A 70,975-nucleotide genomic window follows, 5' to 3' on the forward strand; every position below is an offset into this window, starting at 1 on the left:
AGGGCCGAAGCTGTGTGTGGGAAGGCAGGTGGTTAGTGCTGCCTGAGTCCCGAGTGACACTCATCAGGCCTGACAAATCGGCACCAGTGTAATCCCACCATAATTAGCTGACCTCTATTGATCCTGAGTCATCCTTCCATGTCCTTGATAGGTCTTTTAGTCATTTCGTTAGCAATCTCTGGGGGCAGCTCGCACACAACCGCCCCGTGAAGCTCTTCGGAGTGCCAAGTGCTCTGTGAACACTGTGTATTTGAAAGGAAGCAAGGTGTGTGCTTACAGTCCTCCTCCTGTTTGATTACTCAATAAAATCATCAATGTCAATCAGTGAGCACAGCGACTGTGCCACCCAGTTGTTTTAGCCTGGAGCTGGCAAGATCAGACCTCCTTCTCGCCGTCCTGACAGCACCATTGTTTGTCCTCATTTGACTGGAACTCACCATGTAGACCAGTCTGGCCTGAAAGCCAGGGCACTGCTGCACTCCAGCCCCTTCCCAGCAGTAAGCTCTTCTTTTAATCACCCCTATGCTGCTGTGATTAGGATGCAGTCTGACTGTGACCTTGACACCAAGTAGAGTCACCGGTGAAAGGGAACCTCCGTCTGTCAGACCGGCCTGACAGCCTGGCTGTGGGGCACGCTGCTGAAGATTGGTGCAGGAGGGACAGGCCCACTGCGGGCAGCGCCGAGCCTGGGCAGGGGAGGCTGGGCAGGAAGAGAACGCAAGCCCAGCAAGGTGAAGCAGCGAGCAGCACTGTACTTCAGAATGTCTAGTCTCTGCCGACTGGGCTCCCGCCCAGCTCCAGTGCCTGCCTTGACTTCCCTCAAATATATGAGAGGACACAAACCTCTCCTCCTTCTGCTCGTGGTCCACAGAAAGCAGACTGGAGCCGCCCTGGATGTCAACTGTGACTCCCGAAACCCACAGAAGCCCTCCAAGAAGAAACCATGTCTTCTCTTCTCCCCCTGCCCCACAAGGTGGAGGAGGCGTGGCCGAGGGTCCGCCTGAGCTCCACAGAGGCCATGGGCAGTGCCTTCCTGCTTCTACAATGTGAGCTGTGTGAGTTCTTGAGGTTTTCTGTGATGGATTCATTTTGTGATTTTGGACTGAAACACGACGTTGATGCTACACACGGCAGCAGCTGGTAATGAGGTCTATATTGACAACAGAGCTGCTGACCTCTGACCTCCGGAAAGAGCCCCAGCCTCCTTACGGGCCACCCCTGACACCAGATCCACAAAAGCTCTGCAGAGGAGAGTGATGGCCTCCTGGTCTTGCTTTTATCTTCAGGAGGTTCAGTGCTTGGAAAGGTTAATCTCTTCCCTTCTCGTAGCCAAGAAAGTGCTGCTTCGTGTTGTGAACTGATCTAAACCAGTTTCTTAATTCCTTAATTGTTTTCTTCAGGTACTAGTACCTTCTGAAAGAAGAATTGGAGAGCTGAGCATGTCTTCCCCTGAAGCTATAAATTGTAGCCAAATCCTGACACACCCACTACACAAAATAAAAACAGTCAGACAATCTGTATTATTTTTAAGACAGGGTCTCGCTACATAGCTTGCCCTGGCTCTCAGTGGACTGTTTCAGTCTGAGAGGAAACCGCTTCACGACACATAGACACGGGAATCAAACTCAGGTCCTCAAGCTGCACAGCTACACTTCACCCTCGGAGCTGCCGCCCCAGCCCATGTGCGGAGCAGTGTGCATGGTTTACTGACCGTATCACCGCTTCCCTGGAGTGGAGTCAGTCTCGAATCCCAGGAGCAGGTGCAGGAGGCTGACAGTAAACGCCGCTGTCACATCTTCCAGTCTGCCTGGGCGGGGCATGTGGTGACCTGCCCTGGGACAAGCTGCCTGAAGGGTTGCTGGGAACGTTTTTCCAATGCCAGAGCCCAGGTATCAGTGCAGAAGACTGGGAAGCAGTCATTAGCCAGCCATCACCTCACAGGGTGGCACGTTCAAGGGAAAGCGGGCTTGCTTCCACTTTTCCTGAGACCTGCTGGGACCTGGGGTCTGTCCCCGAAACTCTGGGCTCTGCTTGGCTGATGATCATGGACTCACAAATGTGCACACTCTTGTCAAGGCTCCCATTGAGCTGCAGTGCATAGTTGCATTTACCCCTGGAAATGCTGGGCTGGAAGCTGCCAGGCTGTCTTCCTAGGTGAGATGGGCCCTTATTACTCCGTGGACTCACGCAGGCTGCTTCTGCAGAGTCAACCCTGAATTCTGACAAGGAAAGAGCTTACAAGGTCCTTTGTTGGCTTTAACATGTGCTTAGATAATTTTCCCCCTTCCTTCCTTCCTTTCTTTCTCTCTTTCTTTGCCATTTTCAATTTTTAAATATTATCTCAGTGCCACTGAGCCTTGTTAACCCTCAGCTACCAAGGGTCAGTGTACATTTCGTGAAAACTCTGAGCAAAGCCTGCAGGTCCCATTCCTGGAAGCACCTTTGTCCCAGCTCAATCACCTTCCAACCCAAGGTCGGAATTCCTCCCTGACCCAAGATAAAGAACCAAAATAAATCTTGGAAAAACTGTGATTTCACCCAATGGGAAACTTAGATTTTTATTTTTTTCACCCTGAGAAATGTAAACTCCTTCTCTGTGCTTCCGGAGCAGAGAATAACTGGTCCTTTGGAAGAGGAAGACTTACGCTAAACTCTACATCAAAATGTCTCCTAATCTCGAGCTGTTATCTAGGACAGTCTATATTTTCAGACTTTAGTTCAAGTTCATGCCCTTCGGTTGCCTCAAACTCAGCATTTGCCTAGACTGCTGACGTAGGGGGAAACGCATGTTTGCTCTCAAAAATAAAACGGGAGAGGAAAGGGGGAAGGAAAAGAAGGTTCAAATCTCAGCGTACGGGTATGTTTAAGGTGAAATGCGAAATTCTGAAATGTTTTTGCTTTGTTTAACAAAGGCAGTTTGGATTTACAGTCTCTGTCTCTAATAAATCAGTTGACTAGACTGTATTTTATTGCCTTTGCCTCTTTACAGTTTGGTCATTTATTATTACTAGAATCAGTGGAAGTGCAGCTGGAGAGACGGGTCACTCAGCAAGGTACTGACACAGTGTGGGGGCCTGAGTTCAATTCCCCCAAAAAAGCTGTGTGAGGGTCTGAGCTTGTGCACACATGTGCTCTTACACGCACACACCTACACCAGACACATAAGCACACGCACGCACACGTGCAGATGCATACAAACAGACAATAAAAAGAAGACAACGGGATTATATAAAGCAGACCTTTTTTCCGGTTGGTTAGAGCTTAATTCAAGTCAGTTGGCTTAGTACTTCCTGCCCCACCCAAACTATCCATTTGGGCTAGCCCAGGGGTGGCTGCAGAGGTGAACCAGCCCAGGGGTGGCTGCAGAGGTGAACCAACAGAGAGCAGCTGAGTGGAGGCGCTGGCATGGGAATCCCATCTCTTCAGCATTGGGTTAGGCGTTGACCGCGGTGGCTCTGTAGGCTAGGCCGTGTGGTAGAGGACGTCACACCACAGTTGTCACTCTCCCACTCAGTCCCTTGTCTGTGTTCTTCACCACTGAGTGCTAGCTTTTGGTAAAGAGGACAGTTAGAAGCTGCCTCGGCTCTGTTTAACAATCCTCCTGAAGCCTAGATACAAGTAAGTAGGCCTTCTTCAAAGGCGGCGTCCTGGGAAGTGGCGGGCTGGCTTTGTTTCTAACGAAGCCCTGGCTGCTCCACATATTAGCAAATGCCTCTCTTGAAAGCACTTTGAACGATGCTCCAAAAGCCTCACAGGGCAATGGCCTCAAGGAATTGTGCTAAATCTGTTTGTAAGTTCTTGAGCAGGGGGTCATCTGCCTCGAAAGTTCTCTCATAGCCACTTTATTATGTATGGAATCTTCCACACCGTTGCTGTCTGTGTTACCTTCAGTTATGCCCTGTCCTAGTCAGGAGAGCATAGACTCTGCAGCAAAACTGATAGATATGTACAGTGAGAGTGAGTTCAAAAGCCCCCCCCACCGCCCAGCTCATCAGGAAGCAGCTCTCTCATGGAACCCTGAGACTGTGCAGCTCTCTCACAGAACCCTGAGACTGTGCATGCCTCACAAGCAGGTGCTCTGACCGCCTCCGTCCGAGAGGTAGTTCATCTAATGAGTGGAACTAGAAGGAACCCCACCCCCACCCCCACCCCCAGAAGAGAACAGGCACACTTACTGCCTTATCTCCCTTCAGGTCAAAGGGTCTGCAAGCCGATGAGCTGGGCCAGCAAATGTGGTATCTCTTTGAGGAATCAGGCTCTGAGTTCAATACCTAGCACTGAAAATAAAAATAAAACTTGGAGCCAGCAAAATGGCTCAGCAGGCAAAGATGCCAAGCCTTTGGAGACAGGAGATTGAGCCCTGGAACCCACATGGTGGACAAGGATTGCGACCTGACCTCCCCGGAGTCGTGCTGTGACTCCACACGGTGTCGCAGCACGCGCACCGACTCTTTCTCTCTCCTGAATGAATACACAAATAAATGGGGAAACTTTTCATTTAAATTTGACTGCTTCCATTATGAACATTCCCTATTGGGAGTGGGTATCACAGAAATATTAAGAAGTCTAGAACTGTCCATTACATAATGTATATAAAACTATTATAGAGTGTGTAGGTTATGGGTTAGCTGCTAACGTAGGAAGGAATTAGGAAGAAACTCCTCTATGAAAATCAATAGGTGACTCTTAAAATAGCTGTATGTCACAGCCCTCCTCCCACCTCCGACGTTGTTTGCCTATGATGACACGCACTGGGCGCACAGGTAGGCATCCATTCTCTTTGTGTCACTCCGTGGGAACTGGGAACACAGACTCAGGTACCCTGGACACTGTTCTCACGGTAATAAAGCATCCTTTGCTTCTGACCTAGGAACTTAAATTTTCAGTCTGTGGACTTGTGGCTGACTAGCTGTAGGCAACTGGCCCTCAGGATTTTTTGGTATTCCTGGCCCCAGGGAACAGCAAGGAATATTGGTGCTGAGCCAGCGGGAGGAAAGAACGCCCTAGGGAAACTGAAATAACAGGCAAACAGGCAAACCTTTACATGGTTGTATGTATTGTTCTCCTAGTTGCTAAGACAACCATCCAAATTTGGTGGATCAAAATGGTAAACCTATTATCTGACAGTTCTGGAAGCCAGAAGCCTGAAATCGAGGCACTACCAGAGCCGCGAGGAGGCTCTGGGGAGAGTCTTCTCTCAGCTGCTCACAACTGATGATGTTGCCAGCATCCCTCCACACGGCGCCACACCACTCCAACCTCAACTTCCTCTTTGTGTGTTTCTCCTCCATATCTCTTATAAGAGAACTTGCCGTTAGATTCAGGATCCAGGATTCACCCGTATTCAAGACAGCTTCATGCCACAACCCTTTATCTTAGTTGTATGGGCGTAACCCTCTTTCCAAAAAAGGAGCATTCTGGGGATGGAGACTGTGCCTTCTGATGCACCATTCAGTTCCCTACAATGGCCCTCACTTGTATAATTTGAATAGTCAAAAAATCATTATGCTAATGATCACATAAACCATTATGCTAATAGAAATGGCCCTGGATTAGTAGATTCCCTAAATTCCTGAAGGACACTGGCACAACACTTCCCTTTTTTTCAGGGGAGCTAAACCCCAACTTCTTCATCCTAGGCTTTGAAAAAGTCCTACAAATAGTGTCTCAAGGCAAAAGGACACAGTGGGAGGCAACAGACACAAAGAGACAGGGTACTAGGCATGAAAGGCTGTGTCGGGACAGTTGTGGACATTAGCCTGTCACATGGAGCTGCAATAAGGACCGAAATAAGTCCCCTGCTGAAGGTTCCAACGTGGACCAGCATGTAGACCACCAAGGCGTCTCAGGAGACAATCCCAGAATCCCCAGGAGTCTTATACAAACATTTCAAATGAGAGTAAGTACATGTTCATTAAGAGAGCATTCTTAGATCTCATCAGAGTTTTAAAACCAGCACCTAATCCCAAATGGGCTTTAAAATTATTCTGGGCCTAGTGAGCTGGCTTAGGAGATTAAGCTACTCACTGCCAAGCCTAAAGACCAGAGTTCAGTCCCAGGAACCATGTGATGGAAAGGAGATAATCAACTCCAAAGGTTGTTCCCTGACCTCCAAATGCACACTGTGGCCTGCCCCCCTAACCAATAAACTAATTGAATAATTCTAGGTCCAACTTGCACCAAGTAAAAACTAAAAAGATTGTGGCAAGTAAAAGATTGTTGCGCTCTCATATTGCATGAAGAGCTTTAAAATTGTGGAAATCAATGTGCAGTGAAAATCAAAATTATGAGGCCAGAATATGGCTCCGAGGTAGAATGCTTGCTTAGCATGCATGGAGCCCTGGATTCAATATCAACAGTACAAACACACACACACACACACACACACACAACTATCTTTAGTATGACTACCCACTGTTGGGAGTGGGCTTCTCACTGCAGAGACTGTTGGTTGTGGATAAGATGCAACAATAGCCCTGGTTCTGGAAGAATGTCTGTGTGAAAGTCAATAGATGAAGCTTCCTCTCCTCCCCCTTCAGAGCTAAAATGTCACAGCTCCCACCTTTGTATTTGACTATTCTCTCACCTTCTTTCATGTTGGATATTTCACCTGGCAAGCCTCCCCTAGCCCTGCCTTTCATCCTTTTACCTTATGTCCTTTTCAAGTCAAGTGCGAAGATGCTCACTTTGAGGTTTCTTCTGGATTCTAGTGCCTCTCCGCTCCCTCCCCCTCCTTCCTTCTCTACCCCCCCCCCCCACTTTGTGACTTTCAGAGTTATGTTCATTCTTTGACAAATACTTTGTCTGAATGACTCACATTTAGCATTTGTTTTCATTCCTCACTCCCTTGGTTACAGGAGAAGGTCCACTTAAACTAGCTTAAGCAAAGAAAGGATGAGAGGGAAGGAGGGAGGGTTGTGGAGGGGCAGGAAGGTCAGGGAGACAGAGTGTAGAGAGTCCTGAGCCAGGCCAGGAAGAAAAAATGTGAGGGCAGAGTTGACTGTGAGCTTCTGAGGAGGAGAGGGTCTAGGTGCTCTTAGAGCTCCTCCTCCCCCAGCTCTCATTCACGTGTTTCCTTCCTGGAGGGAGGACGCGTCTGCTGACCGGCTGCCTCACATCCAGCAGCTCCAAGGTCACACAGGAACTCCATTGCTGCGTTCCAGTTCCACTGCTGCAAACCTGCAGAAAGAACTCGTGGAAGAGTCTGCCAGCTGCTGCCCTCAGCCAGTCATTGCTGCTGGGGAGGCAGCTCATCAGCTCGGCAGCCTGGGCCCAGGCGTGCCGCCCCGGGCCAGCCAGGCTTCTGCAGCCAGGAAAAGTATTTTCTAAAAGGAAAAGCTGATCCTCGGGCAACTCATTCCACTGTAGTGTCAAATCCCACACTGATTAACACTGATCATCTTATCTCTCTCACTATAGTTGTGCCTTACTTCACAACTGCCAGCTGAGAATGACCTCTGCCCTCCACTTCAACTGATGACTGAAGTGGGTATCAGATTCAAGAGTTATAAATCTGTTTGGATCATGATCTGCAAATGGATACAAATAGGCCCACTAGCTCATCAGTGTTTTCTGCTCTTCTTTCTCCTCCTTTTCTTCCTCCTCATCTTCTTCATCACATCATGATATGAAATTGCAAGGACAATGATGGTCAGGCCCAGAGCCGAGTGGCACTTAAGCAGAGGAGCTGGAGGAGCAAGTGAAGGCGAGACTGACAGAGCAGACTGAGTTCACTGGCCTTCACATTCGCTAGAACTCAAGGTGAGGGTCTGTGAACTCTGCGTGAAAAACAAAAAGAGTATTTCCTTAGTCTGGGGCCTGGGGGCGAAGCTGTGGGCAAGATGAATATTTCCCTTGCAATGAAACTGGAGCATGCAGTCAAAGGTGTGCATTTGTAGCAAGTGCTGTAAAGGTGAAATCTGTTTATTAACATGTCTGTCCCATCTCTACTCTCTAAGCCCATAGACGGCTATTCTTGAATCTCCACAAAGATGGTATGGAATAAGCCTCTGCTCATACAGTCAAGAGTCAGACCCAAACACAGTTCCCCAATGTGCTTTCTCTTAGCAGCACAGTGAGCTCTGAACTGCCTTCTGGAAGATTTGAAGCAGTGTGAGTTGAATATGGCTAGAAGGCTTCTGGATCACCTAGTCACTCTCAGCAGCCTAGGAATTGGTATTTTGCTAACATGGAAGAGGAATGACATCCCAAAGCACCAACCTCAGTCTCAGGGCAAGGTGTGAACTGTGGGGCCCTTTCCATCCCACTCTTACTAAGTGATGACTATTGTGTGGTCCTTGGTCTTCCCTGAGGATACACCAGCCAGAAGAGGATTTTTGCTGGGACGTGCCCCAACCTGAACTAGAACCAAAGAGGTGCTCCAAAGCAGGAGATGACTCTGTGGCAGCAGACTGGGAGGGGCACCTTGTGAGAAAAGTGTCCTCTGGTGTTATGGTACTTCTGTACGCTTTGGTCCTCTTCCCATTATATCGAAAACATCATTGTTTTTTCTTTGGGGAGTTGCCATTTTCTTGTTAGGCAGCAATCAGTTCACACCCCCTTTTGGCTTCTGCCATGGTCTGTGAAGACTTGGGAAGGACCTGCTGGAGGCAGTGGGGTGCAGCCAAAGGCAGCTTCCGCTCTGCCTGCAGAGGTCTGGGGGATCCTTTCAAGAGGTCCTGCTCAGTGAAGACGGGATTTCTGACTTCACCCCAGAAACAAATTTCAGTGTACATCAGCATGGAGATCAGCTGGGCTTCCACGAGGAAGGGACTTTAGCAGAAACATAAGCGTGAGTCTGAGAAAACGGAAAAGGAAAGATGCCTCCAATTGTAGGCTCCTCAAAGGAGAGCTGTGCGAGTGTTTTACAGCAGCCAGATTTTGGCAGCTCTCAAATTGGATCTCAAAGAGTTGTTAGTAAAGAACCCTTTGTGGTAATGTACCTGTGGGCTCAGTGCTGAGGAGCAGAGGTAGGAACACTTCCAGGCCAGTCAGGGTTACATACAGAGATCCTGTCTCCAAATACACACACACACAGAGCCTCCTGTCTCAGTGAAGTGGCCCCCGAGGTTCCTGGGATAGTATTAAAATCGAATAACACAAAACTGTGGTCCAAGGGGTTAAGATATATTCTTACCATGAATGGAGTTTGTTGGGTCTACAGCTGGGAAGGGAGAGGCCATGGTTTGCTGCTGTTCTGATAGTTACGTGACAGCTCTCTTTGAGGAAGGGAAGCCGTGTCAGTGATCCTTATTTTGGTGCTAATCGTGCTAGAATTCTCAACTCACTGGTGTGGAGAGACTTCGGCCAGACTAGGGGTGAAGGCCCTTTTCCCTCTCTCAACTTACATATCTTCCCTGTCGCTCTTGAGCTTCTGGGTCCTGTCCCTGGCTTCAGGACTCAGTCATCAGCCCGGGAAAGCCTGTAAGCTCTGCTGGTGGAGTGTTCTGTCAGTGCTGAGAGGAGGCAGACTTCCCGATGAGAGGGAGAGAGACAGACTGTCGGGCCTAGGTGTGGCTGCAGGCCTGTGGAGCTGTTTGTTGACTTAAGGGATTGAGGTGCACGGGGGGGGGGGAGGGGGGAGGGGCAGTCTACTTAGGAGCTATTTTGGAAGAACAAACCAAACCAAACCAAACCAAACCAAACAAAAACCTAATAATAGTAATTATAATTCCTTTCCCTCGCTAAGTTACATCTCTGTATAAAGACAACTTAAAAACAAGAATCTCCCCTTTGTGTGAATGGAAATGAGCTGCCCAAGCAGGTGCACTATGGGTCAAGGCTTATAGCATTTCCCTGTTTGCTGCTTTTATTGCTCTCAAAAGCACTTACATTTTTCTTTGCTTATGTCACAATTTCTTTATCAGTAGTTCCCTTAAAAAAAAAAAAAAGAGGCTATTAAATTTTTGCTATCTTTTTTTAAAGAGCTTAGAAAACTTCAAAAGCTCTGTTACCGTGTGGAAAACTGTCCGCTCTCGCGATAGACCTCAAGCTGGCGCTGGGCTCCTGCCTTTCTTCTCCGGGGTGCAGCCATTTTCATGTGGACAGATGAGAAGGGTGAGGCCCACAGGAAGTCATGCAAACATGTTGGCTTGCAAAATCTCCCAGTGACCCGTGGGGAGTGAAAAGTCCCTTCTTTATCCCAGAGGGCATGAAAGAAGCCAGTCCTGGGCTGGGGAGCGCCACGAGCCAGCCCCTGCATGGCGCCCTGCCTGGGGCCAGCAGAGGTACCCTTCTATGAGAACAGATGGGATTGCCAGGGGAACTGCTTGTCTAGCCTCCTGGGTCCCTCATCTGCTGCTGGCCTAAGCTGAAAGTCCAAGTCTGGCCGCCAGGCCACAGGGTGTACAGCAACATCCCCGTACTCGGAGAAACAGCATAGAACAGCCACTGTGTAAAATCAGCCTGGGTAGAGCAGAGAGTACATCACTGGGTTTACCTGCCTGCCCCTGCACCCCTGACCCATCTGGCTGTTTCTGCACTGGGCTTGAAGCAAATAGTGATGCCGTAGCTTTTGCTGTTGGCCAGTAGCATGAACCCTGTTCTCTCTGACCCTGTCCCCCACCTGCCATCTTTAACCTCCCTTCTGCACTGGATTCATTTGTGACCATGTTTCTTCTCAGAGAATGGTCAGGAGAGCTATCGGCCACCAGGGTAGGGAATGTCTAAAGAATCCAAGGCTCACATTTGCCAACACTCCATCTAACCTAGACGTCAGCTCAGCTAAGGGAGTTGGCTTTTCTGCCAAGCTCAATTCTCAAAATCACCCTTCAGCCTCATAACACAGAAGAAAGCCACTGTCTGGTTGTCCCCTGAGGCCTTTCATTCAAGACCAGAATCTCCAACATTCTGAATCATACCTTCCCCAAAAAAGGCTTCAATTCTCCCTTTGTGCCTGTGGAGACCCTGGGGCTTGCCAGTAGTCAATTGTTCTAACCCAGAAGGACCAAGAGGTGCCAAGACCGCTATTCTGTGTCCCTGTCATCAATTACTTTCTCTTTTCCAGGCCGGACACTTCTTACGGAGCAAGGCAGGAGGCTGAGTCATGCTCGGTGAATACTCTGGCAAGGAAAACACTGGAGTGCTGAGTGAAGGAAAGAAAAGGCATTTTCTCACCACCAACAACTTCAGCAGTGGGCTGCAGCGAGGACTGATTTGAAGGCTGTTATTTCCGGTCGGCTTGGGTGAGGTTTTCAGGACTCGAGGAAACATGGAGTTCCATCATTGTGACCATTTCGCTGGCCTGTGGAGAGGCAAAAGAGAACGAGTCACTGGATGCACCAAGGCACCGGACAAATGAAACTGAAATGCTCACAGTCAAGGCTAGGTCAGACTGACTCCTTTTTATATACTCAAGAAGCATGGCTCAAAATTAGAAATGAGGACGGGCCTGCCAGCAGTCGGCCTAAAGTGAGTCTTCACCGTGTGAAGAAACACGGAATGACATCACCTAAGAAATTACCTTGGGGCTGTAAACTTAGGGAAGTACCGGCAGGAAACCGCTGACTGTTGTGTTAGGGTAATGGGCCACCTGGGTTCTTCTTGGTTTTCACTGTTTCCCCAAACTTCCTTTCTCAACCTAGGATGGCTTATGCAGGTGGTCAGCTTGGCAGGATGCAGACTCACGTAGGAAGAGGCTCTGGGCAGGTCTGTGGGGTGTTTCTACACTAGGTTAGTGGAGTTGGGAAGCCTTGTCCGCACTGCAGCCCTGTAGTCCCCACTGCAGGAGGCAGCCCCATCCACCCTGCCACCTTGCCACCCTGCCACCCTGCGGTAGCCCCATCCACCCTGCCACCCTGCGGGGCGGCACCGTCCCTGAGGCTGGGGTCCTGAGCTCAGTGCCAGCATTCATCCCGCTGCTTCCTGCAGACGAAATGAGACCAGCTGCCTCAGGTGCCTACCACCACGACCTTCCTTCAGTGTGAGCCAAAGCAAACCCTTCCTTCCTTGAGGGGCTTTTGCCAGGTATTGTATCAGAACACGAAGTTACCATTACAACTCTGTAGCAATTTCAGTTTTTGTTAAAAAGTTCCTCCACATAAAAAAAAACAAAAGTATATCAAACACTCACGCACACAGCTCAAAACCCAGCTTTCCTCTTTACTCTCTTCCCTTAGTCCCAGGCAATTTCTCGGCACAGAATGGTGGCTTGGCCCTTTCCTGGCTGTGGAAGCCCTCCTCCTCGAAGCTTCCTGTTCCCAGGCCACTTCTTCCTCTCTGCACTGCCAGAGAAAACTTTCTAAAACTGAGACCCGCTCAGGCCACACTCCCACCTGACCTCTTCAGCAGGTGCCCATGGAGACGATGTAAATCCCTTCCATTCCACACAGATGCTAACCCACTGATGTCCTCAGCTCCATCTCTTCCACCTTCACTTTCTCCCCTCTCTGGCAGTAACTGGCTCCTATAGAATCACCACGGTGGCTGCCTGCAGCCACTGGCCTTCAGCCACACACATCGAGTTGCCTAAAACACTTACTTCCAGGGTGGCCTTGGAAACGTGAAGATATGCAAGGCCTGCATCTCCACCCAAGGAGAAGCAGGTGGCCACAGCACTGTCATCACAAACACGGGCACACGGTTTTCAAGGTGAACATCCACACATTTCTTGCTCTTCCTAGAGTATGGGCTCTGGCAGGGCAGGAGCCCAGTTTTCTTCATTTCTGCCTTCTCAGTAGTAAACCAGGAACTTTTCTTTTGAGACAGTGTCTTACTATGTGACCTAGGCTGGCTTGGAACTCATAATCTGCCCACTTCAGCCTCTTGAAGCTTACAGGTGTGTGACACTGTACTAAAAGCTGACTCAGTAAGAAGGTTAGTGCACATTACTGATTCAGTGAAAGGAGGGGATCAAATCAAGGAATTAAAATGAGATTTCCCCCTCTATTTTGAGTTCACTATCATCTAGGCTGGGGATATAGACATCTTGGTAGGCAAGGCAGTGGCACAATCATGAAGACCACAGTTCAGACCCCCGGGCCCACATTAGGGCCATGTGGGCATGATAGGCAGGTTGGAATCTTGGGATGTGGGAGGGTGTGACAGGCAGGATGTGACATGGAGCTCCAGGCCTAATGAGAGACTCTACCTCAATGTATATGATGGAGAGCCTTTGAGGAAGACAAGGCCTCTAAATGCAAACACACATGCACACCATACAATGCGTATCACACACACACACAGACACCCCACACACGGAGCTAAAATGGCATTATCTAACTACATAAGAAAAAGCAAATGATCAGTGATTCCTGGATCCGACATTCTGAACATTTTCCCTTAGAAATTCTAGATCTGATATTCTAAGCCTTCTAGTGCTCTCATTGTTGACCATCATACCCAAACCCCAAGCAACTATCTCCGAGGAAGAACCTGGCAGGGTTGTAGGACATCAGCAGAAATGATTGTGGGCAACAGAACGGATGTGAGGGTGTATTATAGTGTGACCAGCTTTCGACAGGAGTGTCTCGGGGGGGCCAGAGAGGTGGCTCTGTGGGTCAGGGTTCCTGTGGCCAGGCTGGATGACCAGAGTTCCACTGCTGGAGTCACCATGGTAGAAGCAGAAACCTGACTCCTGAAAGTCACATCTGTCTTCCGACTTCCACGTGTGCACTGGTGTTCGGGAGAATATGTACATGCATGTGCTCATGCTAGACGCGCACACACAGATACCCAAAATGGATGTTTAAAAACAAATGTTCTCACAGGACTGCCCCTTGCAGTGGCAGAAGCAGACAGCCTCCTCTTTGTGCGTTACAGACCTGAACTTCTGGAGATCAGATAAGGTGAGCACAGAGCGGAAGCTGGCTTTTAGCCCAGCCAGCCATTAGCCATTTGGGCCAGTTACCTGTCATTAGAGGGCACGGTTTCTCAGCGTAAAACAAGAAGGGGATTGAAGCAGGTGTCTTCAGAGCCTTCAAAGCAGTCCCTGACCTACACCTGAGAACGGGGCCCATGAAGGGGAGACAGGGTCAGTTCTGGCATTGTTCTGTGTAACCTGCATGTCCTCCTGTGTCCTTGGCCAGGCTTCTTATCCTCCCTGAGCTTCAGTTTTTAATCTGAGCAGAACTTTCTCAGTGTGGATGAACCCTGCTTACATGTGGTAAAAATGGCCACTGCTGGGTGTGAGAACTGTGACATGGCGGGAGAGAGCTCAGACCCCCTCACACATGTTGCCGGTGACACAATGCTGCCCTTTCCTTGGACTTCAAACCCTAGCTCTGTTGGTGACCATGAAGAAGCCTCTTTCTCTGAGCTTCTGTTTCCCCCAGAAGGAATAGAAAGGGAAACAGCGGCTGGACCCCCCCCTCAAAGGGCAGAAGACAGGGTTACATAAGATAAAGGATAATGTAAGACCAGGTCCCAGCAGACAACACTGACTCCATTTTTCTGTCTACACTGAGGCTTCTTGACCAAGTGTCCCTCCAGTCTGACTCCTTCCCATTCGTCTAAAGGGAAGAGGGAAGAACAAAGCAAGGTGGCAGAAGGGTCCAAGGTGACCTTGGAGCCACCCAGAGGCTGGCCTGGAACTCATCTGCCCCAGGAGCCATGGGTTCACCCAGCTTCACCTCCACCCTCCCCGCTTCCGAGGCTTAAAATAGACTGAACCGGTGTGACCACATTTCACTGTGCCACTCAGAGAGAGAGCCCCTAGGGTGTTTTCAAAGCTGGCCCTGAGCTCCTCACTGGCCCGACTCCCGTCCTGAGTTATTCACACACAGTTATTCATACTCAGGCTCCACCACGTCTGCCATGGGAAATCCGTTCTGAAAGCATCTCTGCTGGGTGGGTCTCCAGGCACCTCTGCTGCTCAGTGGGCTCAGATCACGCTAAAGGCCACTTAAGGGAGCCTAAAGAGGGGTCGTGAGACCCTTCTGGTGGTGGGTGGGAGCACCACAGGACAGAGAGAGGCGTCCACACATTCTTAAAAGCTGCCAGGTAAAGGCTAGCTGATGAGAGTCCATGGGCAAACATATCTACAGCCCCGCGTTGTGTGACCTATAAGTCAGCTCCCTTCCTGGGCTTTTAAGAGGCATTAAAATTCATCCTCTGCAGACCAGTTTCCCTTCTCCGTTACCCACTGTGGCCTCTTTCTAGGGCCTTTGGAGGCATCAGGACGGCTTCCTGCAGTGCAGAGGGTACTCAAGGTCACAGCCAGGGGGGTGGGGGTGGGGGGGACGAGAAGGTTCCCCTCTCTTCCAAGTCCATCCCCGCTATGACTGTCACTTACATCATGCAGTGTGCTCACCTAGCATTCAGGAAGTGGTAAACTGGCCCCAGGGTCCATTCTGACCCTTGTCCATGGTGCTTCCCTGAAGGCCAGAGCTGGGATGGGGTGTGGGAGGGGGGATCAACACCCCCTCAGCTAGAGTCCATCCCACCAAGGTGCTGGCTGGAGCGTTTGCAGGGACCGTTTCTTGCTGCCATGCTTGAGGCTCTCATGTCTGACACACTTCAGAACCCTGGCCCACAGCAAGTGGGCGTGCTCCTGTGTACGGGTGGGTGGGTGTTTGTGGCGCACTGTGGAGAACAGACAACCTCCCAGCTCTGCCACCTTTGCTTTGAGATAAGGCTTCTCATCTGCTCTGGAGCTATCTCCGAGGCCGTGCAGCCGACCTGCAAGCGGTCTCCACCTCCATCCCACACATGGCCACACCCAGCTTTTTACGAGTGCCCTGGAAATCTGAACTCCTTATGCCTGGGTCTTCTTTCCAGTTCAAGAGGGGTCTTGAATGCAGTGGTTCCAGGGAGGGCTTTTTACTCCTTCCTTGCTTGCTTCATCCCTGGAGGGCAGTGGGCATCCCCCCCCCCCCGGAAATCCTTCAGTAATTGGCTCCTTTTTGTCCTTCTGGGAATGCCATGAACAGCCATTACCCTGTGTGGAGTAACTTTCCAGTGAAAAACTGCCAGAGGAACCGCTGCTCTCAAGGCGCTACCTCTGTTTCTGTGACTAGGTGACGGGAGAATGGAGACTCGGTAACCTAAACAGCTCTGAGGGACACAGCTCACCTTGGCCAGGTTGACCCTTGTACAAATAATGATAGTGTCAAGAAGACGAAGGCTGCCTCGAGTGTGGGCTGACCCTGAGGTGGGAGTCACATGCACCCTGAGGATGGGTCTGTTTCTGGGCTTTCCATCTTCCTGTCGTGTTCTCCTGGTCCCTTGAGGGTTTTCTGTGCCAGTGACACCGTGACTTGCACACTGATCCTCATCCCAGGGTCTTTGTCAAATTGAAACGAGAGGGGCTCTCAGTAGCCCGCCCCTTCACTGGCTCACTCTGAGCATCAAGTCATTGTTGAGGTGATTTTGACCTCTGAGCTGCAATTTTTGGTGCAAAATAAATAAGTTCTATGCAGGCTTGGTACACATGTGTAATCCCAGCACACTCATAGGAGGTGAAAACAACAGAATTAGGAGTTCAAGGCCAACCTCAGTTACTCCAGACCCTGTCTAAAACAAACAACAACCCCAAACCAGAATCTTCGGTTTTCTCTGTTTAAAATACAGATCATTAGATGAAACCCTCTAAAACCTAGAAGACCACCAACTTTGCCTTAGTTTAGCTTCATAATTCCTTGATTAGAAAATGCTGAAGTCAGGCATACGTTTAACTTCACACATCTTTAACTTCAGCATTTGGGAGGCAGAGACAGGCAGGTCTCTGTGAATTTGAGGTTAGCCTGGTCTACATAGTGAGTTCCAGGACAGCCAGGGCTTCATAGCTAGATCTTGTCTAGAAAAACAAAACAAAACAAAACAAAACAAAAAACAACCACACACATACACAAAGAAAATAAAACAATGCTGACTGGTCTGCAGAGGTGCCTTTTCAGACCCAAGGGCTTAGACAAATATTTGAGGAAGATGCTGCTTTCCTTTTACTGTATTTTAATTAATTAATCTGAGATAAAGTCACATGCTTCTCAGGCTGGCCTTGAACTCATTACATAGATTCTCCTGAGTGCTGGGATTACAGTAGTGAGCCAACAAGCTCTGTTTGAGCTGGTTCGAATCCAGGGCTTCATGCATTCTAGGCCCAGGTCTGCCAGCTGAGGTACATCCCCAGCCCATATTTTCCTTTCACTGACTCTAAGAGTGAGTTAACTGTGCTGAAAAGGCTCCCAGAGACTCCCAGAGGTTCCCAGAGGAAAGGGGACAGAAGGACAAGGGGAGAAGGGGACTATGGGGGCCATGGCAGGGTAGATGGGGCTCACCTCAACTGATCTGTGTTGGGTCACAGGGCTCTCTGAACTCATCACCGTGTCCACAGAAATGATCGTCACATGAGTGCTTGGAATGTGGCAGTTTCTGAAGTTCTCTCAGCCTGCAGCAAGGCTGCCACACACGCACAAGCTGTGACTTACTTCTCAGTCCTCTTTCAGCACTTGAGAGGACAGGTGAGGCTAGCCTGGTCTACAGAGTGAGTTCTAAGACAGCAATTTCATTAGGAGCTTTTTGTTTTTCTATAACGTATGTGAATGTGGTGCTCTGCTCAGGCACAGAAGGTTCAAGGCCAACCTTACAATGTCCAAGAACAATTCCTGGCCCCAGCCAAGATGAACACTGGAAATTTCCTTCTTAAAAAGAATCTTAAATGTCCAAATTGGGGCTGTATTTATCTGCTACCTGGGCAACCCACATTCTCCCTCCCTTCTATCAGGAGGAGCCATTATTTGGAAGTTGGTTATACTGCAAAGAAATCTGTTTGCCAAATTGGAGGGGCGGCTAACCACAGTCCGGGACTTCTCGTAGGTGGGTTCTTCAAAAGCTTTCATTTATTTGCTGCTTAATGTAGAGGAACCCTCACTTATGTGGTTTCTTTTTCTCCCAGGGAGGCCTGAGCTGGGTACAGCTAATGGACTACATATCACTGACTTTAATACCGCTCCAGGCAACTTCATGCTAAGGCAGTTGGATGATGTGATGTTATGAAAAGCATCTATTTTACTGCGAATGAAAGATTAACTACTTGGGTGTTCATTCAGAAAACAATTAAGTTACTAAAAGATATTTATTTTTACAAGGAAGGAGAAGGTGGGAGGGAGGGAGGGAAGAAAAGAGAAAAGGGGGGGACAGAGAGAAGAAGCAAAAGGAAGAAGAAAGAAATGGAGGGAGGGAGGCCGGGAGGGGTGCAGGTTAGCACGTCTTACTGCTGACTAAATAGCCCGGCTGTGTCCAATAGAAATCTGATACGAACCACACGTACAATTTTAAAGTTTCTGCTAATCATAAGGAAAAGTTAAAGAAAAGAACAAATAAAGAGGAAACCAAACAGCTCATTAATTTAAGCTGGCGTAGGCTAGTTTTGCTTGCTGTATTTGGGATGAAGTTATGTAGTATGTGATCAACATTAGAAATGACCCAGAGCCATTGCACTTCACTGCCTGAACTGCCGTTCATGTCCTGGGCACCTGGATCATTTCCCAGCTGAGCTAGCTACTGCGACGGCCACCATTTTGTGAAACCCAGAATAGGTCTCTGCTGTGCCACCTGATTAAAGCTCCTCTCTGAAAGGACACTGAGGCCTTCAAGCGACTTCTCACACACCCGTTCTCTTCACCCCCTTTGCCATCTGTGGAGAGTAAGTGCCATTTGCCACCTGGTCCCTGGGAAGTCTCCTCCCTTGATTTACAAAACCTGACTTCCCAGCTCCTGTTTTGCCTCACTGTCCTCTGCTCTCACAGCCTCCACACATAACTGCTCACCTTCCCTCTCTCAGCCCTCGAAGCTGGACTTCCAAACTGACCCCAGCTCCCCATTTCCAGGTGAAGTTTCCCAATGCCTGACATCCCACAGCACCTCTGGCCAAATGCGCCAGACTAATCCTTCTCTCTGCTTTTTGTGCCAGTCAGCTCTGCTCCCTGGCCTCTGGATTTTGCCCATGTTACCATCACCATTGGGCAGATATGTAACGAGCACTTGCTGCATACCATCTGGAAAATGAAAGTCACCTGACCTGATATATGCACAGAGAGCTTCAGATACAGGGTCACCTGGTATATCCACAGGGAGCGTCAGATACAGGGTCATCTGGTATAGTCACAGAGAGTGGCAGATACAGGCCTCCTGGTATCTCCACAGAGAGCGTCAGATGTCTCAATTCCATACGAGCTGTTCATTTTCACATTTAAGACATCAAAACTGATCAGCTTCATGATAGGACTGTAGGTGACTGAAAGGGGAAATGTAGTAGCAGGACTCTGTGGTGTGGCTGACTGTATAAAGCTGGCTTGTCAGGTGGGTACAGATTCTAAACAGAGGAGCTTTTTTTTTTCCTGTAATGGTTGTATAGCTTTTGTTTTTATTTTGTGAACTAATGCATAATTTATATAAAAATTGGAAAACAAATAGTAAAAACTAGACAACAAATTGTCACTTGATTCAACTGTTTAGAAGCAAAGACTGTGCACATGATAAAATTTATTTCTGTTCTAAATATTTGAAAATAATCTGAGACATTCCCTTCTGTGTCCAAACTAGAACGGCACCAGTTTTCTCTAATGCATGCCACGAAGTACATTACAGTCTTGAAGTTGCTTTCTTCAGTCATTCTCACACTATTTATTCTAGGAGCTTTGACTTGAATGATTGCTATAATGTTATTACTTATTAATATATATCTTCTCTTCAATAGTCATTAAAATAACTAAAATTAAAACATCATTTTATATTTTATAACCCCATTAGCAATCATTATACAGATTTACTCATATTTAATTGGTGCCATGGTTTAACACTAGTACACTTACTCTGTACTGTCTTTCATTTTTTAGTTTTTCATCTTGCTCCATCTGTCTCCGGAGGGGTATGCTTCTTTAGACTGGGATAGTTATTTATACTGGTTGCTGTTATCTTTTCAAGGTCTGGAAGGTCCATATGTATGAACATTAGTGTGACTAAATGGAGACGTGCTCCATATATTTTAAACATATTTAAAATATCATATTAAAACATCAATGGTTCATAACTTTTTTTCTTTAAAAGTATGATGATATTATTCTGTTGCTTATTTTGTTTCATGCAATGGTATTTGTTTACTTGGAGTAATTTGCCTAGTTGCTTAAATTTGTCTTTGCTCTTGAAACTGAAAGTGTTCATTATTGCGAATCCATTGGCCTACTGAATAAAATCCACTCGGTACTTACTGACCACGTGGCGGCCCTCTGCTGGCTCAAATGTTTGGTTATCGGTGGGTAGACTGTTGAGGAAGTATTAAGAAAGGTGGTCTTATTGGAGGAGCTGTGGCCCTGGGGTGGAAGATGAGATTTCAAAAGCCAACCAAGGCCTAGTCTTGCTCTCCCTCCGTCTCCCTCTTTTGGATAAGATGTAAGCTCTGAGTTACTGCCCCAGCACTCTGCCTGCCTGCCTGTGTCATGCTTCTGGTCATGGTGAATGTGGACTAAGCCTGTGAAACTGTAAGCAAGCCCCCAATTAAATGCTTTCTTTTATAAGTTGCCTTGGTCATGGTTTCTCTTCACAGCAATAGAACAGTGACTAAGACAGGGCATTTTTCACTTCATCTATAGTAGTTTAAGAAAAAAAAAAAAGAAGAAGAAAGTGAGCCAAGTTGGGGAGCAGAGAAAGAGAGATGGGTGCTGTGCTCAGCCCGTTGGAATGTGCTGCCCACAATTAGGCTGGGTCTTCCCAGCTCATTTAACCCAACCTAGAAACTGTCTCCTAGGTGATGCAAATCCCATGAAGTTGACAGTAAAGATGAACCATTACATCTTTAGTAAAGGGGAGTGATGCTTCCCCTACACCACAGCCATGGAAACAGACTCTTTCACTGAGGCTTGAGGCTGTTCTTGCTTCCCAATAGGGAAATGGCTCCATCCTTGGAGGGTGAGAATACCCTTAGGGAGCAGGGTGTCTGCGGGGTGAGGGAGGGACGCCAGTGGCTCAGATGCAGCTGGAGGAACTCGGGCCTTGGGAGCAGTGAGGAAAGAAAGGCTGCTTCCCCCTTGTCTTTGTCTGAAGTGCTCCTGTTCCACTGCGCCCTCACATCCCACTCAGAACTGTGGTGCTGTGTGGTGTGGAGACAGCGCATTGGGCCATGGAGCTCAGCTTTCTGAGCAGACCCAACCCAGTAGGATTGCATCACCAGAAGAGTGCTGGAAGAGCTGAACCTCTGGCCCCACTTAGATGCTGAGTCCAAACCTGCTTCCAAGCAAGATCTTCGGTGACTGGTGGGCACACCAATGTTTGAGAAGCCCTTGTCTATACCATGTATTGGTCAGAACTAAACTTTTAGGTGATTCCTGTGTCACTAACTGGTAATTACATCTTTGTGCTTTTTTAAAAATAGAAATGAAAGCACAGCATGGGGTTCCTGAAAATATGAAAGCAAGGCACACAGGCTTTTAAAATCCACCATCAAAGTCCAGTGGTCCTGAACCTTGCTTCTCAGTACTGCCAGTTCCTCAGACACACTGTGGTGGCCTGGTTCTTCCTGAGGCCACCTGAAACTCCTCTCAGCTCCTTTGCACTTGGCCAGCACAGGATCCACCTCCGAATGGGTCCTCAGCCTCTCTACTTGAGCACAGTGATGGCATACAGTGTCAGAGGGCTCTGACCATGCCAGCTCTGATTATCCTTGCTCCCAAACTGAGGGACCACACTGGGTTCCCTGGCCGCTCAGCGCTGCTGCTTCTGTGGGTGTTCTTCAACCCTAACTTGATCTCTCTTTGAGCCCCGGTTCTCTCTGCTTTGTCTCTAGCTATCACTTGACTAATATGTGTCCCCAGCATTGGCCACCAGGCCAGAGAAGATGCTGGGTGACAACTCTGAGACCGGGCTGTGGCTTCCAAAGAGTCCTGACTGATGAGCTCAGCTCTGTGCTCACATGGCTTGGCAGGAACAAGCTCTTCTTGTGCCCTAACCTGTTCACCCAGCTTGAATGTTCAGAGAAGCAAAATAGGCTGTAGTTGTGCTGGGGAGATGGCTCTGTGGAGCGCGCTTGCCACAGACACTAAGGACAGGTCTTGAGTGTCTGTGTGAAGAGCAAACAAAACAGCCCAGGGTAGCTGTGCACCCGGCAGCCTCACCTCTGGCACAGCAGAGGTGGGATGACCTTGGGATATCTGGTCAACCAGTCTAGCCAAAAATGCTGAGTCCTGGGTTCAGTGAGTGACTCTGTCTCAAAATACAGACTAAGGTAGAGAGGGATAAAAAAGGATGAGGTCCACCCAGTCCTCCAGGAATGCACACACAGGTGAGTGGAGCTGCCACCCTCGCCTGGCTACCATCATCACTCTCTGAGCTGATAACACCCCTCTCCTGTAAGTACAACGCAGCCATCTGGCACACACCAAGCCATGATACAAGAACCTACCCCTAATGTTTAAACCCAAACCACAACAAAGCCCTCAGATAAGCTGAGACTGGAAGGCTGTAATATTGAGTTCCCCAGCTGACACCCAAGCTATTGGCCACACAAGGGGCCTTGTAGAAGAGTGACAGACACGCACACGCATGCACACATGCCCTGCTGCAGACTGTTGCTTCTTTCTTTCCTCATTTATCCTCCTTGCCTAATGGACTGTAGGGTGGGGGAGGAGAGGCCTCCTGGGTGTGGTCTGCTTGAGAAGACTGAGGCTCAAAGAAATACTTTGTCAAAAGGAGTCCACCCTTCATCTTGTGTTGAGACTTGGTGGTGGTGCTAAGAAAAGGAAGAAGTCTTACACCACTCCCAAGAAGAATAAGCATAAGAGGAAGAATGCTAAGTTGGCTGTGCTGAAATACTATTAGGTGGATGAAAATGGCAAAATCAGTCGGCTTTCTCGAGTGTCTTTCTGATGAATGTGGTGCTGGAGTTTTCATGGCTAGCCACTTTGACAGACATTACTGTGGCAAGTGTTGTCTGACTTACTGCTTCAACAAACCAGAAGACAAGTAGTTGTATATGAGTTAATAAAAAGAAGGAACTGGAAAACAACAACAACAACAAAGTGGAGGACCTGAAGAATGGCATCCACAGTTCATCTCTGACTTCCACACCCACATATACCCACATGCAAGTCCATACTCACAAGAGTTCACACACACACACACACAAACACACACACACACACACAGTACCCCCTGAATGGGACTAGACCACCAGACAACAGGCATCATGCTGGCAGGAAGCAGGACCCCAACAGCTCTAAAATGTAGACACCCTCATATTTGTTACAGAGCTCCATGGGACTTTCAGGTCTGAAGACTCTAGGGGAGGAAATGGCTCCTCTTTGGGAGTCTCCAGCCATTACTGAGTTTAGCCACAGTGTCGTAAGCCCTCTCTGGAGACTCCAGGCGAAAGTGAGAATTGTCACTCTAGAATGACAAATGGGCTGGACTAACCCGAGTTGGATGACCTCCACCAGCCACCCAGGCTGCTTCCCATGGAACCCAGCCCTCTCCACTTACAGGGACAGGGGTACTGCTCAGCCCAGGAGCCCTGACATGGATAAGGCTGCCCTCCCTGGGGAGGAAGGCCTTCTTCATGAAACCCACCGGAGCGGGGCTGTGGAGCTCCATGGAAAAAATAAAAACATTCTCAGTGGTATGCTGATGGAAAACAGTCTGGTTTCTTACAGAGAACTTGACCAGAGAAGAATTCTTCTCAAAAAACCAGATGGTTCCTTTGTTTCCAATGGCTGCCTATAAATTCTCTATTTTTCTGTTCGGTGGAATTGAAATTGATTGAGATTGGCATTTTTCTGTCATGAGTCAGTTGACAAGGAAATTGAGAAAACAAAACATCCATTGCCAAAAAGGATTTTTTTTCTCTTTATTTCTGTCCAAACAAGTGAGTCCAGAGGTTCGGATAGGCTTAAGAAAAGGAAGAGAGAGAGGGTTGGAGGAAAGGAGGAAGAGAGGGACAGAGGGACAGAAGGAAGGAAGGAGGGAGAAGAGGGGAGCCAGTGATGTTTTAGAAGCTCACAGCACCCTCCTTTCTTAAGGTGCAGCATAGATTTGGGGACACACATTTTATCCAGCTGCTGTCCATCTGGAATCTTGGAACACTTCTGTCTTGTAGGGTATGCAAAACAGCTAAAAACAACCCAGACCACATTGGGATCTCCGGCTGGTTTCATAGTCTTTTCCAGAAGGCAGAGCCGACTGGAGCTGTGGCTCCTGGCAAGTGGGTGTGGGCCTGAGGAGTCAACTGTACCCCGTGCCTCCTGGGGCTCCCAACCAGCAGCTTGGCTCCCACAGCCTTCAGCCTCTGGTGTTGCAAAGCTCACAGGGGTGAGGAAGAATGTGGTACAAATGTCACCAGTGAGGAAAGTCTCACTGTCTGGGGTCATCTGGCTTGTCCATGTACTCCCAGATCATCACTGCATCTGTAAAACTGGTGACAGTGACCAACATGCTTTCATTGGCCATAAAACGCCTTCTGCCCCAGGACATGAGGGTGGTTATGCTGTAGGCAGCTGTGTCTGGCTTCTCCACAGGACCTGGACAGCCTTTTGCCAGGTTTGAAGATGAACATGGACAAAGAGACTACAGGGGCCAGCAGGGCACCTGCAGAAGGCACAAGCCAGCTTTGTCCACCTCTCTCAAAATGCTGCATGTGGAGAACGGGTGCTGGGCTCTTCATGCAGGGAATCAGCATAGCAAAGAGCTCCTGGCAGCCCCGAGAAGAATCAAGGCCCAAAGGATGGTGACTTTCCCATACAAGACTTTTAGAAATAGATAGTATTTTGTCAGAGTATGGCGGAATAGAAGCATAGATTTAAATACATAAATCTATAAGGTCTGCCTTTGTCTCAAAGTGTGACCCGGACCAAGGTCTATGACATCTTGTTCATTATTAACATGCTTTGAGAATTAAAATTTCTTTATAGCAAAGTGGAAATAAAAATAAGGAAAGAAATGGGCCTCCAGCCCCAGACTCTGTGCTTGGCTTACAGAACAGCAGAGCACAGGCCCACATCCCTTGTGCGGACAGGTGCTGACCGGGCCTGTTCCGAGCCCCTGCATCATTCGCCATCTGTCTCTCCACCCTGAACATTTGGATGGTGGAATGATAATAACCATCATTTCCTGGGAGTTCTGCCTAAGTTCTTGGAGGACACAGTGACACCCTTTCTCTCAAGAATACCAAATTCAGAAGGATTCAAAATAATTGAGTCTCATATGTGAGAGGTATGGTCTACCCTGAGCAAGAGCCGCACAGTGGGAAGTCACAGGTCAGGAACCCAAGTCAACAGAGAGACTGTAAAGAGCAGAGAGACGTCACAGTCCGGGCATACGGCCATCTCCACTGAAATGTAGGCATGGACTCAGGGAGTGGAGGAAAGCTGAGAAGCCACAGGAATTAGGGCTGTGGAAGTATCTCCCGGCCATCCTTACAGAGAAAAATGGGCTGGCGTATTGAAGCCAGCTGTTAAAGGAAATTGCAACAACTTTGAGAGTCATTTGTTAAACCATTAGAATGTGAGTTAGCCACTGGGTGATACTCACACCACAAACATCAGTAAACACTACAAATCAGGAGGGTCCTCCTCCCATCACAACCCACACAGAGAGCAGGCCTATGAAGGTCCTGCTGACGGCACCTAGCTTTTAGTGAGCAGGCAATAGTAATGCCTAACACAGACCTGAAGCCGCAGTGACCTTAAGCGCCTCATTGCACAAGGCAGCAGCCTCTGCCAACCTCAGACATGATTCCAGGAACTAACTTGGATTTCACCTGTAGCTAAGCTACTGAAAATCTCCAAGCTCTTCTTGGTCTTGTCAGCTACATTCGCACATCTGACGCTCAGGGCCATAGACCCTCTCACATCCACGCGTTTGTCATATGAGCCATGACTGAATCTCCTGATAGACTCCCCTGAGAACTGTGTTTCAACGAGAGCAACCGCGTTCCAGGGCTGGCCCTCGGGAAGGAAGGGAGAGAACAGGAAGGACTACAGATGTCGTCTCTACACATGGTGATTTCTTCTTGGAGTTTTGCAGCTGTTACGGGGTTGTGGGTTTTTTGTTTGTTTGTTTGTTTTTGTTTTGTTTTCCAGGCTGGATGTGACCTTGGCTGCCTTGAATGAGAGCAGCTGTGATCACCCATAGGAGACACTCGTGAGGTCCAGCCTACCAACCTTCCCTTATGGAGGGAGGGATGACCACAAGGCTCATGAGCCTTTCCAGAGCCCATATGATCCAGCTCCTTTCCCAGGTCATGGAAGAGCTAATGTGTGGACTGGGCATGGGGACTCCAAGGACTCTTTAGTAATGCAGTTTTCCATGAATCATGGATGCTAAGTTGGGCCTCGTCAGCTGCATAGCTACTCGATTGTCCAAGAGACTTCCCAACAGCACGGTGTGCTTTGAGTTATCCGAGCTTCCCTGAGGAAATGTGATGAAGCTCAGTTCCCTGAGGAGGAGGAAGGGGAAGAGGAGGAACAGGAGGAGCAAAAGGAGGAGGAGGAGCAGGAGAAAGAGCAGGAGGAGAAGGAGCAGGAGGAGGAGGAAGGGGGATCTACTCTTTGTTGTGTGCATCTTCTCTGTCTAACGCTAACACGCTTCACAGGAAAAGCCACTCAGCGGAGTTTGTTCCTCACAGCACTACCCCCTCTCTGGCTGGCCTTGTCATCCCTGATGGTGGAGTGTTCCCAGCTATAGTTCCTCCTCTGCAATGCAGAACGTGTCCACCTACCCCCACAGCCACTGGTGTCTCTCTCAGACACAGGAACCAGCTCAAGTCTCTATTTGCCTAGGGGCTCCCTACCTCTCACCAAATACAAACCCACCAAATGATGTCCCCTGCGTCCCCTGGGGCCTCTATGCCCCTCTGCCTTTGCCTACCACACTGATTTCTTTGCCTTCACAGATGGAGAAGAACTGGATGTTTTATCTGCCTGGAAGATTTACCAGGAGTCTTTATGGCCTCCTGTCTCAAACCCTCCCTGAGCACCTCGCTTTAGATTATCACCTCCCTCACCTTCCCCTCTTTCCCCCTTCCCCACCTTCTACCACGCCCTGCCACACTTAGCTCCCCAGCTTTCCTGTTTAGCATCTCCTTCTCCCCTAGAATGGAAGAGCTTGCACATAAGAGCTTCAGCCCAGCAGTTCTACTCTCAGCCTTGCACAGTTCCCAGAGCACAGAGAGCTCAGTAAATATTCGAGAAAATGCGTGAATAAAAACCTTCTTTTCTAGGCTCACACCTGCTCCCCATCCTCAGGCTTCCTTCTGCCAACGAGTCTGCCTCCCTCTGCCTCCCCACCAGCCATCGGCAGGCACTGACACGCTGCCATCATAGCAGTCCTCTGCTCCAACCGCAGGCTTCCACCTTTCTGAAAAACCACGGCCCAACCCTGCACCTCCGAAGTGAACGACTGCCATTTCCTGGAACTGTCGCTTACTCCCTGATCTGTGTGCTTCCAAACTCACTGCTCATCCATTTCCGAAGCCTGCCCTTCACACCCACACTCTCACATGCCTTACTCAGGAACCAATGCACTGTTATTGATTGTATTTGTGTGTTTATGGGTACAGCACATGTGTGAATATGTGGGGAGACATGCCACAGTTTATGGATAGACTCCGGAGGACAAGTATATAGAATTGGTTCTGGCAGTTGAAGGTCACCATGCTTGGTGGCAAGCACCTTTAACTGCCGGGCTGTCTCATTGGCCGTGGAGGGATGCATTAAGTATGTTTAAATTATATTTCCTCATTTGTTAGGGAGGTGTGTGTGTGTGTGTGTGTGTGTGTGTGTGTGTGCATCCCTCCTGCGCACAGGGGTTTGTGTAGATGTGTCATGATGAACATCCAGAGGTCAGAGAACTCAGTTCAGGAGCTGGCTCTCTCCACGTGCTCTCCTGAGAATCAAACTCAGGAAGCTGGGCTTTGCAGAAGTCACCTTTACCTGCTAAGCCATCTTGCTGGGTCCAGGGTGACAGTCTTAAGAGGAACACAGGCTTCTTGATACAATTAGAATAAAGTCCACTGTGGACTTCTAAATTGTCTCTGGAATGCCCTGTGTCTTTCCCTTCGAATGCACTCATTCTGTTTTTCTGAAGTGTGCATTAACCGAATGATGGGTTGTTCTGAGTATTTGGAATATAATATGGAACAAAATTAAAAAAAAAAAAATAAAAATGATGGTGCTTCCTGAAGCTCCTGTCTGCAGGGAAGCAAACATTGAGCAAAAGCACTGGCAGTTGTTCTGTCTAGGAAGGTGATGACTGCTGTGGGGAACAGTGAGGGTCAGGAGGAGCCAGAGTGGCTTGAGGCTTGTGGCAGCCTACAGCCTGAAAGCATAAAATGGGTTCATAAGACACCAAGAGGCGTTGAAATGAGCTTGTTCTGTGGCAGGGTTCCCCTCTAGCTACTGTGACTTCCTGCAGACTCCGTGCCTAGGGCAAAGCAGGGTGCTTCTTTTTGTGGGGAGGCCAGGGCAGCACCTGGGGCTCCTGCCGCTTGCCCAGCTGCTGCTTCCCTGCTGCTTTACTTTGCAGAGCAGCAGCTGGGGCAGACCTCCTGGGTTCCCACAGGCTCCCCAGAGCCTTGTGCTCTGCTGCGCATGCCTTGCCCCGAGTGATGGGCAGATGGATGGGGGAGGCGAGGGGAGACCAAGAGGGTCTACAGGTCTGTCTTCTCTACCTAGATACCCACCCTACTGATCACTTCAGAAACAACAGTCTCGCAGAGGAGGACTTAGCCCAACTGTGGAGTCCTGGGAAACCAAAGCCATCTCCAGTTGCTATTTTTAGACCAAGGCAGCAGTATTAGAAGGTCAGGCCAACCGGTGGCAGTCGAGTCCAGAGGCCCCACCCTTGTGAATGGTACAAATATCTGAAAGGGGATCAAGGGACTTTTTCCCCTTCTAACCATGTGAAACTCAGTGTTCTTACGTGAATTAGAAATGTCCCCCCAGGCCCACGTGTTTGAACACTTGGTGGCATTGTTAAAGACAATGACCTTTGGACAAGTCAGCCTCCAGAACCGCTGAAATCATCACTCGCGGCCTCCCAAGTCACCAGTCGACAGACTTCACAGGGATTTCACATTTTATTATATTCTTATCCAGGCAGTGGCTCCTCCTCACGCAGGGATAACCTTTCAAATCTCGTCTAAACACCTGAAATAAAAGACACGGAATTCACTTGGATTCCCTTGCTCATTTTACGTATGTTTTTCTTTAATTAAAGTTTTGAGTGTATTTGTTTACCTGAGCCTACCGACCCACCAGCCTCTCTCTAGTGGCCAGAACACAGATTTCAGATGACAGAAAATTTTAAAAATGACCCCACAAGCCAGGCAAGTTGACATGTGTGTGTAATCCTAGCACGTGGGGCTCAGTGGGAGGGTTGTGAGGCTCGCTTGAACTAAACAGTGAGACTCTGCCTCAAAAAGACCAAGAAGATCAAACGACTGTGTTTGATGGCCTAGGGGAGGCCACCAGTGAGTTTCCGAATATCAAGTTAAATTAAAATAATTTATCACATGCCCTGGGTAGAAATTTCACACTACCACAACACAAAGCTCTATCAAGTATCCATAAAATATGCAAGGTTTTTATTGAGTAACTACTCAAATTACTTTTGGGAATAGGCAAATTTTATAAAACACAACCCAGTGAAAAGCAGATTTTACTCGTACCACCTTTTGTTCACATATACAAAAAAAGTCTCCTGTCTTTCTTAGGTTAGATAACGAAACAACCCTAAGATACCCCCTCAGTGTCAGAGCCCACACCCTACAGAGGCTACAGAGTTAGCGGTCATTGTTAACTCGCTAACAAGAAATTGAGCCACAGAGTTCTCAGCGAGGAGACACTGTGGTAAAGACATTCATACAAGGCATGCTTTTAAAAAACAAATCCTCTGTTTCACATTTTAGCCATCTCAAAGCCAGCGTGTAGATGGAACACTCTCTAGGTAGTTCTGCAGTGGGATATAGTTCTCCTGATTTCAGAAAAGCCCACATGCCCTCTAGCAGCCGCCTTCGGTCCTTCAGGCTCCTGCCTGCTCGTTTCCCCTTCGCCTCCGTTGTAATCTTTGCTGAAAGCACCCCCACAGCTGGACATCACCTGTGCTGGACCCTGGCATCGATTTCACTTTCTTCCTAAACAAGTTTGATTGCGTTAACCCATTAGGTATTGATCCTCTACCATCCAGAAACTGACTCAGTTCAAGGTCACCCTCTTCTAAAAGGTCCCTCCTTCTCTAACTCATAAGTGTTGCACCATTGACCCGAAGCAACAAATCAACAAATCTAGGCTCTTCTCTTGTTTCTGAAACGTTTTCCTTCCGCTCTTTTGGGGCATTACCGCTTCCTGCAATGACTCCCGGAGTTCTTGTTCCTGACATCTGTCTTTGGTTCCGACTCTTCCTTCCCTCTTTTGTTCCTGCCCTCATAAAATCAGAGGAGCTCGTGGTTTTATTAGTTCCCAGACCCCTTTCTTCTCTATCAGAGCTTTTATTGTTGAGATTCCAAGTGACATTTCCGAGAGCACCCCAACTCTCTGGAGACACCATCCTTTTGAAAGTCTCTGATGTGACATCTGTCCTCTCTTTCCTCTGTTCTCTGAAAATCTGTATCCAAGCCCAAGATGCCTGTGTAACTTGCACAAGCAAGTTATGAAGCTTGCACATCCTCAGCTAAATAGGCTTAGATCTCAGTAGCTATGGGTTCGGATCCTGATTCTGTGGCTGACTGGCAACATCGCCTTGCAAGTTACCTGTGTCTGAGCTTCCTCATGTGTGCAAAATGGATTACGCTACATATTGTTTGTTCTAAACACAAACACAGTGGAAAATAAATGAGTGTGTGTGTGTGTGTGTGTGTGTGTGTTCCATCCCATAGCCCTTTCTTACAATGTCGCAGTGGCCTTCCCTTATCTGTACAAAGAAGAACGTTGAGCAATATCAAACTCTAAAAAGCAGCTCTGATGCTGCCTGGCTCTCAGGACACTCCACTGGTGTCCTCTGACCCACTTTCTCTTCCTGGGCACCACTGACACGGTTTCTCAGGCTGCCTGGTAGTTGGGTACGGCTTACACCTGAGGACGTGAGCGGAGTATGCGTGGATGGTGTGGGCCACATCCAAGGTATCTCTCTCTGCTCTCCCAAGCACCTTCTTCTCCTCATCTTTCTCTTCCTTCTCCTTCTTCTCTACATTATTTATTATCATGTGTATGGGCACGTGTGCACATGCACAACTGTATAACACACATGCAGGCTGGAAGCTATTTCTTCTGCCTTGCAGGGTTTCGGCGTTACTCAGGTCATTCGGCTTGGTGGCAAGCCCCCTTACCTGCTGCAGGTATCTTGCTGGCCCTGTTACGCCACAGTTTTTACTCTTCTCTTGGCTTGGTGCAGATAACCAGGCAACCTCAGAAACCATGTTAGGGACACCGCAAAGTGGAAGAGGCCTCAACCCTAAGCCACTAATTGAAGAATTACTAGTCAATGAAGAACACCTGTCTGGGGCTTTATGTCAATGAGAAATCAATGTGTATTGCACTGAGTCACTGTACATTTAGGAGGCTGAAAGTTAGCTTTGCTCTAAGGCTCCATACCATGCAAATCTCGACTGTTTGGGGAAAACACAGCCTGTTTTGCAGACGGGCTCACCATGGGAGCCAGGCCACCTGTAAGCAGCTGGCTGGGTGGCTGAAGATTCTCGGTAGACACAGCAGCTTTTATAGACATGCCTGAAAGAACGGCTCTTCGTAGGGTTCCCTGGCTCTGACTAATTAAAGCCACCACCGATGCAACAGCCCTTGCTCTTGGTGTGTTAAATAATGTCTATTAATAAAAACAGAGTGGCTTTAGCGTTTTCATCGTGGTAGATTCGAATGAGGAAGACCATGTTCTCCATTTTGCTCTGTCTGAAGAGTTCTGAGGACACAATTACCCAGATATTCTCTAGCGTCTAGGAGAAGCCCACCCTGGGTGTAAGGTCAGGTCACCTTACATTTGTGTAACCACCCTCCTGCTTTGCCCAAGGTTTCGTGGACTGATGTGAGGCTGACCAGCACACAAGAGACTACCTTGTTAAAAGAGGTCAGCAGACATGGCTGAGGCATGGGCTTTTATGTGGGGACTATGATTCAGAACTCCTCCCGCCTGTGCAGGACTGGACCCCTGGAGCCATCTCCTTGGCTCCTGGTGTGTTCTTTGAAGGCATCACCAGCCAGAAAAATCCCAGTCTCAAAGACATCCCATGGTCCTTCCCAGACTGCCGAGGTGAGAGGTGTTGGGACTCCACTCTCTATGCTCTGTGTTCTGTTCGGGGCAGGGAGCAGCACCTGGTGCTGGCAGAACAGAGCTGAGAAAGAGGCTCAGAGGGAAGGTGGTGCAGAGGGGCCGGCAGAGCAGCTGCCCGGGGGGCAGTGGTGGGTGGGTGGGTCTGTGGCAGCCCCACACAGGGTAGCCACCTGCTCTTCTCCAGCGGGGTTCTCTCCTCACCCATGTCATCAGTCAGGCCCATGAGGTGGTTCCTAGAATACTGAGGTGTGTGTCTCTGTCCCGCAGCTCTACCCATCCCGCCCCAAGGCTTTGAGACAAACTTACTGGCATGATCTAAGTTGACTGCTATTATCCTAATGAAAATGAGAACAAACTATCAGCCAGAGCTGTCTAACTGGCCTGTCCAGGTAGCAGGAAGACTTGCAGACTTCCCCAATTCTGAGTCTTTTCTATGGTGCTGCCACTGTTTGCCTATTCCTGCCTCCTCCTCCCACCATACTATTGTTTACGACAGATTTTTCTTATTATTGCCTCATTTTAAAAGTCAAGTCATTCTCTTTTAAAAGAGCAATCACACACCACTATAAGAAATAGAAAACTGATATCTCTTTTCAAAAATGTAGTAATTGCAAACAAACAAACAAACACAACCAAACACAATAAAAGCAGAGCTGTGTTATTAAATTCCTACGTGGTAGAATTTCAAATGGAAATCTGAATTTTCAAATGGAAAGCAGATCTGAGAGCTGCTCTGTCTTAATTAAAAACTGGTCTTTGGGATGGGGATGAAGCCTAACATGCACAAAGCCCTCAACGGGATTCCCAGCTCTACTCAAAGCCGGCCATAGCAGCTCAGTAGTTCTCAGCACTGGGAATGTACAAGCAAAGAGGTCAGAAGTTCAAGGCCATCCTCAGCTGCATAGTGAGCATGAGGCCAGCCTGAGCTACACAAGATGCTGTCCTACAAACAAAAACAGAAACAAACAAAACCCGCAAGTAGACATTAAGGAGTTTCCATAGACTCAGCATGTCCACCTCTTCTTAGTGGACTAAAGGGAAATGGAAAATAATATGGCTTCTTGCTTGGAGGATCACTGTTCTTCAACCTTGTGTTTTAGCCACCAGAAAACCATCTCACAGTCAGTGTGTAACTGCCTTCCACTTTAATGAATACACTCCTGTGGCCTTCAGCCGAACCCAAGAGTTTAATTGAACACCATCAAGTGAGACTTTTTGTTACCAACCATCTTCCTCCTGTCACCACACAACAGCTCTCAAGGCTGCTCTTGAGTTGTTCACACTTACAAAACAACAGTGAAACAACCAGCCACGCACAGCGTCGTGTTCGCTCTTACATCTCTGTGCCTGTCTGCGTTTGATCAGAACTTTCTCATTCCTGCTCTGTTCTCTGACCTCTGAGCAACTACCCATCAGCAGCTCAGGTCTCCCGGCAGCTAGGCATCCACCCCCAAGGCCTGCTCAAGCGCTGCCTGTCTGCCTGTGTGCTTGCCTGTCTGTCCATCTCCCTTCTCTCCTCTCCCTTCCTCTCCATTGCAGTTCATTATCGCTCATAGGAACATACCTTTCCTCCTTCTCACCTCCTAACTGTGGCCCCACAGCTGGGCTTCTCCAGGCCACACCCCTCTCCCTATCCTTTCCCTAACCCACCACAGTTCTCCCACCCTCCCAGTCCTGAGATGACATGGCTAAGGCCTCTTCCTCCCTGTGTTACTAGCATCTCAGCCTTATCACAGATCCTGAGATTTACAAAGGAAAAATGTGAATCTCAACTGACAGTCTTGGGAGTTTCCAGTCCACAGCCCGGTGGAGCCATTGTTTCCCAGGCTTTGATGGGGTATGGTAGGAGCGTGCTCGGAACAAAAGCACTCACTTCATGGCCCAGGGGTCTGAAACTAGACGGGCTGAAGTCTTACAGTGCCCTTGAAGACATGCTCCCTGCCTCCTGAAGGCTCCAAGCCCTTCGCACACAGGCCCTTGAGGGTCACGGAACCAGCAAACGGCAACACCTCCACACACACCTTCCACCAGGAACCCTTTCTGACTAGCTTCAATGACGCCTGCCTTTCCTGTTCCCCTTCTACTCTGCGTTTGCCTCTTCCAAGTCTCAAAAGACTCTCTTCCTCAATCCAATCTTTAAATCCCCGAGTCCTTCAGAATGTGGTGCTGGCCTCTCTTCTCTTCCTCCCATGCTCTCTCCTGTGTTCCACAGCTTCAGAAACCATCGAAGGCTGGAAATGCCCATCTTCTCCTGCAGTTCCAGCCACACCTTCCAGCTCTGCACAGACTCCCTTCCCTGGGCATCTTATGAGCATCTCATCTCACACATCTAGGAATGAAAGTGCGATCCTCCTGCCCTCCTCTGGTTATTCTCTGATTTTCTCCATCTCAGGGTGAGGCACTGCCATCAGGCCTAACCACAAATCCAGGAGCGATGCCTGATTCTCTCCCTGCGCTAGGCAGCTTTTAAGCACAGATGGAGGTTTCCTTCAGTTCTGACTGCAGGTAAACCTCCTGCACCACGCTGCGGAGGACCTTCTTCCTGGCTGCAGGCTCTCAGGGCCCCTTTCAGAAGGCCAAAGAACACACGTTTGGACTTTACTCACGCTCCGGTTGGCCCTGGCTTTGCCCTCCGTAAAACAGTATTCTACTCATTAGAGGAATCTCAGCATCTCTGCCTCTACTTACTCTTTTCTTTTACACTTCTACATATTGAGATTAAGGCCCCAAATATGGGTTAAACGTTGCTTTGATTAAAAATTCCCACAGCAGAGGTGTTCTGTGGCAGGTAGGCACCTTGTCTTTGGAGTCCTGTCACCCAGTCAGCTGTAACTGAGCTCTCTGCCACAATCCAAGCTTGACCTTGAGAGGAGGACAGCCGATACGTTGCTGGTTTAATATCATGTCAGAGCTGTGTCTGGCAATAGCTGTAATTGTGTCCAGCCTTAATAGTCAGCAATGCCAGGCGTGACTAAAAGGTGCTTTGTGTTCGTGAGACTAAACTCGCTAACTGACGACTTATTCCAGCAGGCCTCTGGATTCATTTCTACTCTGAGGTCTTCTTTCAGACAGAAGATGGTTCTAATGGTGTAGCTGTTTCCACATTAGCTGAGAAAGTGATGTTTCCAAAGTTGTCAAGGAATGCAGTCTTCCCACCTAGAAATGGTGGCTCTTTGAAAGAATGTCAAAGAATAAACTGTTACCACTGTTAAAACAAACGAACGAACAAACAAACAAACAAACACAATGGCATCCCCAAAGCCATTGCAAGCATATATTTTACCTCGAGGTTATGGATTTTAATAATGTTAGGTTGTGTTGTGACACAATTCTACATTGATCTAGGCTGTGCAAAAGACATAAATCAGGCTTAATGTTCTAAATATTCCAAAACAAAATATGCTTGGGCCACTGGTGGCTTAGAAACGGCACTCGAATGTCACAAGCCTCAGAGAGTCCTATTGCTCATGAAGAAAATGACCCCAGCTCGTGCCATCAAACGTTGCTTATTCGGGCTTGCTGACGAAATCTCCCTTTCACAGCAGTGAGCATGTTGTTAATTCCAGGAAGTGTGTCACCAACTTTTGTTTTTCTTATGGCTTCAGGATTCCATACAATAGCAGAGATGGGAACACACTTTATTGGGGAAAAGAGTAATCTACTCCTTTTCCTCAGAACTCAAACAAGATGAAAGCTAAGTGTCCCAAAATAACTGTTCTATGACGGCAGGCGAGGAATTTCCAGGACTGGGCCACTTGTCTTTCTGAGTTGGAAACTCTAACACATGACACAGTGGCGCCTCCACGGGCCACGAGTGGAGGGAGGCTCTGCCCAAAGGTGACCAAACAGCAGCAGTCACGACGGGCCTGGTGGTGCAATAAAAACGTGCAACAGGCAGAGACCTTCAGACCAAAGAAGCCTGAACATCCCAAACCAGTGACACACAAAACAAACAAGGCCCTAACCTGAGCTCTCTGACCAGCCAGAAAGGCTCACGCCCAGAATGAGCATGCCCAGAAACGAGCACGCCCAGAATGAGCATGCGCAGATGCTCTTAGCGTGAAGGAGGGCCTCAGATCCAGGCTGTGGTCGTGAGCCAGGACCAAAGGTCCTAAACACCCAGCACGCTGCCCTCAGTGTGTTGTGCCAGATTTAACTCTGTGTCACAGCTAATCTACCTCACTTTCCTTGCTGAAAAGTGAACGGCCTCTCATTTCCCTGAATTCAAGAGCAGCACCTCCAACGGGAAAAGAGTCTAAGTGCAATGCTCAGGTGGCCTAGCCTTTCTCTGTGCTAAAATAACCGTCACTAGTTTCTGGCATCCTCCCTGTCTTTTTACCCAGTTACAAGAAATTAGAACAGTGATAACTATCCAATTTTGCATCCAATTTTTCACTTATTTAAAAGTCACTTAATATTCTGTTGTGAGCAGCTCCCTATTACATCCTGACTCTTTCTTCATTGAAATATATTGCCATGTTTCTATTGCATGGGATACTGAAACCAGAGTATAGATTTCCCTAGAATCATAAAACCTAAAGGCTGCATAATATTCCGTCATAGGAATGGATTGGACTAACTGTACTCCTTCCTTCGGCTTTTAGATTAATTTCCTTTTTAACAGCTCAGCTGGGAGACGTGTCTGTGTTCAGCGAGGGGAGAACGGCGCACGGCAAGAGAGTCTGGTGCCTTGGGTGGGTGGTGGGGTTTCTGCAGAGGGCGTTCATCAGAGACAACTCCCTGAGTAAGGGCAAAACCAGCCTTCCTTCCTTAGCCACTTCCGAGAACACTGGCTGTGCCTGTCAGCCAGCACCCAGCGTCCTCTCGGGGGCTGTGGATGTTGCCTGCATGTGCGACTCAGACCTTCCTCTAGGGTCTGGCGCATGCTCAGCATCCACGACTACAGCAAAGTGACGGCAGGCGAGCAGCTTGCTCAGCACACCTCCCTTTCTTTAGTTTTTAATGGTAAAATGTACATAAAAATTGCCCGTCTTCTTTTAGGAGTGCCACCCACGGACGAGAAATGCGTTCACAGTACGGTGTGACTGTCACTGCTAGCCACGTCCAGAAAGGCCTCATGATCTCAGATAAAACCTCTAGCTTTCCTGGTGGTCTAGTGGCTAGGATGCGTGGCCCTCTAATGAAAATTCTTTGTTCCTAAAATGCTGACTCCATACCCCCCTTTTCTCAGCCTTTTCTCACTGTTTTATTTTTCTGTCGCTATGAGGTTACTTTGTCCTAGCTCCTCGTGTGAGGATTCATACATTTGTCCCTCTGTCCAGCTGGTTTTATTCGATTCTTCAGGCTGACTTATGTTCTAGCATCGGTTAGAATGCCCATCTTCTTTAAGACAGATAATATTTCAGTGTTTTGTTCAGCTCATGCTTTGATGCACATTTGGGTTTGACAGTCAGCTTTTACTTCCTGTGGGAGTGAAATTTTGCGTTCTCGTTTCATCAGCTCATCACAAACCTGGACACACCTGAGGAGAGGGGATCTCACAGAGGGAGCGCCCCCATCAGAGTGGCCTGTGGGCATGTCTGTGGGGTATTTTCTTGACTGCTAACTGATGAAGGAGGGGCAGCTGACTATGAGCGGTCCCGTGCCCAGGCAGCTGGGCCTGAGATGTTAGGAACGCAGCAGAGCAACAAAGGGAAAGCCAGCCAGTGAGCAGGGTCCCCCAGGGTGTCGATGCATCGTATGAGAATTCTAGGTCTGGGTTAAGGAGGAATTGCCAAACTTCTCCACAGTGGCTATATCGTTTATTTCTTTCCTACTAGCCCCAACCCTTTTGCTCGACACCTTTGAGGGAACTTTATAATACCAGCCATCTTTGAGGCTGTGACGGTGCATGTTGCTGTGGTCTTGCTGTGTATTTCTCTGATGACTGAGATAGAGTAGGCCATCTCTTCCTGTGCTTCCTGCTGTTCACATGCCTTCTCTGGAAAGATGTGTTTGAAATGAGAGGCAAGAGGACCCTGTTTCGCTAGGCTACGCAGATGCTTCTTGTCAGAGCACTTCGCAGATGCTTCTTGTCAGAGCGCTTTCCACAAAGAACATTAGGTGGAAGCAAGTATCGATTCCTTACCCTCAAAGTTTATTTTGAGGCGAAGGGGCTCCCCTGGGATCTTGACACAGGAAGCTCCGTGGGTCTTTGGGGACCTAGAAAGGCGTCTGGCCACTACCCTGTCTCTGTCCCTCTCTCGGGGCAGTGTGGTCCTGTCTCCGTCCCTCGCTGCACGTCTGCTCTTGCTCAGAAGGTCGTAACCTCTGCTCTCTGCCCTACCCCAAGCTGCTCGCTCCCATGACACAAGCCCCAGCCTCATCATCACATGACCTAGGGGCTCCAGTTGCTCCCACTAGACCCAAGCTACTCTGTGTCCTCAATCAAAGTTTGTCCTCAGAGGTGGGGAGCACACCCCGATTCAATCAGCTCTGTGGAGAGCACCAGTCACTGGAGTAACGCACTGGCAAGTAGACCTAGCCTCTGCTGAGACCTGATGGGAAGGCTCAAGGAGGGATGCTGGGCAAAGGCAATGATGTCAGCGCTTTGCTTGAAGAGGAGAACAACCTCCCCAGCACCTACCGGGGCATTTCGCACACCAGTTCCCTGAACATCTGGGAGTGGTTCATGCTTGGCAGTATTTGCCCGTGGAGAAAATGTACCCTCCTTCAGATGAGGTGAGCTGATGTCCCAACACCACCATTTATTGATGTCATTGTGGTGTGGCCAATGCTGAAAACAACTGCCAAGTTTATGGCTGCCTTTCCATTCAGCCAGTGCTTACTCTTGATCTCAGTGAGGCCAACACTTGATCCAGAATAGGCCAGTGCAGGGTGCTGTCACGTGATCTCCCCGGTGTCAAATGAAAGTGTTCTCTTCCCAACTTCTTACTTGGTGCCAAGGGAAAACAGCAATCATCTGACTTCTAGAATGTCACAACTCGCAAAACCCCAAATGCGTTGCAAGTATGCACACAGCTGGAGGAGTCAGCTTTCACGGAACTCAAATACACAAGAATAAGGAATTTTCACCGTCATCTGATGGTCTAAAGTGAGGACAATAAGCAACAGTCCCTTGTGATTAGGATGAGAGTCTGTGTGGTGGGTTATCTGAAAAACAAGTCCCGAATAAGTCAAGGATTTTCTCACCATCCCTCTTGCATGACTCCTGAGCCCGCTCTGATCTTTGGATAAAACCATATAAATGCTATTCACATCAGCTCTCACAAAAAGAGAAACGCACCTGGTCATCCGTGTCCATTCCCAAAATGAAGGACCACAAAGGTCACAGCTGTGAAGGGTCACACCCGTGGTGTCCCACTCCCATTACTCGGCACCTACAAGCAGTGGCTTTTGTGAGGAACATTGAGACAAGCTCTGCGTGGAGCCTTGGCCCTCAGTTACTGTTTGCAGCCCTGCTGGGGGGAGGGCCTCCAGGGTTGACAGCCTCCTCCACTTCTCCACTTGCTCCCACTAGACCCAGGCTACTCTGTGTCCTCAATCAGAGTTTGTCCTCAGAGGTGGGGAGCACATCCGGATTCAATCAGCTCTGCGGAGAGCACCAGTCACTGGAGTAACTTTCTTGTATCTTTCTCTCTCGGATTCCTGGGTGTGTGTGTAAATCCTGCTATCCAGCTTCCTGCTCTTGATGCCATGCCATGCCTTACCCATGCCTTGATGGACTCTTAACTCCTTTGGAACCACAGCAGAATCAAACCCCGTCTTCCTGAAGCTGCCTTTGGGCATGGCGTTTTACCACAGTGACAGAAAAGGAGCTAATGCAGAGGTTCATGCTGCTGGCCAGCCTGACAGGATCTAGCATCACCTCAGAAAGAAGCCTCTGGTGTGGGAGGGATCACTCTGTAGGCTAGCTGAAGTAGAAAGACCCACCCCAGTGCGCGGGTGTGTTCTGCCGGTCTCAGGCTGACACAAAGGAAGAAGATGGCTTACACTATCTCTGCTCCCTGACACAGACACAGTGTGACGTGTATACCCTCGTGGCTTGTGAGATTGTTCACAGCAGCTAAATGGAGGGAGAAAATGGCTTGGGTCAAAAATATCTTCCACAGGCTGATGTCGCATGCCTGGTGCAACAGTTTAAAGTTGGGAAGTTTGGTCATGAAGGCCCTTACCTCACTGCTATGGGCTTTGGAAGATGAAGATGCTTTGAGAAGCATGGCCTTGTCGGAGGAAGTAGGCACCAGTGGTTACCTTGGAGATGAGTTATCCTCAGCAGGCCCTTTCCCGCCCTCCTGTGTCCGCACCATGATGCACGCAGCTATAGCCACGTTCTGCCTCTCTCCAGACCCAAGGGACGAGCATGGACCAAGACCTCCGAAACTGTGTCAGAGTCGACTCTTCCTCTTTCAAGTTAGTTTCTGTTAGGGAGTTTGTTAGAGCAACAGAAAGATGAGCAATAAACAATTCACTAATAACAAACTCGCTAACTCGAATTCACAGAAAGAACGAAAAGTGGTGGCACCAGCGCTTGGGGTGGAGTTGTGGTGCCTAATGGATTCTGCTTCAGTTTGGGGAGATCAGAACATTCTGGAGTGGGATGGAGTGATGACCACATAGCCGGGCAAGTGTTCCTAATGACACTTGGTTCTTAATGGACTTGATGAAGGCACCGAACAAGCACTCGAACGCCTCTAAAATAGAAAATTTGCCTCATCCATATTTTACCACAGTTTTAAAATATCCAAAGTTTATTGACTCCTGTTGCTCCCAGAGAAGTAGCCTGTTAGGAAGCTCAGGGAGACAGGAAACTTGTCCAGACAGGAGCAGTTCAAGCTGAGTCTTTCTCTGAAGGCAGAATCTGTGTGACTGTAGATCCCACCATTGCAGACCCCAAGCTGTGCAAGACGTTTCACTGGGAAGATGGAGGGAGCGACTGGCAGAAATTATGTGCCCGACACTGACTGAAGGGCTGTGTCTGTCACCTACCAGTGGATCCTAGGATTCCAGCAATGTGGGGCCCTGTTCACACCTGCTCACTGGGTACCCCACAACTCCATCTTGCTTCACACCTGCTCACTGGGTACCCACACCCCCACCTTACTTGAAGGGGCGGTTGACATACAGCACTTTGATATCAGTTTGTCCTATGTTGCAGAAAACAAGCCCAATACAACACTCTAGATGCCACATTTATAGCCAAGTTGTCCTCAGGATGTGAGGGTTCCCCACCCCAAAACAAACAAAAATAAGGAGCAAGGAGATGGTAGGAGATTGTCCGTGTTAGCTCTGAGTGTTCAGCCACTGTTGGCTGACACCCACATCAGGAGGCAGTGATTTCTTCCTTTCCTTTAAAAAAAAAAAAAAAAAAAAAACGTATTTTTTACTATATGTGTATGGTGTTTTCCTGTAGGTATATGTGTGTTACCACATGTGTGCCTGGGGCTCACATATCAGAAGAGGGCATCAGATCTCCCTGGAACAGGAACTGTAGACAGTTGTGAGCAGCCATGTGGGTGCCCGGAACCAAGTCTGTGTCCTCTGTAACCACTGAGCCATCACTCCATCCCTGGATCTGTGAATTCAGTCCCCATTTCCCTCGCAGGAAACTGGAGATGGTGGAATCACCTTCCTTGGGTCTCACAGACAGCCAGGCTCACTCCAAGTGCTGTTGTCATCAGTGAAAGGTCTCAGAGCCGGGACAGATCCCAATCCTAGAGACACTTATAAGTGTCTTAGCTTGAAATGTCCTGGTCCTCCCCACTCACGGGGTATTTTAAACATTTCACCACGTTCCCACAACTAACGGGGTGCTAGGTAATGGCAGAGGGAAGCGTGCAGAGGCGCGCAGAGCTGTCCAAATCCGGCACTGGGCTCTCCTCAGCCGGGCCCCGCCTCTTCGGAATCCGCGCCTGCATTCTGAGGGACGCTGGGGGCCGAGCTGGCAGTGTGAGTCACCAGCCAGCACGCTGGCAGTGTGAATCACCAGCCGGCACGGCTTCACTCAAGATCCCTTAGGCTAAACTGTGGAAGCCATGGCAGATGGGGAACAGATTGCAGGGGTTGGACCACACCACAGCCAGCACCCTGTAACTTGGACCGAAACTAGGAGAATCACAGGCTCCAAAATAGCTTCAGTGCAATGGGGAGAAATGTGGCAGAGAGCAGGATCGTCATACTCAGTAGTGAGTTCAGGACACCCAGAGAAATAAACTTCTAGCCAACTCTGCCACGGCAAGCATCCAGAAGGCATCAAGGGATCCCCTAAATAGAATGGGGGTGTCATAGGAAACTTTTCTGATATGCTTGCCTTGGATGGCCCCAAGAGGGGTCACTCTTGTCAGCCTCCATGAGACTAAATATGATGTGTTCTTTGACGCCCAAACAGCCAGCCTCCTAGGCCACTCTTGCTTCCTCCCACGGACTCCCCATTCTTCTCTCCCTTCCCAGCACTTCTTTCCCTGGCCAGATGCTCAGTGCCTCTCGCCCACCAGACAGAGTGGACATCTTCTGGCAACAGTCTCTGCTCTCAGAATCCTCCCTTGCAGAGCGGTCCTCCAGCGCTTGGCTGATGAACTGTTGGTGACTCCTGGGCTTCTGTTTTCACAAGCATGGTACCATGAACTCCTCTGCTCAGAGGTGACACCTCACTATCTCTACATCCCCAGCTGATGTAGCCAATGGCTTCTCAGTCAGTCCTGCCAACTTTACACCCTCTGGGGACATCAGTTAGAATTTCAGCTCCACCATGTACTGGCTTTGTGTGCTTAGGTAAGTTATGGAATTTCTCTGTTTTCTCTACAGGTTGGCCATTTTCAAAATGCTCAGAATCCAAATAGTTTTTATTTAGGTTTCATTTCTGAACGTTTGACTGCATATGTGGAGATAAGCGGGGAACGGGGCCCACTTCATTTGTGTATGTTTCCTACATAGCCTGAGGGTAAGTTTAGGCACTATTTCAAATATACCTGCCAGGTTATAACTGCATGGTGGTGCATCCCTTTAATTGCAGCTCTTGGGAGGTAGAGGCAGGGAGATCTCTGAATTTAGATCAGCCTGGTCTACACGGAGAGTTCCGGGGCCAGCCAAGGCTACATGGCAAGACATTGTTTCCAAAATAAATAAATGAGTCAAATTCACCTGTGTTTAGCTGCAGCCAGCCTTGACTAGCTGAGATACACACGTGGCAACTTCCTGCTTTCAGATACACTTTGTATTGCACAACCCTAATGTCTGAGGTTTTCAGAGATGGTGCAGAGAATCTGTGGTGGGTATAGTCTCAATTAAACATTAGTGCCATGTAGTACAGTCATCAGGGACAGTAGGTATTACAGTAAAAACTAGAACCAGCACACCCAGCTAATGGTTGGCTTAACAACATGGCCCGTCCAGCACAGCAGTAAGGAGAGGATAAAAGGACAAGTATGAATGAACACTGAAGGCTGTTTGCTAAGTGAAAGAAGCGGGGCACAAAGCACAGCCTGTTTTAGCATTCTATTCTTACACCATTTCTAGACTAAAAGCAAAACAATGGCTTCCTGGCTCAGAGAGTTGGAGGAGGTTTGACTTTGAATGACAGAGGCAGGAAAGTGCAGGGGTGGGGCTGGGGGTGGCATTGGAATCTTCTAAAACCTAGATTGTAGTGATGGTTACACAACTGTCAAAAATCACCAAAACTTGAGTTGTGTGTGCACCTACAATCTCACAGCGTATGAATGATACTTCAGAGGAGCTCTCAGTGCTCCCGCACTCCAGCCTGGGTGCAGAATCCTGCCATTCCAACCCTTAGCTCTGGCTTTACTTACAACAAAAAGGGTCTGGGTTTCTCACGAAATCAGACTCTTATATAACACGACATTTCCCCTTTTCTAGGAAGATGGGTGGAACATCGAGTGTCGGCTTGCCTGCCTGCCCCCGGTCAGCCTCAGCTTGCTTCTTCCGAGGCAGCAGAACGTAATGGGCAAGCAGGGCCCGGCTGGTCCTTTGCCCACAAGCTCAGCCATGGAGACACCAGGGAGGAAAAATTTCCATGAAGCCCTTTCTCTGCACCCATAGGCAGACAGGATGTACTGTCCTTTCTCAGCTGTCCCAAATCAACAGCAATTGCAAAGACAAAACAAAAAGAGCAGCACGAGAAGCCTGTGGGCTTCTGCTCCGACTCCCCTGCAAGGCTCATTTTAGTCTGCAAGTACAAAAGCAGTTATGATATTTAACCTTGTAGCTTAAAATCACAGGACTATTCAAAGTGAGCGATCAAGGCAGACAGCGTTTTAAGGACTGGCCGTGGCTGTTTGTAATGAGGGAACGCATCTCAGGCGGTCCTGCCTCCCATTCCAAGCAGGGCCCTGGAACTGTGGGAGGTTCACAGCAAGCCCTGTAAATACTTGTTGATTTGATTGAGTCTCATCTGCTGGGGGACAATGGCTACATGAGAATGAATGATGGATAGCGAAGCCCGGAGGGAACACCCTGTTCACCATGGCTGAGGTATTGAAAGGTGACAGGGTGTACAGTGACAGCTTTCTTACCCCACCTCCAGAACACCTTCCATCCAAAGCAGGAGGGCAAAACAGCAGTATTTAGCTCTCGTTAGCTTCTGTCAAAATCACACACCGAGTCCAAGTAGGTAAAAGTTGTAAGTGTGAAGACTTCAATTTCACCAGCTCCCGAAGCAGACAGGCACGGCTGCGGCTGAGCTGGGGCAGCTGCTGCATGTGGGTGCTGTTGTTTCGTGGAGCATGTTTGTTAGTGCTGTTGTTTTAACAACATGAAGCTTCTGCACAGTTAAAAAAAGTTCTGATTGAATCTTTGGCAATAAGCACAAAATTTAGACAGAAAATGAGCAATACATAGCAACTTGCTACCAACCTGGGAATTACACTTGTGTTTTAAAAATGTATTCGGAATGTTTATTTTACAATTATACTTCTGACCAGCCCCTGTCCACACATCGGAAGGGAAAGCAGACATAGATGGCCGCCGTCCAGCCCGCTCTGTGGCTGAAAGCGAGTGTGAGCCCTGCATTCTCTCCATGGGACTGTCAGTGACGAAGCACACAGTCACCAGCCCTTCTGCACCTGCAGTGCAGACAGCCTGTGGGAGCACTGGCTCCCTCAGAGGCCTCGAGCCGTCTTCCCTCGAGATGGTGGCCGTGGGCTAAAAAGACAAGAGCCACCCAGTCAGTGCAGCCGCTTTCCCAAATCGCGGCAGGCAGGCTAGAAGTTCCTCACCCTCCAATTCAAAACGGAAGCGCATGCGTGGAGTCTGCGCGTCTGGATTGCTACTGTAATTTCTACTGTGATTGCACACTGTATTTTCTAAAGTCCGTCCAATCCGTGTTCAACAGTGGATTTTAAGCATCCCAGCTTCCTGACCGTGTCTACCGCTCCCCCCACCCCACACTTTGTGAGGCCAGAGGCTCTCTACGGCTTTGACCTCCAGCTGAGCCCGGCAAAGAGGGGCGTGCAGTGAGTGTCTGTGTGGATGGGTGAATGAATGGACAGAAATGGATGGATGGATGGATGGATGGACCAATCGGTCTCCTCACTTGTGAGTTCCAGTATGTGAAATCACCTTGTTCCCAAACTATACAAAGTGCAGGCATTTTCACTGGTTGCTGCTACCCATCTGCTCTGCAGACAAGCTGCCGAGGATACTCAGGCAAAGCTCCCTGCTTCACCTGTAGCACATGCGGAAAGCTCTTGGCCAGCTGCTCGGCTCGGCAGCCGAGAGCTCTTCTTCGCATCTCACTCTGCTTAGAGACTCTGGCTCTAATGCACAAGGTTTTGCTTTTTCTATTAAATGTGATAAGAGACTTTTCAGTTCCCAGCGTTTCTTCGCTGCTTGTAGGTCAGAAGTTACTGGCTGTCTTCCCAGCATCTCCCGGGAGCTACCGCATACTTCTGCTGACCAAATCTCCTCAGCCTGCAGACCAAATGATGTCATGCTCTTCATGAGCCTTTTCTCTAACAGCAACCGTGGTTATAGGTTATAGGTTATAGGTCTCACTAGGAGGTAAGCATGATTTAACTTTACCTGGCAAGGGCCTCACAAACACTTTGGTCATCCGGCCAATACTGACTGTGTTCCTTTTGCTGAGATGGATATTGGATCTTTATAGCTTTGTGACGTGTCTGCTGTTGTCACTGATGGCACAATGTCGCTTAGAGACGCTGTGCTTTTAGCAGAAAATATCCAGGATAAAAAAATAGCAAAGACTATTTTAATTAAGCACACATCAAATCCCATGCAGCATGCAAAGTCCTCATATACATTAGCTCATTCATTTCACAGTATAGTTCCAAGAAACAAGGAATATTATTTTCATCCTGTGGTGAATATTTGGGTCTCTAGGTTGTGGAGGTGTTCATGAGTAGATTCTTGCCATATGAGCATGAGGACCAGAGTTTAGATCGCCAGCATCGAGAGAGAGAGAGAGAGAGAGAGAGAGAGAGAGAGAGAGAGAGAGAGAGAAAGCGTGCACGTCTGTTACCTCAAAAGAGAGAGACAGACCCTGGAACTCACAGTCCAAAGGGTCTCACCAATCAGTGAGCTTCAGGCTCCATCAGAGACCCATCTCCAAAACTAAGCTGGGTAGAGACTGAGGGATACACACAAGGTTAGCCTCTGGCCTCTATATGTACCTACACACACACACACACACACACACACACACACACACACACACGAACATGCAAATGCATATAACACACACAAACATTTTTAATGTCAAAATGTGCAATAACTGCATCTCCAAACCTGGCACGTGGTGCCTGAGGACATGAACGGAGCAAGTGAATTGAACCTGGAACTGGCAGGGCCAGTGTTCTGTCGGCCACCACGCGGGCTGGGCTATTCTAAGGACACCGGAGTTTCTCGTGTTCATGTCTACATGTTACATGGGACATTGCGCTATGCTCATGTGCTGAGAGTAATGCCCAATGATTGTGGTTCTGAGGAGGGAGGGAAAAGACTCCCAAGGTCAGATTTTTTCCCACTTCAACACAAGGTGACCTCAGGAAAAAAATCTTCGTGAATCTTGGAGTACTGATTACCACAGTATGCAAATTTCCACACACTCTGAAAGGGCTGAGGCTGGCTGATAGCTTCCGAGCAATAAGGCGCAGCCTGAATTCCAAAGCTCAGACCTACTGTGCAAGGTGGAAGGACACGGCAGGCTCTGCAGATGTTCCACTTTGAGGTTCTGTTGTGTGAGCGACAGACTGTGAGGCACATTCACAGCACTCCCTCCGGACTTCATGGGTGGGGCTGCTATTGTCTTAACATAGTGGAAAGGAGGAGGAGGAAGAGGAGGAGGAGGAGGAGGAGGAGGCTGCCCCCTGGCCAAGGCTGCAGTAAATCTGGGACAAGAAACTGTCTTTGTCTGACCAGAGCTGTCCTTTTGCGTCCCCTTTAAGCCACAGCCGCCACTCTGCAAAGAAAGACACAACTGCCACCCTGCTAACACATAGCAAACACACAGCCTCCACCCTGCAAAGGACATGTCTGCTCTTGCTTCCCATGTGTCGCTGGCTGCCAAGGAGCTCACGAGGTTCTGAGCTCCACCGGCTAACATCAGCCTTTGCTGTGTCGCCACCTGGCCCAGTGCTTGTGGTTCCCACTCTCTCTGCAGCAGGCTACCCAAGACAGAACAAAAGAACCCAGCAGTGCTGGCCACCCCAGGACAGCCACCCCACCACGGGTGCATTTCTGGGCCTCCAGGCTCGCCTCCTCACAAACTCTCGAGGCGGAAACTCAGAGTTCTGATGGAGAGCCCAGCCAGACATTTCTTCCTCCAGGAATTACTCCCTCCCACCCTACAACCTGGGCGTGCGGTAACTCCTAATTCTCTTTGACAGGACAGTGGACTTGCCACTTGGATTAGAGGTTATTTTTAACCTGAACCACATACAAGGAAATGATGCAATAATTTCTCTGCACTGACTGAATGGTTCCTCTTTTTTTTTTGTCTTTGGATATACCTTGTCTCTGAACTCCAAGCTGTTTCTGGCCTTAGGAAATGATTTCTCAATCATAGAACCAAGTTCATGTCTTCAATCTGAAGAGCTGACTGCTGGGGATGGATAGAGTTTGCTTCTTGTTGTTGCTATTTTGGTTTTTATAGAGTGTAGACTCTGATGTCAAAATCATAATGGTTTTGTGTGTTTGTGTGATTGTGTGTGTGTAGAGGGTGATTGGTGTGTGTGTTTCGGGGTGTATGCACATGTGTGTGTATTGGGTATTGATTGGTATATGTGCATCGTTTGGGTGTTGATTGGTGTATGTGCATCGTTTGTGTGGGAGTGACTGTTGTATGTGTGTGTTGGGGGTGACTGGTGTGTTTGCATGTGTGGCAAGTGGTCACACAGGTCAGAGGACCTCAGGTGACCTGCTCTATTACCCTCTGTCTTAGTTCCTTAGGACAGGGCGTCTCATTGAACCTGAGGCTAGGCAGGTGACCAGCAAGCCCAGTAATCCCCCCCTGCCTCTGCCTCCCACCACAAGCTGTGGTTAAAGGCTGGTGTGACCAGCCTTTCATGTGGGCACTGAAGATTTGAACTCAGGTCCTCATGCTTACTTAGCCAGCACTCCTGCCTGTGAGCCATCTCCCCAGCCTGAAATCAGGATGATTTCATCATCTCTATGACCTCACGGTTCCTTCTCCATCTCGCTAGCCTGTTCTGACGCCTGGTAGGATTGTAATGACTGACACCTGGGGCCAGCAAAAATTCGCCCAATGCCTCTAATCGCTTATGGAGACCACAAATGCATTTCTTAAATCCACATTAAAAACAAAACAATTTTTGTGCTTTACTTCACATGTCTACTACTGGGGTTTGCAACCTCAACACTTATTAACATTTAGGACTAGATAGTTCTTTTGGGGGCACCTGGTGGGGTGGTGAACGGCATCTCTGCCCTTTACCCACTGGCTGCCAGTCTCACTCGGTGCTTGTTTGCGTGTGCTTAGCTCCGAGGCACAAAGCCACGGCCTCGCATGTTAGGGAAGCAGGGCTACACCGAGCCTGGTGTCCCAGGTTTGACAGCCAGCTCTGCTTCCAAGACCCAGAAGATGTCCTCCAGGGACACAAAGCTTTGCCTGTTGACAACTGTTGGCTTCTACAGGTTTCTTTTTGCTTTTTTTCTTTTTGTTTTTGTTTTATATATATATATATATATATATATATATATATATATATATATATATGACATGTTCCTTTTAGATGGGAACTAACCTAATTTGTACAAACTTTAACACAAGTAGAAGGTGCTTCAGGAAAGCTGCTGCAGGATGAGCACACTCATTAAAAATGCAACAGGCATTTTTGGCTCACATCTGAAAAAAGGTGAAAATTCTCAAAGCTGGTTTGCCTCACCCCACCCTCCTTTCCTATCAATGGGACTGAGACAAAAACAGTACTGTGCAGTCCCCTTTGCTGACCTCCCGGGAACTGGGGATTGTTAGATGGAGTTGCTCTCCCCGTAATTACACTCTTCCCGCAGAGTGTGGCAAGAGGCAAGCAAACCCACTCTGAGGGTGACTGCAGCCCCCAAGAGTGGAGTGCCTGCTTGGGAGGCCGGGAATGTGGGCTGGCCCCACCCTCCCTGGACCTGCCCCTGCTGAAGTATTTCAAGCATCTTTCGTAAGTGAAAACCAGAAAAAGATGGGTATGAACTTCCAAACTAAGCTGTTATCCACCCATCCAAAGGGTGCTAAGCCACTAAATGTGGAAAAGAATTAGCTACTTACAAATGACCTCTTCATCACCCTCTCTCTAGGGAAAGAACAAAGCCTTTGATCAGATAATCTGATAAATTACACAGACTATTTTTATTCTATTCATAAGAGACAAAGCATGTAGGTCCAGCTTGTTCCTACATGCACTGGCTAACAATTCAATTAAATAAATGTTTATTTAAAGCATGAGTAAGGCATTCTGATAGTTCCCAGCCACCAAAGTAGAAATACCCAGATGAGTCAAAACTAAGGCTCTGTCCACAGAGAGCTTGCGGTTCTAATTTCTGTAACAATTGACTATATGCTTGTATTATCTCTTCATACATACGTATACACATATTTGTCTTTGAGTTCTCAAAACCTGGTGGCATGAGTGCTAGGACAGTGCTTCTCAACCTGTGGGTCATCACCCCTTTAGGAGTTGAATGACCCTTTCATAGAGGTCACTTAGATATTTATATTACAATTTATAAACAGTAGCAAAATTACAGTTACGAAGTAGCAACAAGAATAATTTTACGGTTGGGGGTTCACCACAACATGAGAAACTACGTTAGAGGGTCACAGTATTAAGAAGGTGGAGAACCACTGCTCCAGGGAAAGGCAGAAAATCTGGTGACTCTTCAAAGTTCTGAGCAACCACATCTGATGAAGGGACCAACCGAGCTCATATAGACATGAAGACAGACATATAAAACAACAGTGTTTCCTGATTTTAGATCAATATGCGCTTCTCACTTTTCACAGAAAAATATGAAATGGAGAGGCGGCTTTTCATGCGTTTGGATTAAAGCATCAGACACAGCCTGCTGGGGATGGCAGAACCTGTCCGAGATCTCTGAACTGGGGAGAAATATGAGCCATGGCTGGAGCGCTGTGCCCGGTGAGGAAAGTGGCGGGGCGGGGGGGCACCTGTGGTTGAATGCTAAAGCCACGGCTGATTGAACACTTACAACCTGCTCTCCAGGCTCAGAGCGGGGGAGGGGGGCGGGACCTAAGGCTGTGGCAACTTGCCAAAGTTCAGCTTGCAGATGGGAGAGGTGACCCGTGTGACCCAGGTCCCTCAGACAAAGCGAGACTGGGACAGGCAGGCCCAGAACTGCAATGGGCCGGCTGCAGAGAGTCTGCCTCTGACAGAATGGAGAGATCACGGGTTAAGAAGTTCCATACACTCAGGAGAGTGATCTGACGCTGTAGCTTGAGCTGGAGCCTATGGCCTGGTGGGCAAGGACAGCTGTCACCAAACCCAAGGATCCGACCTCAGCCCTCAAGGCTCACACTATGGAAGGAGACAGCTAACTCCCTCAGATGTTCTGACTCTATATCATGGCATATGTGTGCCCAAATACACATCCACACGTACGCGCGTGCACACACACACACACACACACACACACACACACACGGTAAATTTTTAAAATGTCTTTTAAAAATCTGTTGGGTTAATCATAACCAGACTGTGGTCTAAATGTTGGTGCCCTTCCCCCTTCATCCTGGCTCACATAGAGGAGCTCTACCAGCCACACACAGTGTCACACTGTAGGCAGTAGAGGAGGTGACTAGATGAAGAGGGAACGGCCTTCAGACTGTGATCAGCAGCCCTATGTTGGGCTTGAGGAAGCTCTTTTTCCCATTTTGTTTTTTCACCAGGAAAGGGCATGAATGAAGGCAACAGCTATGCCACAGAGAGTGCAGAGGCTGCTGGCATACATACACATGGAATTTAAAATAAATTTTTATTTTAATTTTTTATTTTTTTATATTAATAACTGTTTGTTCAATTTGCATCCAGCTGTAGTGCCCTCCCTCATTCCCTCCCAATTCCACCCTCCCTCTCTCTTCTCTTCCCATGCACCCCTCCAAGTCCTCTGATAGGGGAGGTCCTCCTCCCCTTCCATCTGACCCTAGTTTATCAGGTCTCATCAGGACTGGCTGCATTGTCCTCCTCTGTGGCCTGGTAAGACTGCTCCCCCCTCAGGAGGAGATGGTCAAAGAGCCAGCCACAGAGTTCATGTTAGAGACAGTCCCTGTTCCCATTTCTAGGGAACCCACTTGGACACTGAGCTGCCATGTGCTACATCTGAGAGAGAGTTCTAGGTAATATCCATGAATGGTCCTTGGTTGGAGTATCAACCTCAGAAAAGACCCCTGGGCCCAGATATTTTGGTACTGTTCCCCTCTTTGTGGAGCTCCTGCCCTCTCCAGGTCTTCCTAAGAAGACCTTAGTAAGGTTCCCCTTCTTTCATAAGATTCCCTGCACTCTGCCCAAAGTTTGGTTATGCATCTCAGCATCTGCTTTGATACCGTGCTGGGTAGAGTCTTTCAGAGGCCCTCTGTGGTAAGCTCCTGTCAGGTGCTTTCTCAGACAACTAGGAATAATGCTTCCTCAAAATCCAGCTATACCATGCCTAGGCATATATCCAAAATATGCTCAAGTAGAGAATAAGGACATTTGTTAACCATGTTCGTAGCAGCTTTATTCGTAATAGCCAGAACCTGGAAACAACCCAGATGTCCCTCAATGGAGGAATGGATACAGAAATTGTGGTAGTTTTACACAATGGAATACTACTCAGCAATTAAAAACAAGGAAATCATGAAACTTGCAGGCAAATGGTGGGAACTGGAAAAGATCATCCTGAGTGAGGAATCCCATAAGCAGAAAGACACACACAGTATATACTCACTTATAAGTGGACACTAGACATATAATATATGATGAACCTACAGAAATCTGTACACCTAAAACAAGCAAGCAAGAAGGAGGACCCTGGGTAGGAGGATCAATCCTCACTCAAAAAGACAAACAGGATGGACATTGGAAGAAGGAAAAATAATTTTTTTTTAAAAAAGAAAGTTTTGGGAGGGTTGGGGACATGGCTCAGTGGTCAGGAGCACACACTGCTCTTCCTAAGGACCTGGGTTTGATTCCTAGCACCCACATCAGGCAGCTCACAACTGCCCATGACCCAGCTCCAGGGGGATCTGACCTCTCTGACCTTTGTGGGTACCCAAGTTCATGTGCCCGTACCCCCAAACATAACTAACATAATAAAAACAATCTTTTTATGGTGCTGGGGATGGGTAAAGTGAGCAACCAAGATTACAAAAATGGAAAGAGACCCTGGATTGGACCCCTGAGGACTACGGACTCCAAAGGGAGGGTGGCCAGCACAGGGGGCCAGCACCCGAGATAAGGAGAGCAAACCAGGGAGGCTGCTGGCTTAAAGCCAAAGTGGTACCCCGATGTCACCATGCAGGCATGCAATTCCAGAAGCTGAGGGCAGAGGCAGGAGAATCCCCATGAGCCTGAGCCTAGCCTCGTTGACACAGTGAACTCCAGACCAGCCAGAGTTCCGTGGCACGATTCCCAGTCTCAAAAAAGGAAAGAGCGTGAGTGGAGTGCTTCAAGGAGGGTGAGAAATGGACCTGTGTTCTCCAAGTTCTTTCGTGGAGACGGAGCTTAAGGGCAGTTTCCCCTGGGAGCTCCCTGTTGATGGTCTTTGCTCAGTTTCTGTTGAGCTGTTAGTCTTTTTACTGTTGGTTTCTGGGAACTGGAGCATTCTAAGTATCAGGGCATGGATCCCTCGAGATGAACTTCTGTGGTTTGGATATAAAATATCCCCAAAGGGCCAGTGAGGTGGTTCAGCAGGTAAAGGCTCTTGCCACCAAGAACCCACCCTGGAGAATGAGAGAATCAGCACCTGAAAGTCGTCCTCTGGACTCAGCATGCATGGTCTGCCTCTGCTTAGATGCATTAAGTAAGTAAATAAATAAATAAATAAACAAACACAAACAAAAATAAAACAAATGAATTAACTATCCCCAAAGACTCGTGTGCTGTGTGTTTAATGCTGGTCCTGTGCATTTGGCACCAACAGGCGAGGAGGCCTCAACCTTGTCAATCCACTAACTCATGTGTAGATCCACAGCTGAGTCGGTAGGGGCTGGAGTTTGGGTGGAAAAGGTGGGCCATAGGGCGTGGCTCTGAAGGAGCCATCTTGTCCCCACCCTTCCCTGCTGCTCCTCCTTCTAATTCTCACAAGGCAAGAATTTCTCTACTTCCTGCAAGCTGAACATCACCAGCCCAGGTGAGTCTTGCACCAAAACCGCGAGCCCAAGCGAATCCACAACTCATTTGAGTCGACCTCCTCGGGTGCTTGTCGAAGCACTGGGCAGCTGACCACCACAGCAGCCATCCCTTCTTCCTGACTGAATCCACCTGTCCTGTGACAGGTGAGCACCCCATCCTGACAGCTCCACCTCTGGGCCGACAGCCTCTGTGTTCCTCCCCCTCCTCCCACTATCTCCTAGGTGTCCTCACCTCCGGGGATCTTGGCTCCATGCTCTGGGTCTGTGTGTGGGCGCCTCTTTCCTCTGCTTCTTAGAGAAGCAGCAGAGCCGCCTGTCTCTGGCTGCCCCCTCCCTGCACACCCTCCTCTGTTTCTTCCTCCTCAGCAACTCCAATTATGACTCTGTGCTCAGCTCCCAAGCTATGCGTAGCTGGTAGTTAAATTAGGATGCTCTGATGTCTCTGTCTGAACTGAGACCCCAAAGCCAGGAGCAAGGAGCTTTAGGTGCCTACACAGCCTTTGGAGAATGCCAGCCATCTCACCATTAGCTCTCAAGGGGTGACCCAAAAAGGGTTGTCCAGGGTCTCTAGGGCCTCATCTTCAGGCCTTTAAGGGGGGTTGAGAATGGGTCCCTTATTCTTGCAGAACTGTGGGGACACTGTGGCATTCTCCCTCAAGGTCAAACAAAGCAGCAGGGCTTAGGGTACATCTGAGGCCCCCCCGAGGGGACGGGGATGCAGAGGCTGGTTCCTGACTCATGCATGGAAACTTCTGCCAACTGCCTTACATCCTATACAGCCAGTGGGCCTGGGGCCTGGGGCCTGGGGCCCGGGGGGAGGGCAGGAAGTGCACCTCCTGTGGAGAATATTTCCAGCCAGCAGGCCTCCCAGTAAGGATCATTTCTTATGCATTGTCACAGACTTGGGACAGAAACCCTACAAGCATTAAAAGGGCACAGCTGTGGCTTCTGCGGGAATTTGAGGAAAAGCCGTGATATGGCAACAGTTGAAGAGAGGAAGTGCCTAGCAGAGAATCTACTAACTTCTGGGGAGCAGTCTCAAATGGTCATAGAAAATGTCCTTATAAAAAAGGCTCTTATAAAAGAGGAGCATCAAGAGAAATTCATATTGCAGACTGCATAGCATTCAGTGTGTGCACATGTGCATGCGCGTGCGTGTGTGTGTGTGTGTGTGTGTGTGCGCGCGCGCGCACGTCTGTGGTGCTAGAGATCCAACCCTGCGCCTCAAACATGCCAGGCATGTGCTCTACCAATGATCTACACTCCTAGCCCCACACGTGAGCTCTATAGTGCCAGCTGACCTTTTCTCTCAATTTCAAATAAATAAACTTTCAAAAAATGAGAAGAGGCTGCACTTTTGGAGAGCTTCCTCTGGAGTCTCTGGGTTGAGAGCTGGTGTTAACTATCAGCTTGGCAAAGGGGAGAATTACCTGGGCAAGGGGCCTGCCTGCGAGAGATTGTTTGGTGGAGTTAATCGAGGCAGGAAGCCCCATCCTGAGCTCGGGCAGCACTATTGCACAGGTCGGGCCCTAGGCTGAATGTACGGGAAGGAGGGAGGCCTGCAGCAAGCTTGCTCTCACCCACCATGCCGGGTTCTTCCTGCAAGGAGGCCAGCTGCGGTGGCTGCTCCTGCCCTGGTGGGCTGTACCTTGAATGGAGAGCTAAAATAAGCCCTTCCTCCTCCAAGTGGCTTCTGTCCCAGCAGCAGGAAGGGAACTAAGGTGCTGGGTTACAAGTCCCATGCCGGTGCTACCTGGCCGTGGAATGCCAGGCGAATCAACCTCTGTGAGCTGCCATTTCTCTGCCCTGAAGTGAAAACAATTCTCTGTGGCAATAATGGAACAGGCGCGCACAGCACAGGGCCTCCACTTAGTTAGATGTGGGTGTTGACAGCGTGTGCGACTCAGATCCACCTCGCCACTCGCTGCACCCGGCAGCACGCCTTGCTCGGGATTCCACCCCAAGCCTCGGTTCACTCACTTGGCTGGGCTGTTTGCTGAGGGATGCTCTTTACCTCCGTGGAAGTATCACAGCGAGTTCCCAGAGAAAGTTCCTTGTAAGGTGTTGTGAAGGAAACCGAGAGGAAAACAAACGAAACTGAAGCAGGGAAACACAGCTTGAGAGAGTTCACAGAAGCTATTTGCTCATCGTAAATTAAGTTAAAAATACAGTTGCACAAACAGATGACTAAATAATACACAGGCCCACAGATCAGAGCTTTTAAGTGCTATCTTACATAAGATTGTTCAACTAAACTAGCCCAGCCATTAAAAAAAAAAAAAAAAAACCCTTACATATGACATTTTTAAAAATAGAGAATCAAATACATCTAAATCCGTGCTGTTTATGTAACGCAGACACAGCAGATCTCTTCGTGGAGGAGCTGGCATCGGCTCTTAGAGAATGGCATACTATGTTAGCGTGATCCCCGGATTTTTCCTACTTGGAAGTCATGGCATCTGCTGCACACTCAGCTCCTGACGTGGAGGGGCCAGGATAGGCTGAGCCACACTCAGTGTCACATGGGAGGGCGAGTCTTTGTGAGCGCTTGGCCCCAGCCAGCGAGGATCTGGAGGTAGGCTTGTTCTGCAGAAGTCTCAGGCTTGTTTGATTCCCAGCCAGGCACAGATTAAGATAATGTTGGCTCGGAGGATATGGAACTGTTTCCGTGGGTTAAAGTACTGTCTGTGCAGGCACAGGACCTGGGTTTAGATTTCCAGCACCCACGGAAAGCCAGGGGAGGGCGCGCTCCTGCCTGTGGCCCCACTGTTTCTATGGTGCGAAGGCGGCAGTGACCCCAGGAATCCGGTGGACTAGTGAGCCTGTCTTTAACAAGATAGAACGGGAGGACCGATGGCTGAGGTTGTCCTTTCCTCTGACCCCCACCCCCACAAGCACCCATACACGAAATACACCACAGTGCATACATGTGCCACACACACCAGTGTTTGTAAACACTGCTGGGTTTGGTTCAGTTGGGTTTGACCAAGGGACAGTTGGTGTATGTACAGCTTAAGAACACATACTATTAAGATGTCCATGGTAACTGTGTGTGTGATCCTGAGATCAAATCCTTTGTGCACCACAGACAAATACTTTACCACTGAGCTGCCCCCCCAGCTCTATAATCAGTCTAAATCAAGATGCTGAAGGAAGCTGTTTCCTAACTGATATTTTAGGATCTGAAGCACTTTCTCAATCCAAATCCTAACGTCAAGGTCATGAAATCCTGTTTTTCATTGGATTCTATGTGAGTATCTGGTTTTACCTTGCCTCAAAGGCCAGCTTTGTTCTTCAGTTATACGGGTTTGTATTTTTTTCCTACATGGTTATTTGCTGTCTGTTACACTAATTCTTTCTTGGTAAAAATAACAGCCATGGAAAAAGATGTCGAGTTTGTGTACACCATAGCAAAACAACTTGTAAAAGTGGCCCACATGACAAAGCAGCTGGGTTAGCTGATCTTTATTCTGGAGAACCCTTAGCAGGAAAGGGAATTGTTCAGCCCATGTACAAGAAAATTGGTGAGGCCCACGGCTTGCCAGGAAAGCTCTAACCCAGCAGTTATGTGCCCTCATCTTAAGCACATGAAGGAGGCATGCCTTGTTCCCCTCCCTGCTGAGACCCAGGCTGGTTCTGCAGCACACGCTGGGCTTCACCAGACAGCCATCCCGAGGTGGCCTTCATGCAGTATCCCCAGGATCTGGGGATACTATATCTGAGGGCTGTCTCAAGTACGAGATAGGAATCCTCCTCAGGTTTGCCATTTGTCCCAGAGTCAATAAATGTGGCATGGACACAGTGCAGGTGCTAAGGGCTGTGTATGAAGTTTCCTATGCAATAGCTTGAAATATGCATCCCCAGGAGGTATGTGCTACTCTAAGCCCCTGGTGCTTCGCAATGCAGTCTGACCTGGAGTTAGGGTCTCTACAGAGGCTGGTGAATTACCATGGGATCAGTAGCGTGGACCATGATCCAATATGGCAAGAGTACTTATGAGAAAGAAAAGTTGGGCACAGAGAAGACAGTGCCCCCACAAGCCAAGGAGAAGAGTGGGGTCTCAGACAGATCTTTCCCTCAGCCCTCAGGAGGAGCAAGCCAACAGCCCACTCTTCATTTCTCCAACACCACCAGGGGTGGCAAGGCTATTTAAATTCACTTTCTGCATAATTGAAGCATCATGGAAAATAACTCTAAAATTTTCAGCCTCCTGTTTTCTAGGGGGAAAATGTTTCCAAAATATCCTGTGTGAATTCTCAGTGATGTGCAACTCTCAGTGACATCTCTGATCCCGGGGATTGGGCGGTGGCACTGGATGCAGAGTCTTCGACCTTAAGTGGCAGCACTGCCTTCCCTGTGCCCTCTTCTGACAGAACATTTTAGGATGGTTTCTTCACCCCTTGCATTGCCCACACCCCTTCATCCCAATTTTCTTCAACCTATTGTGAAACAACAGAAACTAGAGCAAGAAGACATTAAAACCCTTAAGTTAAATTAATAAGTTACTCGGAGAAGATTCTTCTAGAGGCTAAACCACATGGACTTGAAAAATCTTCCCTTCCTGTTGGAAGCCCGACAACAGCCTCCTTGCATCCAATCTTTATGGGTGAAGGCGTCAGCTCTACAAAATGCAGCGTTGCCCTGACATAAAGCTGGTCCAAAGGGGGTCTTCAGCCTCCTTGGGATCTTGTAAATCTGTGCCATCAAGAGAGCAGCCTCCCAGTACGGAGGATAAATCCCTCACTAAGAGTTCAGCGGGCTGAGCTGTTTACTGTTTATTTGGGATGGCTGTATCCCGGGGTGGGCTGGGGGCCTCTCTGGAATGGCCTTTTCACAATGCAAAATTAGTCTGGGAAATTCAGATTCCCCAAATGGAACAATAATCAGATGAAATGACCACAAAGGAGTAAATTTGCCTTCAAAATAAAAAAAAAATACTAAATAAGATTCATTACTGCGTGCTCTCGCATTAAGTAGGTCTCACTGATTGGAAGTCAGTTCTTTTGTTGCCTTTGCTTTCTGTATTTTATGACATGATCTTACCGCTGCTCATGTTATGTTGTGGTTAGTGAAAGCAATCCAGTGAAGCAAGAGTCAGTGTTTAGCCAAGAATGGCACATGCCTCCTAGACTCTATCATAGCAAATATCCCAAACAACTTAGGGGTGGGCATTCTTGTTCCCATTTAACAGATGACAAAGCTGAGGACTAAGGTATCCACATAACTTATCCTGAGTCATCTAACTGGCACAGCCTGGATTTTAACCCACACAGTCTGACTCCATAATGCTCTTACTCATCAAGGTACACATATGCACACACACACACACACTCGCTCACACGATAAATGTCAAAACTAATTACTAGAATTAGTATAATCTTGCTAAAACACCATCATTTTAAATTATGCAGTAAAAAACACCTAAGACAAAATGTGTAGATGTTTTCAAAATCTATCTGTTCTAAAATACTGATTTTTTTTTTGGCATAGTTAATTTTGAGTTTTTAAGTTGCCTAATAAGTAACTTTTGTTCTCAGCTGTCTCCCAGGAAAGCACAGCTGAAAAGAGAACGTAGGAGTGAGGACTTGGGCATTTAACACCAGGTCAAGCTCCTCCCGGCAGAGGTGGAGAAGGGGCTACGATCTGTACTGATCAGTTGTAGGAGAAACGTCTCAAAGCTTGCTGCAAGGCACACGTCTGTACACATCTGTGAAGCTAAAGAAACCAAGGCAGGAGGGTTGTGCGTTCCAGCCCAGTACATGTTACACAGGCACATGCCATGGCAGTACTCCCTGATGTAGCCAGCTGGGCCAGCAGGGCCAGCGGCACGGGCGAGCGCTCTCAGGGATCCGAAGGTTCTGAGCGGAGAGCGCAGTGCACCCGTCACCTGACTCCCTAGTCTTCAAGAATGCTGTGTAGGGTACAGAAATAATAAAACACCGAGAGCTGGCGTCCGACTCCCCAGCGGCTCCAGTTTAGCTCTTAACTGACACCCCGGGGGCACCGCAACTTTTGAGCCTCAGCTTCTCAGTAAAATTCTCCTTGGAGTCCTTCTCCAGTCACAGATTAAAACCCCAAGCGACTTAACCATTCAGCTTTTCTTTGGGGATGTCCTGCTTCGTCTTGCCTTGTTTGTCTTCAGAGTTAGCGTTCATGTGGAACTCCTGGAATCCACACTGGCAGGTATCAATGATGAGATTTCCATCTGTGTGAATAAACACCATGTTTATTCTAGATCTAGTTCACTTAAACCACTGGAAAAGCATAAAATAAATGTTGTGTTTCGGAGCCATTTCATTTGTTCACAACTGGTCACTTCAAAAACTTACTTCAAGACTTTCTCCAAGTCCCCAAACATATTTTGATATTAAATTCTGCTCACAAGTAGTAATGGGTGGCCAGGGTCTACCAAGGATATGGGATTGGCCAATCAAAGATTAACTAGTGGATAAGGACATGAAAATGCCTTTTCTCACTCCTTGAACTAGTATCAATCTTTCTCCTCTTAAATATTTCAATGTTAAAAGAGAGCAGGGCCGGGTTGGAGGGAAGGTGTTTCTCCACTGGTATGAAAAGTAATTTAAATTTAGCAGGAGCCTGCAAAGAAGGTCACTGCCCTTAACATTTAATTATGGGATGGTCTCCAGTGGGGGAAACAAACCTTACCATCAGATAAAGGTCTCCAGTGGGTTTTACTCAAGGAGAGGCAAAGCTGAGATATTATGGAAAATAAATGTCATGTCAAAGGTCTGGTATTTATTTTCAAAGCAAAAAGCCTGACCACAGTGGTTATCAACAATAAGGTAGTCTTCAGACCAACTGTCCTGCTAACACAATGGCCATGGCATGCCTCAACCTACTCCGGTCTGGCTGGACCTTTTTACAGTCTGTAGCTAACGAGGATGGTAACCGCAAATATATCTATAGGATGCAAAGATGAAAGAAGGTGCCTGTCTGGCTTTGCCAAGGTAGTAAGCGGAAAGAAAGAAATGCAAACGGTTGGCTTTGTCACCCAGAGCCAAGCAGACAGCCTCTTCTGTCTCCTCCTCTTGGCAGCTCCATTCAGCTGGATGGCCCTGATGCCCGCCTTCCACGGCTGAAGGGAAAACACAATGTCCTCTTGTGTTATAGAGAATCTTCCAGACATAACCTTTCAAGTGGTTCCATTAGTCCACAGAAATTTAGTGAGCATTTTCTACAGGGCCAGGACAAACGGGAGGTCGAATGTTTAGACGAGAACATTCCTATCCTTTGGACACGTCCAGCCTCGGGCTCTGGGATTCTTGTTGCTGTCAGTTCATCGGCTCCTACAGCATAATTATTTTTCTGGAGCACCCTGCTAAAAGAAAGCCTATGGTCTTAGTAAGCCATACAGCCTGGGCTTGGGCAAGGCGAGGAAGGCTGTTCGCCAAAGGCTTGCCACCAGCACAGTGTGGTAGGGCCGCAGTCCAACAACCAGATCTGCCTTCCTCACTCAACAGAGCAGCGACAGAGACCTGGAGGGTTGGTTTAGTTTGTGCTCTGTGGCCTCGCACCTCCCTCCTCCCCTTCAAGCTGCTTGTCAGGGCACTAAACAGGAGACTAAATGGAGAACACCTCCACTCTGTGCTGCTAAAAGCTCCCTACTGAAATACGCTAAGAGAAATCGGATGGCAGAGCCACACTAGTGAATCTTTCCAGTGAGACAGTTTGGGCAGGGGAGCTTGTCTGGGAAGCCTGAACTTGATCTTCAAATGCAGAGAAGCACTGGCACAGCCTGTCCCTGACCCCACACTAGCTCCACACCACGTGCACTCACACCTGCACACAGCATCTTAAAACATTTTTAAATGGGGGCTGGGGAAATGGCATAGAAGTAAGGAACACTGGCTGCTCTTCCAGAGGACCCAGGCTTAATTCCAGCATGGTATCTCGTATTCACTGTAACTCCAGTTCCGGGGACCTGACACCCTCTTCTGGTCTTCTTGGGCCTCAGCACACACAAGATGCACAGACCATGCAGGTGAAACACTCATACACATTTAAATTTAAAGTGTAATTTAAATTTAAAAAATGTGGTATTTGCTAGCATGTACCTCAGCAGTACAACATTTACTTACCAGGTATATGGACCCAAGTTTGATACCATTGTCACAGAAAAAGGGAAAAGAACAAAAATAAGGTACATATACTCAGTAAGGATATGAAAAAGAAAAAAAATCTTTTTAGGAAAAGATCATTTAAAAGATGATTTGCTCATGATAAGAGAATTAAAATAGTCCCCTGCTCCTCAGCTGCTGAGTCACAGTAAATCTTGAGTGTGACACAGAAGGGGTCACACTGACTAAGAGAAGCTTATTTTGGGGACGGGCTCCTGTGCAGGTCCTGGCGCCTTCTGTGGCCTGAAAGGTCACAGCGATAAGACAGTGTTCAGTGCTCTATTACAAATATGCAGTGCTTGGATTAAAAAAAATCCCATACAGTATGACATTTGTTTCATATGAGAGAGAGAGACAGAGAGAGAGAGAAGGAGAGAGAGAGAGGCCAAACAGTGATTTCATTTGAAAGGTGAAGTCACCACTGAAGGTCAAATGATGAAGCCAGGACAGGAGCCTGGAACTTCTGCCTCCCCATCTGAACACCTTCCAATGCCTCCAATTTTTGAAAAATATTATCATTGGCTCTGGCATTGTTCAATGTACTTGTCAGACACACCAGGAAGAGGAGGAGGCAGAGAGGGAGGAAGGGGGTGGGGAGAGGGGAAGCTTTGGATTTTCCAGGTAGCCCAGCCTTGGCGGTGCTTACTGTACAGGCTGCTCTGTGCTTATTGTGATCATCGTGGCTGCAGTCACTTGTTCCTGTGTAAACTGTGGCTACAAAACCAGAACATGACCTTAAGTGCCAGCCTGAGGCAGGCTGTCCTCCAGCTAGCACTGACTGAGCCTTGGAGCCACCATATGGCTTCAGGTGAAAAGCTGCTGTGCCTGCCCTTAGGAAGAGCCACTTACGAGTTGATTAGGATCTTTTGATTGGTGATAGCTTGATTGCAGGTGGCCTGAGGTTATCATCAGCCTCCGGGCGCACTTTGTTCTCCGATTTTGATGCCTCTCCTAAGGTTTCCCCAGCCTGTCTCCCAGCGGTTGTGATCCGCTCACCTTCATTTTCAGGGGTGGAAATAGTCTCATCAGGTTCATAGCTTATGAACACGTGCAGTCTGGATTGACTGTTAATCGCTGTGTATTGATATTTGACTTGAACTAGAACTTGAAATGAGATTCAAGGCAATCTTCCCCGGGGTGGGGATGGTGGGGCTGGGGTGCTAGCGGCTTCTGAACATTTCCGGTGATTAGAAATGTTTATCCAAGTGTGACAGTGTGCGCAACTTCAGCACCTCAGAGCCTAAGACAGGAAGCCTGCTGCCTTGACCACAGGACAGAATGGATTACACGATGAGTCTCTGTTTATAGAAAAGGGTGTTTTGAGGTGCTTACATGCAAATACTGGCTGGTCTGAGAGTTACAAGGATGAGCAGGGATTCCGAGTTCTGAAATATTCAGCCATTCCTCATTTGTGCAAAATAATATTTTAATTAAACATGACATTTATGAATCCACGTTAAATATTAATTAATGTCAAGTAATTATTGATGAACGTGGAAGCCTTAAAGACAGTGAGATAGCATATGACCTAGAAAGGAGGAAAATCACACAGAGATCAAAACGATTTAAGAGATGTCGAAAGGCAATCGTCACTGCCACCTGAATCACGTCTACTGTAGGTCAGTGGGAATTATTTCCAGAAGCAACAGGCAGGGAAGACAGCAGGAGGAAGGAGCAGCAAGAGAAGAATGTGCCCCAGCTATGGAAAGAGAATAGACTCAAAAGCAAGGAAATAATGCAGTGCTGTGCATGCTGGGAGCACAGAGTGCCATGCCGCTGTGAGACATGGGGAAGGCCTCAATGGTGGGACAGGCAGTGGCAGTGGGGAAGGCCGCCGTCACTACATGGAGCTGGGCCTTTGCCTGCTCAGCAGACACTGTATAACTGAACCACATGCTCAGCCCTGGTGTGTGATTAAATAGTGACAGCTCCCTGTGGGTACAGGGAGCCAGGTTGGAAGGAAACTGCGGTGGCAGGGCGGGGGTGGTGGTGGTGGGGACTCAGAGGAAGGACTCCCGACTCTCAGGTGCGCTGATTTGAACTTTCTACTGTTTTCTTCAGCATTGTTAAACCGGTGGGCTCCTACGGACTGATCCACTTGGACGGGCAAGTAGAAAGAGACTTTTTGACCCTGCAGCATCTAATATGGGGGTTAGCTGATGCTAAGTTGGAACACGGTTGGTTTGAGGGGTGGGACAGGACGGTTGCAGCTGCCATGGTGACAGGCTAGGTAGCAGAAGAGTGGGGTGTTTCAGATCAAGACGACCCTGTGCTTCCCCTTCCGCACACGGGGCCCTCACCAGAGGCAGCTGCCTGGACTTGAACCTCCCAACCTTCAGGATTCTGAGCCAAAATAAACCCTTCTTACATTACCCAGTTTCAGGTATCCTCCCATAGCAACAGAAAACAGACTAAGCCAGTTGCCATGTTGAACTTTTTCTTCTCAATCTCATATTCTTAACTAAGGACAAGTGTTAGCCAAACAAAAGAGTAAAACCTTTGTCTAGACAGTAGCTGAAGCTACAGCTATTCCACACTTACCTGTCAGGATGGCTGAGGAAAGCCCCTGAGAATAGCTGGGATTCCTCTCCGCCTGCAGCCCTCTGCTGGAAGGCTGTGCTAGAGAAGCCTCCTGGTTTTGGACATTCACACTTGAATGTATTTAGTCCACAGAAATACAGAGACACTTGATGTTACATCGAATGATCACGGAGAAAGTCCCAGGCAGTCAACAGTTCCAGAATCCTGGTGCGTTTGTAACTCTAAAGTCACGAGGTTACTGGCCCCAGGTCAAACCTCTGCAACCCAGTTCTGGCCTTATAATCCCCAGAAATGCCAGGTTGACATACTACGCCCCAGTGACACCACTTAACAGAAAGAAAGCCTCTTCCCACAGTCCCTACATCCCAGCACTCAGAGCCCCCTTCCTGAGCAGCCTTAATGTCAGCTCATTTCAGAACGTTGGCTGTTCTCAGACAACCCCTTCCCCCAGCCCTTCTCCCCTTGCCCTAAAAGCCTGAGGAAGGGGGGACCGGGCCTGAAGAGCCTGGGGTGACTATGGTGCCAACTCCTGTGCCCTCTATGTAGTTCCTGTTCTCAGATTCTCAAAACTGCCCAAGTTGGCAGAACTGAGGCTCGATAAGTCCAGGGCAGGGGTGAATAAGCAAATCATTCCCCAGTCGCAGCACCTTTCCGTGGCCACGCTTGAGCCGGAAGCACACACTGTGTGTGGCTTTATAGAGAGGAAGCTGTGCTCTTTGCTGCAGATGCAGACGGTCGCTGTGGGGCTGCACCTCTGCAAGGTAAGGATAGGGCCTGGCCCCATGGTGACAATCCTCCAGATGCTGTTCTTTTCATCCCAGTGCAGGAGAGACTCGCGCGCATTACATAACATTACATAACACTACCGTGCACCCTTCCGAGACAATCGGAAACTGTTTGCTTCTCAAGAACTTACACATTTCTGAGGTGGGGGTATTCCCGGGGGCAGACTGAGGACCCCCGCCCGGAGGTCCATCCTGGCTTCCCATCACCCACTCCACCTGAATTAAGGTAACTGCTCTAGATTCAGATTCCCTTGACAATGTGAGGGGGAAATGAGCCTCAACTTTAAACTCTTTCACATTTAATCGCTTTGAGTAGATATTTCCTTTCCTCTCCCTCGTCTTTCCAAAGCTAATCCCACAGTTTTGAGAATCTGGCAAGTAGGGTAAAGGAGAACACAGCCTCCCTACCAAGAGATCTGAAATCCCAGTTCATGACGTCAGCCAAAAGGGACGGAGCCCCGTGTCGCCTCAGCGCGGCTTATAAGAGCCCGGAGTAACAACACAAATGCAGGAGGTACGACGCGCTGGTTCCGTGCGCTCTTTCCACGCGGGGTGGGGGTGGGGTGGGGTCATTTACTCTCTAGACCTAAGCTGCCCTAAACTTCTCCTTTATACTCAGAACACGACGTTGCGTCATCTTCCTTAGCTGGGGTTGGGAAGTGTGTGTGTGTGTGTGTGTGTGTGTGTGTGTGTGTGTGTTTAACTGGTCCTTGGCAGTGGCTGTTACATCCACAAACCTTCACTTCCCTTCTTCCTCTCCTGCACTTGGGGACGGCACAGGTCTGCGGAGCCTTTCCCACAGATGCGCGCTCTGCTCCAGCAATCTGCCTGTCTGCAAAGTTTCCTCTAACCACAGACACCCACTTGCCATTCCCCCAAGCTGTCGTGCTGGCCAGGTCCCCTCTCGATCAGGGAAGGGCCGGGCTGCTGGTGGCAGAACCAGTCTCACAGCTAAACTCCAAGCCCAGCAGAACCGCAGTCCTCGGCGCTCCCGCGTCTGCGAGGTTCCCTTCTCCACGCAGGGGAGCCCGGCCCTGGAGGCTGAGCGGCGCCGAACGGAAGAGGGGCGCAGCGCGGAGGCGAGGAGAGAGCTGGGTGCCGGGGCGAGCGGAGACCACTGGGGGCGGGGGGCCGCCGCGGGCGCAGCAAACCGGACTCTGCGAGAAGCCCGGGCAGGAAAGGGCGCGCGCGGCGGCCGGTGGTGCCGGGGAGGCGCTGGCTGCGGAAGGTTCGCAGCTGCTCCAGCGCGGGCAGGAGCGGGTGCCGGGTGCTGGGGGTGGGGGCGCCACCGTCGGGGGCGTGCCTTGGCGGCGATTGGCTGCGGGAGCCTGACGCGCGGCTCCGGGGGCTGGCTGGCTGGGGGGGCGGCCGCGGGGTGGGGTGGGTGCTGGGTGCTGGAGCCGCCGGCCCCGCGCGCTCAGAAACATGCTGAGGTCCCGGCGGCTCTTCCAGCAGCGGCAGCGGCTCCAGCAGCAGCGGCGGCGGCGGCGGCGGAGACAGCGCTCGGCTCCGGCGGAGGAGGCGCCCGGCGTCCATGCCTCCGGCCCCGGGCCGCGGCTGCCCTGACCCGGCCTCGACCACCCCGCACGGGCCCCGCAGTCCCGGCTCCCGGGGTGCTCCCCGGCCGCGGCCCGGCCCCGCCACACCCCCCGCCCCCGGCCTCCGCAGCTCGGCATGGGCGCGGGGGCGCTCGCCCTGGGCGCCTCCGAACCCTGCAACCTGTCGTCGGCCGCGCCGCTGCCCGACGGCGCGGCCACCGCGGCGCGGCTGCTGGTGCTCGGGTCGCCGCCCGCCTCGCCGCTGCCGCCGGCCGACGAGGACTCGGCGCCCCTGTCGCAGCAGTGGACCGCGGGCATGGGCCTGCTGCTGGCCTCCATCGTGCTGCTCATCGTGCTGGGCAACGTGCTGGTAATCGTGGCCATCGCCAAGACCCCGCGGCTGCAGACGCTCACCAACCTCTTCATCATGTCCCTAGCCAGCGCCGACCTGGTCATGGGGCTGCTGGTGGTGCCCTTCGGGGCCACCATCGTAGTGTGGGGCCGCTGGGAGTACGGCTCCTTCTTCTGCGAGCTCTGGACCTCGGTGGACGTGCTGTGCGTGACGGCCAGCATCGAGACCCTGTGTGTCATCGCCCTGGACCGCTACCTCGCCATCACGTCTCCCTTTCGCTACCAGAGCCTGCTGACGCGCGCGCGCGCGCGGGCCCTCGTGTGCACCGTGTGGGCCATCTCGGCCCTGGTGTCCTTCCTGCCCATCCTCATGCACTGGTGGCGGGCCGAGAACGACGAGGCGCGCCGCTGCTACAACGACCCCAAGTGCTGCGACTTCGTCACCAACCGGGCCTACGCCATCGCCTCGTCCGTCGTCTCCTTCTACGTGCCCCTGTGCATCATGGCCTTCGTGTACCTGCGCGTGTTCCGCGAGGCCCAGAAGCAGGTGAAGAAGATCGACAGCTGCGAGCGCCGCTTCCTCGGCGGCCCCGCCCGGCCGCCCTCGCCCGCGCCGTCGCCGGGGCCACCGCGCCCCGCGGACCCGCTGGCCAACGGGCGCTCCAGCAAGCGGCGGCCGTCGCGCCTCGTGGCCCTGCGCGAGCAGAAGGCGCTCAAGACGCTGGGCATCATCATGGGCGTGTTCACGCTGTGCTGGCTGCCCTTCTTCCTGGCCAACGTGGTGAAGGCCTTCCACCGCGACCTGGTGCCCGACCGCCTCTTCGTCTTCTTCAACTGGCTGGGCTACGCCAACTCGGCCTTCAACCCCATCATCTACTGCCGCAGCCCCGACTTCCGCAGGGCCTTCCAGCGCCTGCTGTGCTGCGCGCGCCGGGCCGCCCGCCGCCGCCGCGCCGCCCGCGGGGACCGGCCCCGCGCCTCGGGCTGCCTGGCGGGGGCCGGGCCGCCGCCGTCCCCCGGCGCGCCCTCGGACGACGACGGCGACGACGAGGCCACGCCGCCCGCGCGCCTGCTGGAGCCCTGGGCGGGCTGCAACGGCGGGGCGCCGGCCGCGGACAGCGACTCGAGCCTGGACGAGCCGGGGCGCCGGGGCTTCTCCTCCGAGTCCAAGGTGTAGCGGGCCAGGCTGCCCGGCCCCGAGGCCCGGACGCGGGTCCCCCGAGCGGGAGAGTCCCCGCCGGGGCGCCCCGGGCAGGGGGCATCTGTTTACTCCAGACCCACGGCAGGCGAACCCACACACCCTTTCAGTCGGAGGGCCCCGGACCCTCCGCTGCGCGGAAAGGAAAGTTTGGGAGCAGCTGGCGAGAGCGGCTTTCGGATTTTGTCTTGGGTTCCTTTCTCTCGGCGGTTTGGCCGTCTGTGTGTATTCCTAACCCACCTTTAGGCATTTCCCCCCCAGGTGGGTTTTGACATTTTCTGCCAGGACCCGAGTGGCAGGGAGGAGGGGGTGAACGGAGCCTGTCACCTGGCCTTCCGGTACCACACCTAGGAACCGAAGCAGGCAGCTCCGGTTTGGGGTAGGGGTGGGGGCGGCGATAATTGGCCAGAAAGCGTTTCCTTTTGCTTTCTAAAGAAATCGCATATTAATTCCGGAGCCCTGATGTCTCCTGTTCTTAAAGCAAAGGGAAAAGATGGATGCGAAGCAGACACAAAATCTGCTTTCGAGAACCTTTCAACTCTCGCTCTCTTCCGGAGGGCAGACCCCGTCCCCTGCCTCGGTGTCCTGCTAAGGCTTCTCTACCTCACGCTGTGCGCACTGCACAGCAAGCCTGAAAGACTTGTTTATATTAAACAGCTTATTTATGTATCAATATTAGCTGGAAGGACCAGGCGCTGAGTCTCTCTGTGTGACTCTGTCAGCTGAAGATAGGACAGGGGGGGAAAAAAAAAGAAAGAGAGGAAACAGTTGAGATTATTATTGCACATGTGGCTAAAAACAAAGGCGATAAAAAGGCAGTGGCTGAAAATGCCGCTTTGCACAGTGTTAGGCATTGTAAAGTCCATAGAAGTTGTTAACTTGCACAAAAAATTAAATATTTTTAATGGGACGGGGAGGTGGGCAGATCCTAAAAACCTAAAATAAAATTCAAACTCAGTTTCTCTTGTCTAAATGTTATTGAGGTAATGATTTATTGAAATATTACTTTTTATACTCTTATCATGGTACTGTAACTGTATCCATATTATAAATATTATTATCTTACATATTTTTATTATTTTTTATGTCCAAGTGCCCACGTGAATCTGCTGGTAAAATTTAGCACTCATGTGTATATTCTATTTCCTCTTGTGTGTGTGACCAAGTATTTATACTCTGGTGCAACTAGCTACTGTGTGAGGAATTGGTCAGTGTGCAATAAAACACCCGTGCCACACAACCGGGGTCATGCATCGCGTGTCTGTAAAAAGACCGAGCGTCTCGTTCAGAGCACAGCCTGGCAGCGCTTTGAATGTTTCCTCATGACTCGATCACAGAGCAAAATGCCTCTAGACCAAATAAGGCACTCACCTACCGAGAGCCACAGATTTGCCCTAAATTTTCACAGCCGGATTCAAGGTATTCAGACAACTTAGGCACCCTCAAGAGCCCATCTGCCTCACTTGACTGAAGAAGGGAGTGTGTGTCTTCTGCCAGAGAGAGCCGGAGAGTGTTGGAGCCAGGGAACCCAGCAGCAACTGCCACAGAAATACAGGCAGCAAGGAGTGACCAGCCCACGGTGCCCACTTGAAACGTGGTGAGTGGCTCCCGGTTTATTTTTGTTTCCGCGTTGAAAATCACAGTGGGTTCAGATTTCTCCAGTGGCTGCTTAGAACAACAAAAAAAATATGATTAACCAAGATGTATAAAAGGGCTTCGGAAGTAAATATCATCTGTCTTATATAACTACCTAGATCCTTTCAACAGAAGTTCTGGGTGGACAGCAAAGACAATTTAACTTCCTAGCTTTCCTTTACCTTCTTCACAGAGCTATAACACCCAATGAACAGAGTGTTTTTTATTAAAATTAGTTCCCGAAGAGCGTATAGTAACATTCCATCCAGAGATTAATTGTACATTCCCCAAATCTGTTTACTTAATATGTTTAAACAAGCTTTTCATTTCACGACTAGACCATAATGTAAGCCAGATGAAAAGTATAGCTCTTGGCTAGGACTCCACAGTCAGCCTCTTCCAGGCGAAGGCAGGACTCATCATCCTCTCTCGAGGCACACCTGAAAGCTCAGGCACGGTCTGAGAACCGTTAATGGTGCTGGCCGCTGAGAATGCCTGTGGAAGGCGGGCTGGGTGAACAGCAGCAACAAGGGCTCCTGGAAGTTTACCCTCTGTCTCCAGAAAAAGAAAGAAGGTGAGAAAGGAAGACAAAAAGGGAGAAGGGAAAGGAGGGAGGGAGGGGGAAAGCATGATGCTAAAGTTCTGAAAAAGATGTAATACCTAAACTTACTCTGGAAAATGTAAGTCCATCTCAGGATAAAATGACACTCTAAGTTCACTAGGAAATAAAGTTTGTTTTAGCCATATCACTGCCCTCAGCCCGCCCCAGGTGTGTATATGCATTTTGTTGGGGGATTTTT

The 70,975-nt window shown here is 49.3% G+C and overlaps 2 protein-coding genes and 1 long non-coding RNA gene across 4 annotated transcripts; 1 reads left to right on the forward strand and 2 right to left on the reverse strand.

Moving 5' to 3' along the window:
• Positions 1-3,252: 3,252 nt before the first annotated feature.
• LOC132648342 (uncharacterized) lies at positions 3,253-9,491 on the reverse strand. Of its 2 annotated transcripts, XR_009586724.1 has the most exons (4): positions 9,137-9,491; positions 7,105-7,179; positions 4,176-4,277; positions 3,253-3,548 (listed from the first exon to the last, which is right to left on the reverse strand). It is a non-coding gene; the product is annotated as an uncharacterized LOC132648342 (long non-coding RNA). The 2 variants fall into 2 exon arrangements; XR_009586733.1 differs by lacking the exon at positions 7,105-7,179.
• Positions 9,492-58,694: 49,203 nt separating this feature from the next.
• Positions 58,695-66,989, reverse strand: LOC132656532 (uncharacterized). The gene is made up of 2 exons (XM_060391599.1): positions 64,669-66,989; positions 58,695-60,194 (listed from the first exon to the last, which is right to left on the reverse strand). Exon 1 carries the CDS (start codon positions 66,987-66,989, stop codon positions 66,405-66,407), a length of 585 nt encoding a protein of 194 aa, XP_060247582.1. The 3' UTR covers positions 58,695-60,194; positions 64,669-66,404.
• Adrb1 (adrenoceptor beta 1) lies at positions 66,873-69,780 on the forward strand. Its single transcript, XM_021630983.2, has one exon. The coding sequence runs from the start codon at positions 67,128-67,130 to the stop codon at positions 68,517-68,519; it is 1,392 nt and encodes a 463-aa protein (XP_021486658.1). The 5' UTR covers positions 66,873-67,127; the 3' UTR covers positions 68,520-69,780.
• The last annotated feature ends 1,195 nt before the right edge of the window (positions 69,781-70,975 follow it).

The sequence above is a fragment of the Meriones unguiculatus genome, chromosome 1, assembly GCF_030254825.1.
Source record: "Meriones unguiculatus strain TT.TT164.6M chromosome 1, Bangor_MerUng_6.1, whole genome shotgun sequence".
NCBI lineage: Eukaryota > Metazoa > Chordata > Mammalia > Rodentia > Muridae > Meriones > Meriones unguiculatus.

What these genes read in the sequence shown, in the direction of transcription:
- LOC132656532 (XM_060391599.1), bottom strand. Translation starts at nt 66,989, where the DNA reads ATGGACGCCGGGCGCCTCCTCCGCCGGAGCCGAGCGCTGTCTCCGCCG.
- Adrb1 (XM_021630983.2), top strand. Translation starts at nt 67,128, where the DNA reads ATGGGCGCGGGGGCGCTCGCCCTGGGCGCCTCCGAACCCTGCAACCTG.